This window comes from Lactuca serriola, chromosome 1 (assembly GCF_051521515.1).
Source record: "Lactuca serriola cultivar US96UC23 chromosome 1, Lser_US96UC23_V15, whole genome shotgun sequence".
Taxonomy (NCBI): Eukaryota; Viridiplantae; Streptophyta; class Magnoliopsida; order Asterales; family Asteraceae; genus Lactuca; species Lactuca serriola.
In genome coordinates this window covers 40,311,712-40,371,038 of record NC_136408.1, presented here as the reverse complement: position 1 = coordinate 40,371,038, position 59,327 = coordinate 40,311,712, and the positions used below count along the sequence as shown (strand labels likewise).

General features: G+C 37.3%; 2 protein-coding genes and 1 pseudogene across 3 annotated transcripts; all 3 read left to right on the top strand.

The window, feature by feature from the left end:
* The first annotated feature begins 21,758 nt into the window (after positions 1–21,758).
* LOC145084725 (receptor-like protein 8) lies at positions 21,759–29,204 on the top strand (annotated as a pseudogene). Its single transcript, XR_013699162.1, has 10 exons — positions 21,759–22,347; positions 22,654–22,812; positions 22,915–22,989; positions 23,217–23,372; positions 24,871–24,945; positions 25,246–25,401; positions 25,651–25,725; positions 25,900–26,247; positions 26,446–26,587; positions 26,781–29,204. The product of XR_013699162.1 is annotated as a receptor-like protein 8 (transcript).
* Positions 29,205–29,817: 613 nt separating this feature from the next.
* On the top strand, positions 29,818–31,525 carry LOC145084793 (transmembrane protein, putative (DUF247)). Its single transcript, XM_079023471.1, has one exon. The coding sequence runs from the start codon at positions 29,826–29,828 to the stop codon at positions 31,518–31,520; it is 1,695 nt and encodes a 564-aa protein (XP_078879597.1). The 5' UTR covers positions 29,818–29,825; the 3' UTR covers positions 31,521–31,525.
* An 18,475-nt stretch (positions 31,526–50,000) lies between these two features.
* LOC145084683 (uncharacterized) lies at positions 50,001–50,972 on the top strand. The gene has a single exon (XM_079023462.1). It carries the CDS (start codon positions 50,083–50,085, stop codon positions 50,731–50,733), a length of 651 nt encoding a protein of 216 aa, XP_078879588.1. The 5' UTR covers positions 50,001–50,082; the 3' UTR covers positions 50,734–50,972.
* Positions 50,973–59,327: the final 8,355 nt, after the last annotated feature.

The following is a 59,327-nucleotide window of genomic DNA, read 5'->3' as shown; positions in this document are numbered from 1 at the left end:
TGGAGTAGAGATTACTTATTATTTTTTTTATCAAATAAACAGCAACATTTTCGTATAGCAAATTCAACTCGTTTGCTTAGAGACCAATCAATTTGGTATATTTTACATCCAACGAACCAAATGAGTTACATTTTGAAACTTAGAAAAAAACATGAATCAAGTTAAATAGGTAAAAGTTAAACCAAATGTAATATATTAACTAGGTTATAACTGTGTACTAGGGGTAAGCATTTGGACCGGACCGGTTATGGAGAATTTTGTGGACCATGGACCGGACCGGATGAGTCGTGTCCGTGTCCGTGTCCGTGTCCGTGTCCGGGTCCAGGTCCGGGTTTTCCGGTTTTTGGACCCGTTTGGACCGGTACAACTTTAATTGCATAGAGTATAATAAGTAATCTACATTGATGTATAATATTATAACTTGCAAAATTAATATGTTTCTGTTTCATGCCTAACTAATCTACATTGATGTATAATATTATAACTTGCAATTTGCAAAAATTAATTTTCTAATAAAAGCAACTAACATATAAATCAAGTTCACAAACAAAAGTTAAACAATTTTAAGACAAACATACAAAAGTATTACCGTAACAACAAAAATCATAGTTTAAACTTTAAAATCAATCAAACTAACAAATTTCATAAACTCATAATCTAATCTTTCATTGGCCTCTTCCCCATATCATTGTCATCCATATGTAACATATTTAAAGCTTGTGCAATCTCTATATAAACACAAATAAAAATGTTGTTAGTATTTAATAAAAAGTAATAATTGTATAAAAAAAGAATAAAGATTGTAATTTTTTTACCCAAAGCTATATCATTATCGTTCAAGATGTCACCAACGTTGTCAACAATCGGATTTGTAAACTTTATCACCCAATCTTGGGTGCATAACAAAGCTTCAACTATCAATGTCGATAAACTATTTTGATACTCACTTACAATTCTACCACAAGTGCTAAACGCGGACTCGGAATTATAGTATAAAATAATACTAAAAAGCTGAAATATTTCAGCTTTGATAGCTCTACTTTGAAGGATTGTAACTCAATGAATATAATACCAAAATAAACAAAATTATAGTCTAAATTCATCTACAAATTGTAAACTAAATGTTGGAAAAAATCGGAGGTCAATCCGACTTAAAACGAATGAGTTATGGGTGTTTAAAAAACGTCACAGCTTACAAAATGTTGCTGAAAAGCTGAATTTTTTCAGCTTTGATAGCTCTACTTTGAAGGATTGTAACACGGTGAATATAATACCAAAATAAACAAAATTATAATCTAAATTCATCTACAAACTGCAAACTAAATGTTGGAAAAAACCGCAGGTCAATCCGACTTAAAACGAATGAGTTATGTGCGTTTAAAAAACGTCACAAAAATCTTAATCATGTCCAACCGGTTCTAAACCCGGTAAAAACCGGACCGGACCGGGAAAAAAACCGGACCGGACCGGCGAGAAATCTTAGAACCGAGAACCGGCCCGGGGGTCCAAAAAAACGGTCCGGTCCGGTCCGGTTCACCGGTCCAGTCCGGTCCACCGGTCCAAATGCTCACCCTTACTGTGTACTACACGGGACCACATAAAACAACTTCAAAAGTTAATTGATGTTATAAGTAATAATACATTTGCAACAATTGTTTTTTAGAGACTAAGATGTTTCATCCATAACTATATAATTAATAATTTAAAGTAATTTTACAATGTGTTTTGAATTAACCAATATTTACGAAACGACGGTTGAAAAAAAAAAAGCCGTTGTTGATAATTTAAATATGTAATGACAAATAAAAGATTTGTAAAAATTTATTAATTTACAAAGATAGATGTTTTATCTGTAAGTTTATAACGATTAGTTAAATTAATATGTACATTGTAATGAATATTCGACCTATCTGTATGTGTAGAGATTTGATAAAGTTATGATTTTGTATTGAATTTATATAGCATGAAAAAAAACACAACCAATCATGAAAATGACATTGATATATGACAAATTAAAATGGCAGTAATGTAATAAACATATATAAACACAACACGATAAATTACAAATGATGATTGAAATGTGATTTAGTAAAATTAATTAATGACAAGATGATATACAAAATTAAAATCTACTAATTTTTTATAAATTTTTAAAAACTTTTATACACGGAAATGGAAAAACATCATTGTTTGATGTATTATGCACTACAATTAAAGAAAAACATTAGTTTTGGAATAAAGGCTAAAAGTCAATCCATAGTCGCCAAATCTAATAGTTAAGTTGATAAAAAATTTCAAATATGCCTAATTGCCCTTGGGCCAAATCATTAGACATATAACCTACAAGGACCATGCATTTAAATAGATGAAAATGGAATAAGGGGCATGTCTTGATCATCCAACCAATTAACTTCATCTTCAATACCTACCACAAGTTAAAAAAATATAAACATCTAAAGACCATTTTTAAAATATTGAAAGCATGAAAAGAAAGAAAAATACATCATTTTTCCCATTGATTGTAGAACATGCATTTGCTAGTGATCAGCAACCAAGTAACTTCATTACAGTTGCAACTCCACATCTTGGTTCTACAGTACAAAGACACATGTAATTAAAGCATGACATATAATATGTAGTGTTTATTGATTCTTTTTTCTATATTTCATACTATTCAAAAAAGATGGAGGTAAAAGTGGTACACAAGACCATCTATAAAACAAAAGCCCACCAAGATCAAAACCCTAATTTACAATTCTTACAATTAATTATAATAAACCAAGAAGCAAAAATAGAATACTGACAAAAAGCAAATATAATAAACCCAAGATAGATGGAAATTTTAAGTAATAGAAGTCAATTAATTTATTAACTGTTATATTTGTGGAAAAAATAATTAAGAAAAGATGGAAAATTAGTTTTGAGTGCATGGGTGAGGGAGTAGTAAAATCCGGAGAGCACAAATTACCCATTGATGTCTAACGAGCAAATGCATTTGGTAACAGTAATCTTCAAAACTCCAAACTGATCAAGGAAAAACACATTTGTCATCAACAACAAAATAATTTTATTGAAGCAATAAAAATGGCATGAAGTGGAGAGAGCATCATCATAGACTTTAAAATCGTTTAAAATTCAGAATGTCCATCATTTCTTTTTAACTTTTTTTTGGAAAACTAACAAAAACATTGAGCTCAAACAGCAATATAGGCTGTCAAGTTACAACTATGAGAATTGCTTTAAATTTCTATAATTACATGGTTTTTCCAACACCTATCATCAAATTCACACACATACAATCATATATACATAGGGGATTCACTTACAAAGGGGTGAATGTGGTGTTCTGGTGTTTTCAAACACTACACCGGCCATATATGTTTCAACAGCATGTAATTGAAAATCGTCACCTTGGTATTAATTAAAACAAAGGGAACATCATATTATGGTCAACTAAATTAAAAGTAAACTCTCATAATACACAATACAGTGATTTCACAAGTGGCCAAAATACATTTGCTTCCCGAAAAGTAATCCAGCTTCAGCAAGAATCATTGATGTCTTGCAGTTGGTCTATATAGTAACAAATGAGACATTTTATTCTCACTCGTAAGCCTATCAACTGTTCCAAGAAAAACCCTATGGAAAATTTTAATTCCTTAAACAATTTAAGAGAATATTGAAGCCTTCAAATGAAAAGAATAAAAACCAAGCATTGAATGTAGCTGCAATAAATTAATGATATATTTCAAAAGAAAACCAACATAAAAATCAGTGAAAAAGAACAATGGAACCTTTCATATACCTGTAACCATATCTCCAATGATGAAGATGAAATCTTCAACCAATTTCAAGACCTGTACACACACACACAAACAATTAGAGAGAGGGGTTTCTGGATCAAAAGAGAAGTAAAAATAGGGATGACATGATATGATGGTGGTGTAGAATGTGTGGTGGTGCAATGGTATTTTCGTTCTATCTTGTCTCTTTAACCTCCTTAATGATGACGACAACCATAACATAACCCTCGTGTTTTGAATAAACCAATATTTGCTCGAGAATAAGGAACTTAATGGAGACGATGAACAACGATAATTACTGTAAAAATAGGGGTTTAAAACAGCCAAAGAGGTGAACTAGGGCAATTAGATATGATGAAAAGGCAATTATTAGTAATCGTCTTCAAATTACATATGTCCCATCTGTTGGATTAGTGTCTAAGGCTGCAACTATATTAGGCAAGTATTTGACCCGGTTATGCATGGTCTTTTTGGGTTGCCTTCACCATAGCAACTTGATAGGATGATTTATTAAGAGAGAGTAAATATTATTAATAATATATTGTTATTTGATTAATATAAGTCATAGAATTAATTGGAATTAATTTGGTGGCTTAAAGAGATTAATTAAATAAGAGGGTATAAACTGTCAATTGTTTGATAGTTAAACTTGAGACTGTAAATCCATATAGATATGGATTGGACGGATTCTAGAGGCTAAAGGATAGCTCAAATCATCCAAGACTTATCTAAGGAATGGATTTGGATAGCCTTAAGAGAAGATTATCCAACTAGGGTTTAAGCTGTAACCCTTAAGGAGTCTACAAGTATAAATAGACCCTATGGCATAAGGAATTCGGTACTTCACCTAAAGTAGAGAAGCTCTGGCCGAATTCCTCCCCTCTCCTCTCTCCCAAATCATCCTCCTTGCTATTTGGTGTTTGTAAGCCATTAGAGGAGTGACAATTGTGACTCTAGAAGCTCCAAGACAACAAGATCAACAAGGAATTCAAAGGTATGATTCTAGATCTATTTCAGTGTTGTTATTTAACCTAAATAGTCATTAGAAGTCTTGGATTCAAAGTATGTTTAATTAGAAAGCCTAGATCCGAGCATTAGGGTTTTGCATGCGCACATAGGAAAGTTCTTATGGCTAAAACCCATCAGTGGTATCAGAGCCTAGCTTGGTTTTCATTAAATTGTTGCTTAATTGTCTGAAACTAAACTGCAAAATTTGATTTTTTTTGATTTCTGAGTCATGGACTCGGCGAGTTGAGCTGACTCGGCGAGTCCCTTTGTGCACTCGGCGAGTCCAAGCGTCAGGAATGGCCAGATTCGGGATTTCTTCATGATTATCTTATGGAAACTTTCCTTAATCATATTAGATCAACCCTAATCCGATTTTTTGATATATATGACTATAATCTTGATCTAATTAAAGATATTTATCAACTAATAAAATATTTAATTTCCTTATAAGATAATTAATTAATTATTTTGATTATTTTGGTAATTATCTTAAAAAGAAATCTTGAATAAATCAAATATAGATAATTAGGAAATTAATTGTTAATTGAAATTATTTGTTATTTGATCCTCCATGTTTTAAATGTTTAAAACTTGTCCTCAAGTTTTGAAATTTACGCTTTGTGATTAAAAGTCTTAATTTAGACAACTTAAATTTCAAACCCTAGATTTTAAAATGTTTAAAATACAACCCTATACTAATATAATATTACAAGAATAATATATATATATATATATATATATATATATATATATATATGTATAACTAAAATGCTAGTCTTACCGTTAGTAGGCCTCATTCACGAAGCCGATCTATAAGGTGGGTATAAGGTTGCGGCCTATAAAATGGCGCTTAATGGGTGTACACTCACACCCACCGCTTGCTTGATCGGTGAAGGGTCGTTAGCCGAACGGGTAGGATAGGGCAACCTCCTCCTCTCAATAAAAGTATAATAAGAAATATGAAGTAACTACATATTTTAAAATTTCCCAATATTAGTTACTTTAGGAAAAGTGAATTGATGCAATCCCATGAAATTACACTTTGCACCCTTGCTAAGAAGTTAGTGGAGCGTGTGTGGTTTACCGGCACACTTCTAAGCAAAGGTGGCAAAGGGTGATTCATTGTTTATCATAGTTCGATGGAGCGTGTGTGGTTTACCAGCACATCGAATAGGTGATCGTTACAATGAAGGCACCATGTGAATTTGCATGGTAATTCACACCCGCTTTGTGATCCTCGGTATCCCAGTCACAAACAAGAGGGGCATATCGAGATTTAAACATGCCATTGAATAGTTTCAATGAATCTCATCCGAACCTAGGAATTCTCAATACATTTAGGACTAATAGTTAAGTTTTTGAAATGGAGAATTAGTGAATCGTCATTCACTTACCTTCAATTTATTTGCATGTTAGATTACGGTATCCCTTTTCTAATATGTAAATGTTATTGTTGGATCCTAGCCCTAATTTTCTTATTAGGTGATAATTAGGGATTCTTATTCTAATCTATCTTTGTCCTTTCTTCCTTTTATAGATGTCGAACGCAAACAACGCTGCTGCTAGTTCTTTCACGTTGATGAGCCTTTGCCAAAAGGTCACCTTCGATGGAACGAACTTTAGCGAATGGATAAGATACATTCGCACCATTGCTCGCTATGAGGATAAGGAGTATGTCCTTGATGAAAAGCTCGAGAAGATCAACCCTGAAATCGCTACTCCGGCTGAAATCACCGCTTTTGAAACTCATGAGCGAGATGCAACGAAGGTACATTGCATCATGATAGCCACCATGAACTCCGAATTCCAAAAGTCCTACGAGGACATGTACCCGTACGAGATGCATCAGGACTTATTGGAGAGATACCACCAGAACGCGAGACAAGAGCGTTATGAGATTTTCACCAACATGATTTCTGCTAATATGGGTCATGGAGAATCTCTTACCGTGCACTTGCAAAAGATGCAAAGGTATGTCGACCGCCTTCGCAAGTTAAATGTTGACTTTGGGGAAGACTTGGCGATCGACATGGTGCTTCACTCTTTGCCTCCGATGTACAATCAATTTAGGATGACCTACCGCATGAACAAAGAAGAGGTCACCCTAAGCAAACTCCAAGGTCTTTTGAGGGTCGCTGAGAGCAACTTCAAAGACAACTCTGTTGCACCAACTCCCAATCCGCCTGCTGCTCCTGTCTTGGCTATTGGTCAAGGAAAGGGAAAGAAGAGGAAGGCTTTGTCTAAGAACTATCGCAAGGTTAAAGCCCGAGATGGTGCCTCTTCTAGTGGGACCAAAGTTGATCCCGCTAAGCCCTGCCCTAACCCAAAGGAGGATAGGACATTGGAAGAGAAGCTGCCCAGAGTACCTGCAAGCAATCAAGGAAGGAAAGATCAAGCCATCTTTCGCAGGTATATACACAATTAAATCTAACGATTCTAATCATGCTATTTCTTGGGTTCTTGATACCGGTTGCGGTTATCACATTTGTTCTAATGTGCAGGGACTAAGAAGAAGTAGGGATGTGGAGCTTGGAAGAATAAATCTAATCATGGGGAACAGAAGATCGTCGCCTGTGACCAAGATTGGAGTGTATTCTTTAATGCGTAGGAATAGTTTATCTTTAGATTTGAACAATTGTTTCTATTCGCCAGAAATGGCTAGAAACATCATTTCATTTCATGGTTTGTTTAGACAAGGTTTTAGATTTTCTTTTAATGAGAATGGTTCTATTTTGGCTTATCTAAATGGTGTCTTTTACTTTGAAGCCATACCATGTAATGGAATTTATGAAACTGTTATGATTGTTGATAACTTAGGAAATGATGTTTTGAACATAGATTCTTCCAATAGTATGGATAAAGCATCCTTGTGGCATTGTCGCCTTGGACATGTCAACAAGAAGCGCATAGCCCAACTCCAAAAGGATGGAGTGTTGGAGTCATTCGACCTTAGGGAAGATGACACATGCGAGTCTTGTTTGCTTGGAAAGATGACTAAGTCACCCTTCGCTGGTTCTTGCGAAAGGGGTGAGGGTCTATTGGACTTAATACATACCGATGTATGTGGACCGTTTAGATCAACCACGAAGGATGGAAACCGCTTCTACGTGACTTTTACCGATGACTATAGTAGATATGGGTATATCTATTTAATCAAGCAAAAGTCAGAAACCTTTGAAAAGTTCAAAGAGTTCAAGAATGAAGTGGAGAATCAATTGGGCAGGAAAATCAAGATGCTTCGATCCGATCGAGGATGAGAGTACCTAATTCTTGAATTCCACGATTATCTCAAGGAGTGTGGAATAGTTTCACAATTGACGCCACCTAGGACACCACAATTGAATGGTGTGGCAGAAAGGCGTAATCGAACCTTGTTGGACATGGTTTGCTCTATGATGAGTCGTGATTCACTATCAATCTCTTTTTGGGGGTATGCCTTAGAGACTGCCGCCCATATCCTTAACCGAGTCCCTACTAAGAAGGTTGCCAAAACACCTCACGAGATGTGGACAGCGAAAGCTCCCTCGTTAGCACATATCAAGGTTTGGGGTTGCGAGGTTTTCGTAAGACGAGATACTCACGACAAGCTCAAACCTCGAAGTGAGCAATGTATTTTCATCGGCTACCCGCAGACATCCTTTGGGTATCTCTTCTATAGACCGAAGGACAACGTTGTCTTTGTTGCGAGGAGAGGAGTTTTCCGAGAGCGAGAACTCATAGGCCAAGGAGACAGTGGGAGGCAAATCAAGCTTAAAGAGATTCAAGAATCGATAGATGAAGGAACCTCTACCGCTGGCACTCAACCCGAGGAGGAAACTCCGGTTGAACCAATTGACGTATCGTTACCTCTCAGACGTTCCGAAAGAGTTAGGTTTCAACCCCAGTTATATGGTTTTCATATTACTACCGAAGGGGACACGTATATTAGTGATAGTACACTAATAAACCTAGATGAACCTAATAGCTTTAAGGAAGCCATGGCAGGCCCGGAGTCTGCGAAATGGAAAGAGGCAATGGATAGCGAGATCCAATCCATGTATGATAACCAAGTTTGGAAGTTGGTTAATTATGTGCCCGGATGTAAGACCGTTGGGTACAAATGGATCTTCAAGAAGAAGACCGACGTGGATGGAAATGTACACACATATAAAGCGCGATTGGTTGTGAAGGGCTTTACTCAAACTCCCGGAGTTGACTATGATGAGACCTTCTCACCAGTTGCGAAGATAAAATCTATTAGAGTGATGCTAGCTATTGCCGCATTTCATGATTATGAGATTTGGCAAATGGATGTCAAGACCGCTTTCCTTAACGGAAAGTTGGCTGAGGATGTTTACATGGCTCAGCCAGAGGGGTTTGTGGATCCAAAGCATCCAAATAGTGTGTGTAAGCTTGAGAAGTCCATTTATGGACTTAAGCAAGCATCTCGCAGATGGAATCTTTGCTTCGATGAGAAAGTCAAAGAGTTTGGATTTGTACGAAGCGAAGACGAATCATGTGTATATGTCAAAGCCAGTAGGAGTATAGTAAGCTTTCTTGTTTTATATGTCGATGACATATTACTCATAGGAAACGACGTCCCGACTCTGCAGGAGGTTAAGTCCTGGCTCGGGAAGTGCTTCGCTATGAAGGACCTCGGAGAGGCTTCCTATATTTTGGGAATAAGGATAGTAAGAGAGAGAAGTAAGAGACTAATAGGACTTAGTCAGAACACTTACTTAGAGAAGGTACTAAAACGTTTTAGTATGGAGAACTCGAAGAAGGGAGAAATACCGATACAAAGTAATGCCAAGTTGAGTAAGACTCAAAGTCCGAGTACTGAAGCTGAAATAGCATAAATGAGCCGAGTACCATACGCTTCCGCAGTTGGCTCAATCATGTACGCTATGACTTGTACTCGCCCTGATGTAGCCTTCGCTTTGAGCATGGTTAGCAGATATCAAGGGAATCCTGGCAGAGCACATTGGATTGCGGTAAAGAATATCCTTAAGTATCTTCGAAGGACGAAGGAATGGTTCTTAGTCCTCGGAGGGAGTGATGACTTGAAGGTGCGAGGGTATAGTGACGCCAGTTTTCAGACCGACAGGGACAACTACCGTTCGCAGTCGGGCTGGGTCTTTACCCTAAATGGTGGAGCAGTGACTTGGAAAAGTTCCAAGCAGGAAACCGTAGCTGATTCAACGTGCGAATCAGAGTACATTGCAGCGAGCGAAGCATCGAAGGAGGCAATATGGCTAAAGAACTTCATCGGTGATCTTGGAGTTGTACCTGCCATAAAGGAGCCCATGGAGATTTTATGTGATAACGAAGGAGCGGTTGCCTTGACCAAGGAACCGAGGGATCATGGTAGATCAAGACATATCAACAGAAAATATCACTTCATTAGACATCGTGTAGAAGAAGGACAACTCGTAGTGAAGAGGATATCATCAGAAGATAACCCAGCAGATCCGCTTACGAAGGGACTGAGTATGGTTAAGCACTTACAGCATGCTAGGAGTATTGAGCTGAAGGATGATATTAGCATAGATTAGATAGTATTAGAAACGTGTAATAGGTAAATGTAATTAACATTTGATAATTAAATAAAGGAGTTTTATTTATGAGTAATGTTACTATCTTATGTTAATTGTTTAACTATTGTTTCACTTTGCATGTTTTGACTTCCAGAATAATTGAGTTTATTAGGAATAATCGAATTGTTCAAATTGTCCACAATCGTTCATATGTTGGAAGTAGATATGAATGAAGATTGTCATGAATTGGTGTGTAGATTGTCTAAATGGTGTTATACATAGCAAAGGATTGCTGCAACGTTCATGAGTGCTTATGAACTGGTTTTGAGCATTGGAACAAACCCGCGCTTGCTGGAATCACCTTATGGAATAAGATATAAAAGGGTGATCGCAAGACGATAATATCATATAGTCTTAAAACCTAGATATATGGTTTGTTATTTGTTAATTGATTGTACATTGATAATGCAAAAACGCATCAGTAACTCGGTGTTATAAAACACATTGTTGTGTATAGTTGGTTAATGAATAAGTAAATGCATATAAGTCGAAGTTTATCTGTATCTTTTATCTAAGAAGATAAAAGCGATATCTCGGCCGCTCGATGATTTGATTTGACTTATGTGCCGGGCCCGATCAGAACTGAGTTGATGTGTTCAAATAAGTTCTATGTCGAATAAATCTGGGATCGAGAAACCTAAATGCTTGACTAACCATTCCATAGGATTGTCAGCATGATATCTGACAGAGGACTGTAAGATCCCTTATCTAAAGGACAAGATTGATTAGATCAGAGTTTGACAGCGTCTTTGAGAGCTACGATTGCAAACCAAATTGTACTTGTGCATATAGTTACTAGACTTATCCAAGTGGGAGACTGTTGGATTAGTGTCTAAGGCTGCAACTATATTAGGCAAGTATTTGACCCGGTTATGCATGGTCCTTTTGGGTTGCCTTCACCATAGCAACTTGATAGGATGATTTATTAAGAGAGAGTAAATATTATTAATAATATATTGTTATTTGATTAATATAAGTCATAGAATTAATTGGAATTAATTTGGTGGCTTAAAGAGATTAATTAAATAAGAGGGTATAAACTGTCAATTGTTTGATAGTTAAACTTGAGACTGTAAATCCATATAGATATGGATTGGACGGATTCTAGAGGCTAAAGGATAGCTCAAATCGTCCAAGACTTATCTAAGGAATGGATTTGGATAGCCTTAAGAGAAGATTATCCAACTAGGGTTTAAGCTGTAACCCTTAAGGAGTCTACAAGTATAAATAGACCCTATGGCATAAGGAATTCGGTACTTCACCTAAAGTAGAGAAGCTCTGGCCGAATTCCTCCCCTCTCCTCTCTCCCAAATCATCCTCCTTGCTATTTGGTGTTTGTAAGCCATTAGAGGAGTGACAATTGTGACTCTAGAAGCTCCAAGACAACAAGATCAACAAGGAATTCAAAGGTATGATTCTAGATCTGTTTCAGTGTTGTTATTTAACCTAAATAGTCATTAGAAGTCTTGGATTCAAAGTATGTTTAATTAGAAAGCCTAGATCCGAGCATTAGGGTTTTGCATGCGCATATAGGAAAGTTCTTATGGCTAAAACCCATCACCATCTTCTTGATAAACTTCTTTTTTTCCAAGTTCTGCAAAAACTTCAAAAAAAAGCACATCCAAAATTGAACTAATAAAAGCTCCCAATTGCGTTTATTCCGATTTGGAACTTAATGAATCTTGAATTCAATAAGAAAAAACATCCAAAATTGAACTATTAAAAACTCTCAGTTAGGTTTATTCCGATTTAGAACATAATGAATCTTAAATTCAATAAGATAAAAAAAGGGTGGGACAGAGAAGTGAAATCAAGATACAAAATTTTAACATGAAACCAAAAACCCAAAAAATAAAAAGTCGCATAGAAGATGCACATGGAGATTTTGAGAGCAAATCAAATTCATCTTTGGAAAACCCTAAATTGAATACAAAACTTGAACCTGGAAGGAAGCGGCTATATAAGATGTGTTGGGTTACATAGAACGATTTAAATTTGGAGATGATGTTGTTCCCTTGTTTATTGCAATTTAATTGCTGATTCTATGGGAGACTGAAGATGGAGCTATAAACTTGTAGCGGATTTTATGCACAGAGTTTGTTTAAAGTAAAAGGGTATTTTCGAAAATTAACTGAGAGATTTGAGTGGGAAAAACTCGTTTCGACTCACCATTGAGTCGCTCTAACCCACCTATTTTGTCTATCTCTTATTCCTGGTTAAGGGAAACTCATTTCAGTTATAACACACATTAATCACATACTTAATTCAACAATTTAAGTTTATACTAAAACAACAAACACACCATGTGAAGTTGAACCGTTGAACCAATGTTCTCTTCTAGGTGTTACGTATCACTTGTGTCTTCCTCAATTGTAGAGAATCCACTTATTGCTCATCTTCTTGATGATCTTCCTCATTGTCTTGGTTCACCATTGACAATTAGATAGGACGAGAGGGAATATGATGTTTAGTGTGTAATGTCGTTTTGTATTGATACATTCTACACTTTGTACAACCTTGTTTTGGGCTCATTGTTGCAACATGTATGGAAAATACCACTACCACTTAAACCAATATAAATAGATCTAAAAAAGTTTAATTCTACCAAAAACATGGATTCATGCAAATATCAACAATTCTAAATAAAGAAAGATGTATTATTCCATGTTACCCATATTTATAAGGTGAAATCATGATTTAATGACTGTTAATGTAATACTGATGGTTAAGAGTTTGTCTCGATGAGTCTTACCAGAACCTAGAGTTGTGGTGACAAAATATCTAGATATTTACCGAAGTATAAAACAAAGTACAAACTTTAATGCTTGAATCTATAAAGAAATTTCAGCAACCTGTAGTGGTTGTTAAGTTCTCTTTCCATAAACATCATGATACGTTCCTTATGGGAGAGTGTATTGGTACTCCTTGTACCACATCAATCACAAACAGATTTTGGGCTTATTAGTGTAGTCTTGACCCTAATTGGTAAGACGCGTTTTGTAAAGCCGTGAGGGTTAACCCCAAAGCGGACGGTATTTGATTCATTGGTTCAGGGTTGCATCAATGGTATTAGAGCCACCTCTTGTTCGTCTCATTATGGGAGACAACTCTTTGGACCATCATTCGAGGACGAATGGTCTTCGAGGGGGAAGTATTGATATGTTCCTTGTGGGAGGACCTTTATGGGAGGGTGTACTGATACTCCTTCTTCGACATCGCTCACAGATAGAAGGTATTTTGGGGCTTAGTAGTGCAATCTTGACCCTAATTGATAAGATGTGTTTTGTATCAATTTTGTGTGAGCATAAAATATAGTAATAATTATCAATCTCCTTATCAACATTAAATTACACATAAACATATAAAGATCTAAATTGATGCTAATAATGAAACAAACTAACTAATCATAGGGAAAACGTGTAAACATTGAAAAAAATGCTAATATTTAACATCATCTGCTCCATATATATATATATATATATATATATATATATATATATATATATATGAGGTGTGTGTGTGTATATATATCAAGGTTGTAAAAATCGTTTGACGGTAGCTCAACAGTCGACTAGTATTAAGGGATTAATCGGTCTTGGCGGGGATTAATCGAAGACCATAGATTATTAATAAAATATTAAAATTAATTAAATATTAATATATCTTAAGAAAAACAAGTACTTCAAAATTAGAAAATAAGAAAATTTGTAATTTGGAAATTTGGAAATACGAAAATATGAACATTTTGGTATAATATTTGAAATTTTGAAAATTTGAAAATTTTGGAGTAAAAAAAGAAAGTTGGTTTTTTGAATTGTTTTGACCTTTTTTTTTGACTTTTTTCGATTTTTTTGACTTTGTTGACTTTTGTTGACCGATTAATCCCGCCAAGGCCGATTGATCCCATCAAACCCGATTAATCCTAAATTCCCGATTAATGCCCTAATCCTCGACGGTTGGAGAACGTCAAACGATTAATCTCGATTTCTGCAACCATGATATATATATATATATATATATATATATATATATATATATATATATATATATATATATATATGACTAGGTTATAATGTGGATGGACAGCTATTGTGCGGACGTGCGGACAGTGTTATTCTATGAGAATTACTAAGAAAATAAGTTGTAGAGTAATGTGAATATGTTCAACCTTACACAAATATCTTCATTTTCATGCATTTTCACTAATTCTTATTCATTTTTATTCCTACACATCGTTTTTCACTCATTTTCATTCTAACAGAATATGACTCAATAAACATTCTGACAACATTCCGACAGAATGAGAATAATAATAAAAAGTCTATAATAACCTTATAGACGATTTAATTAGTGAAAATATATGATAATGACAATAGTTATCTAAGATTAAACGTATTCATATTATAAAACAACATATTTTCTTTGTCATTCTCACAGAACAACACTGTCCACACTAGGGATGTTATTCGGGTCAAAACCGAACCGAACCAACCCGAACCCGAATAAACCGAAAACCGAATAAGGGTAATTGTATGAACCGAAAACTGAACCAAATAAGCAATACGGGTTCGGTTTGGTTCGGGTATTATCGGTTCGGTTTGGTTCCGGCCCGAATAACCCAAATAACATGTACAAGATGATTAATGAGCCGAATAACCCAAATAACATTTACAATGTGATTATAAATATTGTATTTTGTATGACTTTTGTAGCTTATGATAAACACGAATAACACGGATTAACTATTCTTGATATATAAAATATAAAATCCAACCACGACAATTTTAAGATATAGTTATTGATATTGCCATATTTATACCTATTTTTAGGCAATATTTATGTACATTTTTATATATAAACTGGTAATTTGTTTAGAATAATGGTACTTATGAGTTTAAATGTTGTTTGCAGCCAAAAAAGAAGACATTTTGAAGAAAAGGGGCTAAAAACATCAAATGAAGAAACTTTAGGAGTTAAAAGATTAAAGGACAAGAAAATCAAGGAAAAGCGGATTCACGACGTGAATATTTCAAGATTCACGATGTGAGTCTATGTTCTAGAAGATATGTACACGGGTGAAGGAATCCTTGACGGGCACGACTATCTATAACTCACGACGTGAATATCTTAGTATTCACGACGTGAATGAGGAAAATCAAAAACTATATATGTCCTTAACCATTACGATTAGAAAAGCTTTTTAGTGGCTGAGAAGGGTTCCTAAAGACGAAAATCAGAGAAGAAAAGTACCTGGAAGCTGGTTTCAACACCAAGGAAGTAGAAGTACATAAATTGATTCATAGTTTGGTACACTTTAATATGTTTTGGATTATAACATTCGTTTGTTTAACTGTTAATATGTCCAGCTAAATCTAGCTGCTTCTATTAGCTAGATGAAGCTGGAACTCATGGTTTTAATGCATTAGATTTGACTTTAATTGTTGGTGATATGCTTGTGTTGATTGATTTTACCTAGCATGTTTGAATTAGTTATTTAATTGCTTTGAATCCTTGTTCTGTGTAGATAGTGAACACAATGCTGCATGAACTTGAATACCTAATAATATAGTGAACACTAGTTATTGGAGGTAAGATCAAACCAATCTTAGAATAGTAATTGAATAATTAAATTAAGCTATGTTAGAGAACTCATATTATGACCATAATTGTGTTTTGATTAATCAATCTTTCATGGCTCCAATCTTACTTAATAATTGATTATGTGTTAACTATTGTATGAACATAAATAGAATTACATGAATTGATTAATAAATAGTAGAGTTAGAACTAAACTACTAATACTATCTTAATTGGTCACCAACAGTAATAGTTATAACCAATGTATAATCATTGAGTGAAAGTGGATTCAAACTAATAGAAGTATTTTATTTATTGATTAAGTTATTGTTAAAGAATTAAGTTCATCTAAACTTACAAAATTAGATGAAAACCCTTTTAGCTTGTTAATAATTAGATTAATTTAATAGTAAATAGTGACACCGTTCCCTGTGATCGACACCCGACTTACCTAAGCTATATTGTAATCTGACTAGGTACACTGCCTATAAGTGCATAGTTAGTTAAGTTTGTTAGGTTATAAATATTAAAATTAGTGGGTACTTTTGTGCACATCAGTTATTAAGCAACATATTAAACACTAAACATTAAACATCTTAAACACCTAAATATATATATATATATAAGTATATAAGTTAAACATTAAACATTACGTGGGTATTTTGGGTAACGATCAATAGAACACAAGACCGAATAAGCAATCGTGCAAGGGGGAAAATGTGACTTTTCATATTCGGTTCGGTCCTTTTGGACCAAATAAGACCTTATTCGGCTAGACCGAATAAGCCTTATATATATATATATATATATATATATATATATATATATATATATATATATATATATATATATATAAGCTACTCCCTTTCTTGAAATTGCAAAATTATTACCAGAAGTGTAACACCAGTCAAATTCAGGTCAAAAATAAACTGTTCAAAAATCTCAATTGGGTTAGATAAAGTGGTAGAGATCATAACTAGGTTTCCAAAAATATAAAGAACACTGAAATCTGAGTTATAACGAAGAAGTTATGACCGATCGAAGATCCGTGGCAATACACGTAAAACACTCTTAAGCGTAAAACGCAAAATTTCAATAAAATGCTTTATATCCTTAGGTATCTAAATGAAAGTCATAGATATCATTAAACCGTAAACATACATAAAAAGAACGTCCAAATCTGATTTATGGCTTAAAGTGGTTAGATCTTGAATATTGTCCCATGTATTTCATGTTTGAGCAAGTTTGGAAGAAAAGAACTCATAAAATTAGCAACTTTATGACTCTCGTGAGTCCCTAGAGCATCATAGGTTGTAGATCTAGGCGTTGATTGGAGTTTTTATCATTGCATGAGTTTTTGGGCATTTTTTTAGCTTATTATGACCTAAAATGGATTCTATACATGTTTTGGATATGCATGTCTATAAAGCTTCCACCTTTATGTTAGATCTGGTATTATAAACCCTTCTGGAGTGGTTGGGTTGGGGACTTTTTCAGATTAAGGGCTTAATGGTTAAGACATTATGATATTTAGCTTTATTTGGACCTAGGGTTTGAGATCTTGATCTCTTTGGGTGTCTTAATGGATAAAGTGGGAAACTGTATCCATTTAGACCATAATATGGACCGAATCTAAGCTTTGGAGTTATTGGAATCGTAGAAAACAACTTAATCCATCAAGTTGTTGGAATCTTAGCTCCCACGGTGTGGTCATAAGTCGCCATGGCGTGGCAATTAAGAAATTTCGTCTGTTTGATCGCATGATGGCCACGACGTGGTCAATGAAGGACACAACGTGGCGGTTGACTAAAGTCAATATTGGTCGTTGACTTTTGGCATGGGTTGACTTTTGGTCAAATTTCTATTTTTAGAAGGTAAACTTAGTGTTTTCCTTATGTGGATTGATAGGAGGTGTTTAACACCCATCTTTTGGTGGTGAGAGTTGTTAGTCGCGGTCAACGTGACATTGAGTTGGGTTTTTAGTCACCTTTGTGGTTCAGGTGAGTCTCCTCACTATACTTGGGGGTCGAAGGCACCAATACCGAACCATTGGTACATGTTACTGTTAGGTGCATTTTGTGCACCTTTTTGCACACCTTTTAGTCCCTTTTATGCATTTATTTAGCATAATTGTTCTTCATTTGTCTTGCATTTCATCATATTTCATGTTAGTCTCTAGAACGACCTTATTTGCACACTTTTATGTCTTTTTCAGGTAAACCGGAGGTTGGAACGCGCTTTGGGAAGTGCCAGGAAGCATTAGTGAAGATTTCGGGATGATCAGGCGAAGAACGGAAAAGTTGAAAAAATAAAGTTTGGAATTGGAGTCAGAGAGGTACACGGATCGTGTTGGATTTACACTGCAAAATCAACATGGGCCGTGTTGACCAAAATGGGAGTTGTTGACCATGTTGAACACGGGCGGTGTCAATTTAGCCTATTTTAACACGGGCTGTGTTGACCAAAATGGGAGCTGTTGACCATGCTGAACACGGGCCGTGTCAGTTTAGTGCAAATCAACATGGGCCGTGTTCGACCCAAAAACCAACTTTTGGCAGTTTTTCCTATATTTCATATTACGGGTTGAGGGCCATTTTTACACACACAACATACCTGAGCACATTTTGAGAGGGGATTTCGAAGGTTATTGCAAGGGATTGATCATTAATCATTTGGAAACATTATTTCTAGTATTTGTAAGTTGTAATTGCACATTATTTCCATCTTTATTCTTGTTTGATTTGTTCTTAGCCATGTGTGGCTAAGAAACCCTGGTTTCTAGTTCTTGTTCAAAACATGTTGATTGCTTGACTTGAAGCATATGATTTGATGTTTGATTTGTGATTCTATTCTAGTGATTATGTTTTTGTTTAAACTAGAACCCTTAAATTTGATTTGTGTTTGATTGGCCACTTTCATGAATTGATTTTTTTTGCAGTTAATTAACTTTTAGGGCACCTAATCGTTCTATTAAGTTAATAATTGGTAACAAGCAATAAGTTTTCTTATTGTAAAATATATATCACATGTTTTTACACTTCCGAACATATAAGAAGAAATAAACATTGGTGGGAAGCTTGTACAAAACTTAATGCAGTTTTTCAATACAATCTAAGAGTGTGTTTAGGTTGAATTAGTGAAGCTAGGTCTAGTCAAAGAGCGTGTTTTGGTTAGATAATTTGGCAAGCGAGGGGTATTAGAGCGTGTTAATATCTTTCAGTACAAACTTAGAATAGCAATCTTGAATTACATCAAGTCATAATCAAGTTGAACAACAACATTGAGAACTATAACTGGAAGTGCTTTTACAACTTGTTTACAAATCTATTTCATTTTCTGCATGTTCCAAAGTTGATTGTTATTTTATTATTTCACTTTTGCAAACAAATCCCCCTTCTTGTGATCAAAGTACCTTGCGCAAAGAGGTATAGACTTTTGTCCCGTGTCTCTGTGGTTCGACCCTGCTTGCCTTGTACTACTTTTTAGTGCATTAAAGCAGTGTATTTGGAGTCTATTGTACCCCTTTATTTGTTGGGTTTGACACGCCTAACAGTTACATAGGAAGACCAGGGGTGGCCCCTGGAAATTATATGAAAGACCTAGTGGTGGCTCCCAGCAGACTATATGCAAGATCAGGATTTGGACTCTTAGCAGTTATATGTAGTATGCTAGTTGTGTTTGTGATACATGCATGGAAGACTATGATGTGGCTCTTGGCACTTGTATGTAAGACCCGGGTTTTGGCCCCGGCTTGGCAAGGAAATACCATGTTACGGCTCATGGCATAATGGAAATTGTGAGACTATGGATGGCACATAGCAATCTCTATTGTATGTATGTTATGTTGTATTTTGGGGAACTCACTAAATTTTGTGCTTACGGTTTTATGTTTATGGTTTTAGGTACTTTCGGTACGAAAGTGAAGGACTCGGCGTGACTGCACAGCATCCCAGAGTTTTTGCAATGGTTCTTTGTGATTTTTACTCTGATGTTTAAATAATATATTCACTTTAATCGGTCTTGGAACAACTCGTTTGTATTGTCTATCGTTTTAAAAACAAAAAAAATTTACTATGAATTTTTTTGATGTTACACTAATGCTTGAATTTGTTGCATTCTATAACAATTATTTTACAGATTCATAAATTTTCTTTTCTAAAAAAATTTGTTTACAACTTTTTTTTATTGTTCTTTTTTTAAAAACTTGTTTAATACTTTTTTTTAACAAAAGTGTAATAAAAAATACCGATGAAAAATTGTGAGTGAAAAACATCAAAATAATTGTACAAATGTATAAGAAATATATTTTTAAAAATTGTAGTTCAAGTTTAAAAGACAGTAAAGACTATAAAAAACGTTACATAGAAATGTAAAGAAAAATTTTAAAAGAGATTATAATACAAGTTTAAAAAGTTTGTAAAAAAATTCAAAATAAAGTCTATAAAAAATTCAAAAAAATGCCTTTCAAAAGTTTAAAAGAAAATTGTATAAAAAAACATTCAAAAAAAATTCGGACCAAAATTCATGACAAAATTTAGAATATAGACTAAAATTATTAAATTACAATATACACATCTACAACTTATAAAAATCAAAAAACAAAAGTTTATTATATTTTTTTATAATAAATTTTGTTCGTAACTTAAATATTTTATTTTTCAAAAATAAAGGTAACACTTGATTTTTACAGCTCCCTTGACCCCATCAAAACTACCTTTCCCGTTCCCATTCCTCTTTCCCTTTAAAACCCTTCCAACCCCTCCGTCTATCCTCCGGGCTCCGGTTCCTTCCGTTGACAAAGTCCCCATCTCGACCCTGCCTTCACTCTCTAACCACTGCCACACACCCCTCTAAATTGAGGACCGAGACCCTGTACCATCAACGTCGTCGGTGAGTGGTGGTGAAAATGATTATTGATGTGGATCGATCGGAATGACAGTGAGAAAGAAAGTGAGAAAGAAACAGAGGAAGTTAAGAGTGAAGGTTTTGGAGCAATTTTCTGAGATATTCCCAACAAAAGGTCTTTGCCCTTTAAAGAGAAACAAAGACACGTTAACCACTACTTCCTAAAATGATATGGAAACCTCAATCTCCTTTATTCTAGCACAATCCTAACTTCTTAGTAAACAGGAAAACAAAAGCAATAATTAAAATAGACCACTAAGTAATTATCCCATCCAAACAATAGACTACTCCTCGTGGGGTTCATCACGTATGGGTTGCATTGGGCATGGACACATAGCAATTATTTGGTTTCGGAAGACGAGGAGGAAGGGAGGTGAAAGGTCTACTCATCATGTTAGGGTTGCATTGGGCATGGACACATAACAATTATTTAGTGGGGGAAAGGCCTACTCATCATGTTAGGGTTATTGCAATTTCAAATTCACTGAAGCAGGTTTCAATGTCGGCTACTGCGATCTCTAGCAATGGCTCTCAATTGGCTGTTTACCAGAAATTGATAGAATCCATCCGTGGAAATCGCAAGGAGGTTTGCGAGTCTGGTCATTACCAGTAAACAAAGGTATGATATCTGGGTTTTGTTTTCTTTTAGTTAATAAATATTTCGTTTTTCTAAAGTAATTGCGCAAAAAAAAATTAATAAACCTATTATATTCTATGTGAATGGAGACTTTGGAAGTTTGTTGAAAAGTCAACAAATGCCGTGTCTTAAATGTTTAGTTGAAGGAGTGGGTGACAATGGAATATTGGAATAGATGGAATAGAGTTTTGTGTTGAATTTTTACCATGGACTTGATGACTTATGTGTGATAATTGACCATTAACTTGATGGCTGGGGGAGAATTATGCAATTAATATTCATACATATTCGTTTCATTACTTATCAAATGTTTTCCAAGCAAAGCTAAGCAAACCAAACCTAACAGGAAGTTTAATATTGTGAGTGTCTCTACAAAGCCACCATTAGCTGCTAAAATGAAGTGTTGGGCTTGTAGTAAGCATAAATCATTGCTATGTCGGCTGTTGATGTTAATGATGATACATATTCTATCAATGGCTGGGCATACACAAGGGGATTGTGTAGAAGAGGAGAGAAAGGCACTACTGGAAATCAAAGCCTCCCATATGAAGTCATATGATTCTGAAATTGACCATTTTCTCCCTACCTGGGTTGATTATGGCAGTAGTACACCTGGGGATGGTGGCAACAACTGTTGTGATTGGGAGATGATCAACTGCAGCACAACAACGGGGCATGTGACAGAACTCTCTTTGTACAATTTAAGAGGGGTGGAAGATGTTTACATGGATGATGAGAGCAAGTTGTGGCCATTGAATGTTTCCTTGTTTCTTCATTTTTAAAGAGTTGACAAGTCTCAATTTGTCAGATAATTTTCTTGATAAAGAGTTTATTAAGACAGGTACAACGTGATTAATTGCTTTAGTGTTTCTTTCACCTGGTTCCAATGTCATATTTATTCGAGTGAGCACTAATTTATGAACACAACATCCAACTAATTTATGTACACTCAAAGACGCTTCTTAGGTAACTTAGTAGTTGGATAATATTTTTCTATTTATAAAAGACTGAGCACAAGTTTTTATGTGTACTTCATATCCTGCAATTCATGCTACAACTTTTTAGTATTTATCGATGTTGTTCAAAAGGTTGTCCTTTCAATATCAAAAGACTAGGATGCATGTGTTAAAAAATTTCTCTTTTGCAGGACTTGAAAGGTTGTCAAGTTTGAAGAAGTTGGAGGTACTAGACCTTAGTGGGAATCATGATATCGATAACGACATCATTCCATCATTAAAGACACTCGCTTCACTCAAAGTCTTGGATCTTAGCGACACTAGCTTGAATGGAAACTTCCCTACCAATGGTAGGTTTGCGTCTTACTCGTTTTTCTTTATTTAGGTTATCATCATATCATGCACAAATTCTTGTTTTAAAGATACTTGCACCCTTTTCAAATGAATTTCAGAATTTGCTGCTTTAGAGAACTTGGAGATGTTGGATCTAAGCTACTGTGGCTTCAATGGTACCTTTGAGATTCCAGGTAATCAGTATCATCATAAAACCATCATGCTAATATAGTATCTGTATTAGTGATAGTAACTACTACAATACACTACAATCAAGTCACTTCATCAGATATGATAATAATTCTTGTAAGGGAAGCATAACAATATTAAAAAAATGGATATATATATATACTCCTAAACAGCTTTGTTGTTCTATCAACCTAGAGCTTATAAATTCAACTGCTACAACTCCTAAATGTAGGTTCTGAGAGGGTTTCCGTATTGAGGAAGTTGAAAACTTTAAATCTTGCGGGCAACAGATTTAACGAAAGCATCATAAGATCTTTAAATACCCTTTCATCGCTCACAAGCTTGGATCTTAGCCACAGTCTAATGTCAGGACCATTTCCAGCTCAAGGTATGTGCTATTCCTGTATATAGCTCTTTCCAAAGTTGTCGGGGTATCATTTGTAGACCATATGAACTTAATTGATTTTATCTTGTTTCCAATTTGGTACGATGCATGAGAACCTATAGTTATAGAGTGTTTGTGAGATGTTGTGTCATGCCTATGTGTGATCTTCACTCATTAAGGAGCATAAGTGTTTCAGTTGCATTAGCTTATTTATCAATGAGACAGAATAGGTGCGGGGGGGACTTCTGTTTATGTTTCAAAGTAGTGGTACTGATATGAAAATTCCTGCAGAAAGAGGAACAAAGTCCAAGAAATTTAGTATACATGTCTCAATGTATATGTAATTGTAGATATCATTTTTTATCTAACAGAAGACAGAAATATTATCTTATGGCCCAAGGAGATCATCTGGTGTGGGATCGTGCCTGTTATTTATGCCGGTGGTCATCTATGGATACATGGGTATTGATATTGATATTGATCGATACATAATTGCCTATGAAATAATTTTTCATGGTCTTGGGTAGATGTTTATGACATATTAATATCACTAGTTCTATTATCTATTAAATTTACATTTAAAAACACTAAAGTGGATGTTGACTAAACATATTGAATGTGCAATTTGATAGTAAAACATTCCTGCATCCTATACTTATATTTTCTATTAACAATTACATATATCTATCTTTCTAGCTTTTTCAGTTGTATATACTTTCTGAAACTTGTAAAATAAAATATAATGTTGTATGTTTTTGATGTCAAATAAGCAGTTACTTTTCCATAACTTGGCGTCACAAAAATAGTTACACTAAAAAAATTTGGTATGTGGTAATCACAATATTCACTACAAAAATTGACATCACAAAAGGAAGACACATTTTGAAAATGCGTAGTTCTTGAAATTCAGTCACATTTTAAACTTAACATCATAAAACGTATTTACATTCAAATATAAATTTTTTACTTCTAACTGCATCTAAGGGAAAAAAATTTAAATGCATATATGCAATTGGAAAAATAGGAAAATATAAGCTACGTAGAAATCCTAAGGGGTTGTGCTAAAGTAGGCTAGGGGTGACATCAGGACCGAGTACTTGGAGCCAGTCCGGACACAAACCAATCTCACTGAGGATTGGCCCGGTTCCAAATATTGGGAGCCGATTGGAGTTTGGTTGGCATCTGGTTCTTGACTTTTTTACAAGGTCGGAAACATGTTAATTTGGGGTTGTTAATTAGTAGTAGAATCATGCTGGACTTGGTGTATATTTATAATATTTAAATGTAAATTGTTGGTGTGAACTTCTAATGGTTTTAATCGTCGGTTTAATTAGATACAATTTGTAAAAAAAGGTGTTAGAGTTGGAGATATTAGTCACATTAGCCTGAATGATAGTTCCCTAGCAGTGGCAGGTTTTCCTCTTTTCATGTCTTCTTTTTAAGTTATCATGCACAAATCTCTGTTTCAAAGATACTTACACCCTTTTCAAATGAATTTCAGAATTTGCTGCTTTAGAGAACTTGGAGACGTTGGATCTAAGCTATTGTGGCTTCGATGGTACCTTACAGATTCAAGGTAAATCAATATCATCATAAAACCACCATGCCAATATAGCCGCCTTGGATTCATACACAGATCCCTCTTTTGCAACATTACAAGACCATATATAGCAGAATGACTCTTTCATGTGTTGAAGCTTGAAATATGACCCGTTTCTTTTCTTGGGACAAAGAAAATTTGCAGTGAGGACTTGATACTTGAAAGCTAAACATTATTAAAATTAGATATGAATATATACTTGTGTATGTTCTCCTAACCTGATTTGTCTTATCAAACTAAAGCTTACAAATTCACTACTTCAATGTCTAAATGTAGGTTCTGAGAGGGTTTCCATATTGAGGAAATTGAAAAGTTTAAATCTTGCGGGCAACTGGTTTAATGAAAGCATTATAACATCTCTAAGTATCCTTTCATCGCTTACAAACTTGGATCTTAGCTACAATCAAATGTCGGGATCATTTCCAGCTCAAGGTACGTGCTATGACTATAGTTTATTTGATTTAGTACAGGAGTCGGTGATGATTTTGGTGAAGGGATTTGATTTTTAATTTTGGTTTAGGGATTTAGGGTTTTGATTAAGGTTTTGAGGAAGAAGTGAGATACTCTAAGGCTACCTGTTTAGAGTGGTGTAGAAAGACTAATGAACTATATTCAAAATTGTACATCTGAAAATAGCATGCATAATACATGATATATATGTGTTTTTCTTTCGTATTACAGAATTATCACATCTCACTAACCTGGAGGAGCTGGATTTAAGTGAAACAGGGCTCAACGGCGCACCAAATATCCAAGGTAAATGAATTCTCTTTTCTACAGCCTGTGAGAGCTTATCCTAGCCATGGTATGTTAACTTGTGAATAGTGATGAAGTTCCTAAATGCTAATGAATCCTAAATTCTTTCATAATTACAAACTTTACAAGGCCATGCATGGTTTCTCTAAGATTTACCTTCCTTCAATTTTACAGCTTGTAAGACTCTATCGAAATTGAAAAGGCTGAAGAGTATAAATCTATCAGATAACAATTTCAACAAGAGCATCATATCATGCCTAAGTGCCCTCCCATCCCTCAAGATTCTTGATCTTTCACATTCTTTTTCATGGGGAAGTTCCTTTCCTGTCCAAGGCATGTTTATCTTAAAAGAGTCGTCAATAAAGAAATCCAATACAAATATTATTTATTAGTTTCCATTTTTTCTAATTGTTTTATCAAACTGATTGACACGTCTCTCTAATTCAGAAATCTTTACTTTGCCTGATTTGGAAGTCCTCTTCTTGAGAGATAATGGTTTCAATGGAACAATACCAATGGAAGGTAACGTTCTTTCGTCATTACTTAATTAACAACATTATTATTGGTTTAAGAAGTCATCTGAAGATGAAAGGTTAATGAGGTGGGTGGGTAAGTGGCCCAATACCTTATCTAGCTTCAACCATCAATCATACATGACTTGTAACATATCCTTTTCCATGGTTTTCTTTAGCAACCAACATTTCTCTTGTTTCAATCCAGCTTTTGCATCTTTCCACCATTTGGAGATGTTAGATTTGAGTGGCAACAGTTTTGTTGGGATCGTCCCATCAGCAATACCAGCATTATCTTCCCTGAGAGCCGTCTCATCACAATTATCTTAATGGATCATTATCAGATCATGGTAAGTTATCTAAAGTACGCACATTTCAGTGTTATGATTATTTTGCAACATTACCTTTCCTCGATGGTTGATCTTTTTGAAGGCGTATGACCATGCAAATGAAAGTCATATATTTTTGGAAGGTTAATCTTTTGTAACTTACCCTTTGAGTTTCATGGCTTACGCAGAACATTTTTTTTCTCTTGTTTGACAGGGTTATGCGAGTTGAAGAACCTCCATGAGTTGGATCTTAGTGGCAACATGCTCCATGGAACTCTGCCTCAGTGTTTGAAAAATCTATCATCTCTTAAGTTGTTGGATATTTCTTCAAACCAATTCTCAGGGATACTTAAGCCATCCCTCATTGCTAATCTTACATCTCTCGAGTATATTGATTTTAGTCATAACAAATTTGAAGGTTCATTTCCTTCAGCTCCTTATCCAATCATATAAAGCTTGAGGTCGTTCGATTCAGAGGCGATAATGACAAATTTGAGGTGGAAACAGAAGAGCCTATAGGTTGGATTCCAATGTTCCAGTTGAAAATCCTTGAGCTATCTAATTGTAATATGAAAATGCCTAAAGGATTTGTTATTCCTGGGTTTCTACTTCACCAGCACAAGTTAGAGGAAGTAGACATGTCTCACAGCTCCTTGGAGGGACACTTCCCAAATTGGTTGATTAAAAACAACACGTATCTGGAACGTCTTGTTCTAAGGAACAACTTGTTTGTCGGTATGCCTTTGTATAGGAATGCTAATATGCTGGAGTTGGATATGTCCGGGAATGGAATGATAGGTACTATTCCTGACGATATACCAAAGTTCTTTCCCAACATGGGGCATTTGAATTTGTCCATGAATAGTTTAAGTGGTGTTATCCCGTCTTCAATATGTAATTTGAGTGAATTAGTGATGCTGGATTTATCAGACAATGAGTTATCAGGAGAAATACCAAAGGGATTCTTTACTAAAAAGTCTAGTTTGATGATCTTAAAACTATCAAAGAACAAGTTGCACGGCCAGGTACTCTCAGGAAACTTAACCTGGGGCAGCCTCTATTTGGTTTACTTAGATAGCAACCATTTCACAGGGAAAATTGGAAATAAGAGCAACAAGGAAACTCATGAATATCTGAGAGTTCTGGATATTAGCAATAACTTGTTTACAGGCATCATCCCTGATTGGATAGGCAACATGAGTAGCTTGTCTGAACTTCTGGTGAGAAATAATAGTTTTGAAGGCAGGTTTCCTTGTGGAGCAGCTCCATTTTCATTTCTTGATATCTCCCATAATTCTTTCTCCGGACCCATCCCGTCCTGTTTGAATTTGCAAGACATGGAGCATCTTCTTTTGGGTTCCAACAAATTCATTGGATCAATACCCAAATCCTTTCGTAATTTGACTCGGGTTTTGACTTTGGACATTGGCGACAACTCCTTGTCAGGCAGGATTCCTACATTTCTTGGTGAACTATCCACTTTAAGGATTCTTCTTTTAAGAAAAAACAACTTGAGTGATTCCATCCCGAAGCAGTTGTGTCAATTAAGTAAAGTGAGTTTGTTAGACTTATCTGGTAACTCACTTTCTGGTTCGGTACCTAGCTGCCTTCACAATATTACTGGCCCAACCGACCTTGCTTTCTTCAAATATGTGAAGGTGACGTATAGCCTTGATTCCTCTCCCCATTATGGGAGTATTCTATTGGGGATGCATCCTATCTATCTCAACAGTGAAGTATTGGAAACACAAGATGAAATTCAATATACAACAAAAAGGCTCTTTCTCAGCTACAAGGGTGGCATCCTTGATTCCACAACATGACAGGGTTGGATCTATCTAGTAACAAACTTACAGGTGAAATTCCACAAGAACTTGGGGGGTTGAGCCAGATTCGCGCTTTAAACCTGTCTCACAATCAGCTGACTGGACCCATTCCAGCGAGCTTCTCAAATCTTGCAAATATAGAAAGTTTGGACCTTTCTTCAAACAGTTTGACCGGAAAAGTTCCGTCAGAACTGATTCAGATCAATTTTCTATCTTTTTTCGATGTGTCTCACAACAATTTGTCAGGTAGACTCCCAGAAATGAAAGGACAGTTTAGTACCTTTACAAAAGCGAGCTACCAAGGCAATCCACTTCTTTGTGGACCACCACTAGACAATAGATGCATAACTCAGTCGCAGGCTTCTAAAGAAGAAAAACGCACTGAGAAATGGTATGATATTGATATGACGTGTTTCTATGGAAGTTCTAGTTCAACTTGTGTTGTGTTCTTGTTGGGATTTTTTGCGCTTCTTTACATCAATCCTTACTGGCGCAGATGGTGGCTAAACTCGGTTGAAGATTGTATGTATGCATGCTGTTACTTCATTTATGATTCACTAAGAAAGCCTTGTATGATCTTCCGCAAGTAGGACCTCGTGTTACATTATAAACATCAACTTACTTTTGTATCAATCTGAATTTTTCTGTTTGATATATGTATGATGATGATGCACAATAATACCCTAGTAGTGATTATAAGTGAATATGTTGTTGCTTGCAGTCTGTTAGGAGTTAAACTCTGTACAACCTTTCTGGCTATAGTAAGATCTGAAATTCCTCGCACCAATCCTCCCGTTTTATGTAAAGTTCTCTAAGACTTCTTAGCTGTTGAAGCTGCTAGAATTTTGGAACAAATCATCTAGAAAACTTCAATCAATTAGTCTCCCAACATATCAAGAATATGTTTTCAACATTCCATCACTCAAAACTTAATTATGATCTGCAAAAGTCTACTCAATTAGTAGGTGGCTCCTAAGTGCTAGCCTACCTAAGACATTTGTAAAGTTTTTGTTATCGAGTTAACTAGACAATTGAATCTGGTCTTGTTTTTACTAATTATTACTTTTCATCAATCCTATGTAGACAATGCTTGAATTGAGCAGTTGTTATTTTGTTCCAGTAATATAATTGAATTGTAGAATGATGTAATTCAGTGTAATTATAAGCTACTCCTTTTTTTGAAATTGCAAAATTATTACCAAAAGCTAGCATATACCCATATCAGCGGACAAAAAAAGAACAGAGTTTGTTGCTGAGGAATAATAGCAGATTTTAGATTTTTCACCCATCCTAACCAAACTATTTACCCTATTCCACTAAATAGGTGGAAGGGTACATGATATCAAAAATGGCGTTACCACTTGCATTAAATTGGACCTGAGTTAAGGTTGTAAACTAGTAATTAATTAACTGGAATATGTTACCACCTATTGATGTTTATTTCTTCGTCAAACCTTATTAAACTTCATCACCTAAATTTATCTTACCTGCAAGAGAAACCATATACGGCATCAAATGCTCAAAATCTCACCATGAATTCCAACTCAAATCCAATTTCCAGTGACCAGCGGTGGATCCTTACAATTCGTCAAGCCATCGATGAAGACATAGAAGAAGATACTGATATCCCGGTGAGTATATTCAATGTCCCAATCGTCCTTGTGTCCACAAAACCTGAGTCTTACATTCCACAACAAGTAGCATTAGGCCCTTACCACCATTGGCGACCCGAGCTCTATGAAATGGAAAGATACAAACTTTCTGCTGCCAAAAGATGTCAAAAGCTAATGCAAGATGGTAATGTTAAGTTTCAACAAATTGTTGATCAGTTTGTGGTTTTCGAGCCAAAGATCAGAGCATGTTACCATAAGTATCTAAATTTCGATGGTGAAACCCTAGCTTGGATGATGTCCCTTGATGTTTCATTCTTGCTCGAGTTTCTTGATGTTTATAATATCGAGAAAGGAAGATTGATCACACGAGTAGCGTCAAGAATGTCCCATTTGGTTGATTTTTCATGTCGAAAATTTGGGCATGATGCAATTCTTAGAGATATCGTGATGTTAGAGAATCAGATTCCAATGTCTCTTTTGGAAAAGATGTTGGAATTCAAATTCAAATCTCAATCTCCCGAATCTACTCAAAAATATTTAACTTCGACTTTGTTAGGGCTGCATAAAGAGCTTTCGCCTTTTACGGTTGTGGATCAACAGTGGAATCTTCATTCCAGTGAAGATTGTGCCCATGTGCTCGGGTTTCTATACCACATGATCATTGATCCCAACATCAAACAACAATGGTATGAAACAACTAATGAAGGTCACGATGAAGAACAAGTACAAGAAAGTCGACACAAATTCCAACGAATCATCAATGCCATACAGAACTTTGTTAAAAGATTGATATCTTCAGAACCCGTTAAACTTTTAGTAAATTTCCCTCTCGCGATCATTTCCAACACATCCATGGTAAGAATCTTGAAACAACAAGTATGTTATGATGAAGATAAACAAATTTCAAGCGTAGAATGTATTAGTAAACCACCATTAATGGAGGAAATCTCGATCCCTTCGGTCACCGAGCTTGTTAAAGCGGGCTTCGGATTTTCTCCCTCATCGGGTGGGATCTTGACCATTGACTTTGATAATAAGACATCTAAGTTATTTCTACCCATCGTGAGTTTTGATGTAAATACAGATGTCGTATTAAGAAATCTGGTCGCTTACGAGGTATGCAAAGCATCTGGGCCGTTGATTTTGACTCGTTACATCGAGTTGATGAATGGGATTATTGATACCAAAGAAGATGTGAAGTTGCTTAGAGAAATGGGGATCATCAAGAACCGACTGAAAAGCGATGAAGAGGTTGCTAATTTGTGGAATGGAATGAGCAGGTGTGTGAGATTGACGAAACTGCCCTTCTTGGACACGGTGATTGAAGATGTTAACAGGGTTTATGAAGGGAAATGGAGGGTTAAAATAGGGAAATTGATGAAGGTTTATGTGCTTGGTTCATGGCAGTTTCTTGTATTTGTAGCTGTGGTGATGGTCTTGTTCTTGATGTCTTTAGAGGTGACCTCTTCTATATTTAGATGTATATTTATGTTTTTTATAAGAAGTATTGTTTGATTTATTTTAGAGGAAACATATCTAAACTGGGACTAGTATATTCTGTTTTGAAAGTGATCACATTTAAGTGTTTAACAACTTGACCTGGGACCATTTCGGAGTAAGGTGGTATAAAAATCTATTTATTTAACGAGGCTATAACCCGTGGAAACCACGGTGAATATATTAAAATTTTTATATAGATAAAAAAAATAATAAATATAAAAAGAAACCAAGATATTGTTGATTGTAAGTCATCATGAATTAATTTGTTAAGCAAAATAAACATAATAATGTTATTAGGATATGATTTTGTATTTTCAAAATTTGAATTGAATTTGATTTGTTACAAAAAAAAAAATAATAATAAGAATAATAGAAAAGTATCATGTGTCAAAAAGACATTCTAAAAAACTGACATATATCAGTTTTAGGTTTCATTTATTAGAAAATATAGATTTGTGTCAAAAATCTTAGAAAATAATCAATTCTCTCTCTCTCTCTCACACACACACACAAAGGAGATATGTTGATTATCGTTTTTTTCTTCAAATTATGTTACAAATGGTTGGTTTTAACACAACCCTTTATGCTAAAAAGATTACCCCGTTAAGTTGGTTAAGAATTGTGCAAACCACCTCACCCCATTTTGCTAGCAATCAAAATATTCAAATGAAACGAGATTGAACTCCACATAGAAAGCAGCACACCTCCAATTTCTAGCAATACTATTCAACAATGAGTTTCAAAACTCAATTCAAATTCTATTCTAATCGAAGCACCACCAATATGTTGAGGCAATACTATTCAACAATGAGTTTCAAAACTCAATTCAAATTCTATTCTAATCGAAGCACCACCAATATGTTGAATATCTTTTTTTTTAAAACGGCAAACTAACTAATCTACTCCTAAATAACCACCTATGTCTCAACTGAGACTTAAACCATTGACCTCTCAAATGAGATGGTCACTCCATACCGCTAAGCCATTGGCCCTTTTAATATGTTGAATATCTAACTCTGGAAAACATTCATTTCAAAAAAAACGAATGCTAATCCAAATGGTACATAAATTTCTAGCAAGATCTTCAATGTTTTCCACATTCAAAAATCTGGCAAAACAAAAACATTTTGCCAACTTACAAGTTCTTTGGAAGTAAACATATATGTCATTGTGCCATGTATCCCAAAAAGCTCCTCTAATCCATGATTACCACAAGAATGTGGGAAATTGGTGATATACAATGTAACTCAGTTACATGATAAAGCATCATAGTTTGTCGTTTTAGCCCTAGGATAAGACCCGAAACTATCAATTCCCTCTTGAGGACCACATGTAAATATATGTGGATCCCCATATTAACTCTCCAAAAGAGTCTTTGTAGACAGGAGGGGGACTCCAACATATATATAGTCATTTATAAGACCGTGTCGCACGTATGTGAAATACACTATCATTCCCCGGGATAGACATGGATGTGCTGAACCACAGGACGCGAGATGTCGGCTCTAATAATATGAAAACAAAAATTACATTTGAATCAGATTAAAATAAATCCATAAAAAAACAATAATCTATACAAAACTATGTCAAAAGAAATAGATTTGGTTTGCAAACCCTTAAATGAAATAGAAAAAATGCCAGATTCACTAGGTCTGTTGGTCGGGTATACCGGTCAGGTTTTGGGTTTCTTCAGGGTGGGTTTTTCGGATAAATATCAAGTGAAACTATAACCGATATTTGAACCGAATTGAATTTCGGGTATTCGGGTTTCAGGGTTGGGTCGACTGAATTTTAAGATACCCAATTTTTTTTTAAAAAAAATTATATAACTTTCATTATAAAAAAATATAGATAAATATTAGGCCTATTTTTAATTAAAACAAGTGACATGTATGTATGTGTGTGCGTGTATATATATATATATATATATATATATATATATATATATATATATATATTACAAAAAATAAAAATCATTTTTATAAAAAAAAATTCATGTTTGTTTTTTCTTATTTCTTAGATATTTTTGTAATATACATTATATCACAAAAAATTTAAGTTTTTTTAAAACAACCTCAAATCATAGAATGTTTACAAAATCATTGTTTTCAAAATATTGTTCCATATCAGAGTATTTCATAGATCAAAAGTACATAAAACAGAGGATGTGTACGGTCACGCTTTCGTCTTCCCGCGATCATCCAAAGTACCTGAAACCACAACTAAAAATTGTAAGTCAAAGCTTAGTGAGTTCCCCCAAAGTATCAGCACATATATAATAACAGCATGTACTTGGTCCACAATTAGAAGACTAGATTACCCCTGATCCCACAAAATAAGTATGGCCTGCCCTCGGGGCCCACAGCTTATGTATGGCTTGCTCCCTGACCTAATCAGTCATCGGACTGAAATACCCTCAAGCCCTCAATACAAGTCTGACATACCACTCAGTCCTTAGATCATATCTGGAATGCTCCTAAGCCCTCACTATGAGTCTGGCATGCCTTACTCAGCCCTCAGCTCATATATGGAATTCTCTAGGGTTTGTTGGCTACAACACAAAGCAGCACCCAACACAATATGTCGATATATAACAGATAACAAACATATACATATAATCATGCAAACAAAATCACAGGTAGTCCTACAGATCTACCAGACTAGCATATCAGCAACTAGCATATGATCATACAGATCTATTCCATACCCAGCATATCAAAGCTAACTGGTCAAATCAACTGAGTCAGTCTAACCGATTTAACCCAACCGAGTCAACTCAGTCGAGTCACCACAAAGTGAGTATGCGGGGCGTATTCGGACGTTGACCACCATGAGGGTGGTTGACCTCGTACGGGGTGCATACTCTAGGTACGCGGGGCGTACTCCCAGATGCCCAAAACCTTTATTAAGAGCTTAATGGCTTAAGCTCTCACGTCTATTTTCAGATCCATGGCTAAAATACCCTCAAGAGTCATAAAGTTTCCAAATTTATGACTTTGCATGTCCATTAAGTGCTTAACTCAACTTCTTAGTCCATTAAGACCTTCTAAATGATGCATGGAATAAAACCAACCATTTGGAACCCATTTTTATGACTCAAAACTCTCCCTAAAGGCTGAAGGGATGACTTAATGGGTCAAAAACATTTTGTGTTCAAGAATCTCCATATTTAGGACAAAAGGGACCAAAAATCATTCCAACACAAGATCTAAATGAAACTTCTCCAAGTTCATAACTTGATACCACAAAATGGTGCCAAAAGGTGGTGTGATCATGGATCTATAGAACTTCACTCCTCCAAGGTGGTCTCTTCTTCCTTTCTTTTTATTTAAAAACACAAAACACACACACTCAAGCTTCGAAATGCTTCACAAGATGGATTAGGGTTGCAAAAACGTATCAAGATTAGGGTTGTGCAAAAAACCGTACAAACCGCCCGCACCGCACCAAACTGCACCGTATAATGCGGTTTAGAATTTCGTAGTGCGGTTTGTGGTTTATCATTTTATCAAACCGCACTATGTGGTGTAGTTTGCGGTTTGTATTTATCAAATTGTGGTTCAAACAGCATTGCACTGCATGTTATATATATATATATATATATATATATATATATATATATATATATACATTTTTTTTCTCTACTTTGTTGTAACTTCAAATCACGATTTAGAAATGATGTATATAAATATATTTCTTACAATAACCAAATATCTATAACATAACATTAAATCACTATTAGATCAAGATCCCATGCATTACAAGAATATAGCAACTATAACGACAATATAAAGCAATAACAATGATACTTACAAAACTATAGTAGCATGAGTCACAATTTATTAAAAACAATTTAACTCGAAAATTGTATTTGTTTTTATAAAATGAAAACAATCAATTTTTTTAACCTGGCCAGGTTTTTGGTTTTTTTGATACATTTAATGTTGAACAACTCATCAAACCGCAACTAAACCGCATAAACCACCCGCATGAAACCGCACCACATCATGCGGTTTTGAACATCTGTGGTGCGGTTTGCGGTTTCTAAAATATGCAAACCGCACCGCGCACACCCCTAATCAAGATGATGGAGGCTAATGAGGTGAGGGGAAATGAGGCTATAATGGGGTTTAAATATGATTCTAACCCTGAAAATTAGGGTTTGCATGTCTGACACGTACGTCATGCGTACATATGTATGCACGGCATACTAGGGCGCACCCTAGTACGCTCAACGTACTTCCCCAACATCCCATATTACGAAAATGCCACTAGGGCCTTCTTTGCACACTTTCTTTTACTTATGGTCCAAATTGCAATATAATAAAATTATAGGGTCAAAACTAGAAGTACCTTATTATCGGGATGTTATAATTTTATTTTTCAGTATTTTATTATTTATAAACTCTCAATTATTGACGTATACCTGTAAATAAATATTTATACAATTGATAATATATATATATAGAAAAGTTCAATAGAAAACCATAATTATTGGTTCTTCAAGGAACCAAATCTTTTTTTCAATTTCTAAAACTTATTCTTAATCGAAAAAAAAAACATCTAAATTCATATATTAACATTGTGAATGTGAAAAATATTTTTCGGATTCACCGTTTAAATCCGGATTCACATTGTGAATTTTCAAAGATTCATATTGTGAATTTGACGTAAAAAAAAATCGAATTTGATTTCATTGGAAAAATGATAAAAAGTTATAAATTTCTGTATTTTTTTTTTTTTAATAAGTTCTAAAAGTTGAAAAAAAAAGATTGGTTCTTTGGTTAATTATAGTTCTCTATTGAACCACACCCTATATATATATATATATATATATATATATATATATATATATATATATATATATATATATAAAATTAAGAATCTATATTAATATTATTTATGTCATGATTAGATATGTACATTTTTTTGTTACTCAAAACAGATATTGGTAGACAGTTGTACATTTTTCATTCAATCCATAAAAATATTATTTATTGGTACTTCAATTGTTTATATATTCAGTACAAAAAGATATGAAGACTCAAGAAACATACGAGGGTTCGATGGAAGACTCAAGAAACAAACAAGGTTTTTTTTACATTAATGATCGGGAATGAGGGTGAACAACATTATGAATAAGTGTATATTAACTAATGGATCCTTTATTTTTAAAATAAATCGGAGATTTCAGGTATACCTGAAACCTTATACATGTACCCTATACTCGATCTAATAAAAATCGGGTTACTTGAATACCCAAAAATATATACCTGATACTTGATTTATCGGACCCGATTTGCTGGAATTGAAAACGGGTTGGGCAGGTAATTCGATTTCGGTTATTTTCGACATGCTTAGTTGCAACTACGATCTGAAAAGAAAACCCCATTTTGTAACCCCGATATGAAGAGAAAATATCACCATAAAACTCGATTTGAAGTGAAAAATCTCACGTTAAAGCCCTAAGAGTCGTTAACAAAAAGTTGTGGTTGTGTGAGTCTATCAGAGTGGATGTCTGTGGTGGCGTAGTTTGGTTCGTTGGAAGACGATGTCACAGTAAAATGATGTTGGTGGGTAGGATGTAATTGATGGTGAATGGTGGATTGAAGATGGTGACAGACCCAGAGAAAGCATTTGTCGGAGTAGTTGTAGGTGGTGGTGGTCTACAACCATTATTTAAGGTTCTTCTATTATAGTTTAGAGAAGAAAGGAAGAAAGAAATATGTGAGTGAATGGAAGGATGAGGTACCAGGTCGGATATAAAGTGGAGATTTTTTACTTTCTTAAAGAAATAATGATAAATAAATTATAAGTAACTAAAAAGTAAATTGGTAAAGGCAATATAGTCATTTTAGTTATGTTAGGGACGAATCATGTAAGTTTAATACTAATTAATGATTGTTCGGGTGTAAAAAACAAAATATATAGACGAAGCTCGCATATTGGACCAAACCACATGGATGATTCGTGTATTTACTATTTATTTTATGTGGTCTGATGGGTGGTAGAGTGGCATACCCGACTCCTAGGTATATTTTAGAAACAATAAAAAAGGCGATGTGGCATGCTCCTCCTGGTCATCTCCTAATTGAAACTTAGGGACTTCAACTATGAAACTCACATATGGAAAGATCAATCTCTTCCTCGATAAGCTACATTTGACTAAGGTGCTGTTTTTTTTTCTAAAAAAAACTTCTGGCCACTTATTGCTGCGTCGCGCAACACATGTGTCACACTTGGCCTTTCGTAGTTGTTTGTTTTTCAAAAGACTTCTGACTTAAAAACTGTTGCGCGTGTATTGCATGACGTAGCACTTGACCCTCTACTTCAAACTTCTTCACACCTTATTTTAACTTATTGCAGCAGTCTGCAGAGGTTAAAAAACAAACAGCTTTTTTATTAAATGTTGCAGCCGTTTGGCCCCTCTCTTCTGCTACAGAGGGTTGTGCAGAGGTTAAAAAACAAACAACATTTTTATTACATGTTGCAACCGATTGGTCCCCCTCTTCTGCTACAGGGAGTTGTAGAGGTGGTTCCCAGACTTCAGACATTTTCGATTCGAAAAAATAAACAACACCTAAGTAAATGGTTATGGGAGTGTTTGACATAACTAGCTAAAAGTTGGCAGATGGAAAGTGTAGTTTTTTTTTTTTTTTTTGCATAAATGTTTGACAAAAATAACTGATATATTTTAAAAGCTCTTTAAAACTACTTGAATTGGTTTTTGGATCATTGTTTAAAATAAAAAGTAAAAATTAATTCTTACTATAAATATAAAGTTTTTTTTAACAACGCTTCTAAAAACTCTCAATATCTGCATGTTGAATATGTGTTATGTTAATTACACAAAAACTAAAGTAAAAGACAAAAGTAACTAAAAGTATTTTAGTTAAAAACAATTACCACAACAAATCCAAACTTAGGAACGATATCATAAAAAAAATAATGAGCTTTGTATACTCTGTAAAGTAAACGCGTGTTCTCCGGTCGGTTGCAGATTCGGAGCACTATGCCCCCACTAGGATATCGTGGTGTCCCCTTATACGCACCTTATAGTTTATTATTGATATATTTCTCTACGTCCAAATAATTGTTATCAACACAAACATTGTTTATTAGTTGTTACTGTTATAAGAACTTTTCCTGTATAACGCTTTTAAATAACTTTACTTCGATATAAACATGATAGTCAGTTATTCGAGGTTAAAATTCAGGAGCGTTTGCATCAATTTTAAAAAATGTAATACTCTCACAAAATGAAGTCTATATGTTTTATTATTGTTCAATAAAAATTATCTTATGACAAAAAGGTATATTGATGTTATATGGTAAAATAAAGATTAATAACAGGATAAATGAGTATTTACTTTTTTTTTAGAAAATAATGTCACACCTTCAAACCAGTTGGCGGAAACGTCCGGGGTGGAAGACTTCATTTGTAGTATCACAACACATGCATCATAGTAATCAAAGTAGAAACAACCATTATATTTAAAAGTATAAGTATTTACATGTGTTCAATCATTGTATATTGAAACCAAAATAGTTATACAAAAGAAGAAGATATGACTCATAATTGTTTCATCTTCTCAAAAAGTTCGGGGAGTACCTGTTATTATTTCCCTAAGAATACAAGTAATTTGAAAAGATAGTATCAACAATAAGTTGAGTGAGTACATAAGTCTTTATATTTGAAAGGGTGTCTTTGTATCTTGAATATGAAAATTGTTCCAGAAAATCTCATATTTTCTGTTGTATATGAAAAGTAGTTTTATTCTCATAAAATCGTTCTATTTTGTAAACCAATGTTCTGTGTAACACCGTAAAAATTAAAACAATTTTTCGCATTTTCAAACACATTTTTTTACAAACTCATTCATTCATAAAATGTCATAGTATCATGTCTTTGTTTCACAAAATATCTCCCAATATCAAAATACATAAAATCTCATGTGTGTGTACGAATCAAGCCGGCGCCTTCCCGCAGTCATCACTGGTACCTAAAACACATAACACGTAACACTGTAAGCATATGCTTAGTGAGTTCCCCAAAATACCACTCTAACACATAATAGCCACTCGAGGCTGTAACTCTGTCGACCCTCTAGTCGATGTGTCTCAGTGGGGCCCTCCAACCCCAACTCTCCGTGGGCCCTCTGGCCCTAACTCTAGGGACCCGAAATTCCCAACTCTGTAACTCTGAATCATGCATATCACATATCACAATAAATCACAACACATAAATAACATGCAAATACACTGACATATAACTCTATAGCACTCTGTCACCTAACTCTGTTACCACACTAGGTAAAGTATAGTGAGAAAACTCACCTCAGGCGTCTCGGTAAATCTCTGACTCGATAGAAAATATTGCCTAGCCTCCGCCTATTAACATAAATAAATACTCTTATAAATATAACTCTCGAGACTAGACTCAATCTGTCATTGGCATCCTCAGAAGGGTAAAAGACTATTTTACCCCCTCTTGTCACAAAGACTTCATTGATGACCAAACCCTAAAAGTCAACTAAAGTCAACGGTCACACTTTGACCCTACTCGCCGAGTGCACCCTGGTGACTCGGCGAGTTCACACATGTCCTCTAACTTTATGTCCCGCTTGACACGCCGAGTCCCTCCCTATGCTCGACGAGTCATACCAGTCATGAATCGCGGGGTCACCCCGACTCTACTCGCCGAGTCTCAAGAACAACTCGGCGAGTACCGCCTTGAACTCCAGTCCTCTAACCCCTCCTGACTCACTGAGTCATCCCTCAACTCGGCAAGTCTACTCACTGAGAAATTTACGTGAAACCCTAACCCTACTCGTCGAGTCTCAAGAACAACTCGGTGAGTTCATGCCATGCACAAACTCTAATGACCTCCTGAGGTCAGATCTGTTTCCCCAAACCATAGATTTGGCCTCTCCAAGCATGAATGTCAAGTTCGAAACTTGATGCTTGTATAACCACAACAAGGCATCAAAAGGATATTTAGTCCCAAAAATGGCAACCTAAGTCCAATAACCCCAAACTGATCCATAAAGCTCCAAGGGTTAAGGTCTCTGGACCTCTTTGAGTCCAGATCCAAGGCACAAACTCGAAGAGGGACCATTTGCTCCGCATAATCACTCTCCAAAGGGGTTAGAAAACCCTAACTCTAATGATCAACCCAAAACTGAAGGAGGTTCGAACTATTACCTCAAAATGAAGTCTCTAAACTCTGGAACTGCTTGATTCGCACCTCCTCTTTGCTCTTGTCACCTTCTTCTTGCTAAACCAAAGGAACAAGGATCAAAAAGTGACTTCTTCTCCCTCACAACGATTTTGCTCACTTAGGGTTCTCTCAAGGGACTGGTAGCCGCAATGGGAGGCTATAAGTGCCCTTAAATAGGCTCCAAACCCGGGGGATTAGGGTTTCATTAACACAGCATGGACTCGCCGAGTCCGGACGTGAACCCGGATGAACATCCGCGACCCTACTCGGCGAGTCTTGGCTCCAACTCGCCGAGTTCCTCCACAAACTCCAAAACAATTAAATAGAACAATATACCTGGGAAATCGGGATGTTACAATTCTCCCCCACTAGAATCAGACTTCGCCCTCGAAGTCTCACTCTGGAAACAACTTCGGATGCTGCTCACGCATCTCGCGCTCCGGCTCCCAAGTAAGCTCTGACCCTTTCCGGTGTTGCCACTGGACCTGCACCAGAGGCACCTCTTTGTTCCTCAGAACCCTGATCTTTCGATCCCAAATAGCCACCGGTTTCTCAACATAGTTCAGGCCCACATCCACCTGAATATCCTCTAATGGCACTACTGCCGACTCATCGGCTATACACTTTCGCAACTGGGACACATGGAAAGTGTCATGAATCTGACCTAGCTCTGCAGGTAGCTCCAACGGGTAGGCTACCCTGCCTACCCTCGCGATCACCCGAAAAGGATCGATATATAGGGGCCCTAACTTGCCCCTCTTCCTGAATCGGATCACTCCTTTCCAAGGAGAGACCTTCAGGAGTACAAAGTCGTCGACTTGGAACTCGAGCTCGGACCGGCGCTTGTCCGCATAACTCTTCTGACAACTCTGAGCGGTCAATAACCTCTACCTGACCTGTTGTATCTGCTCAGTCGTCTGAAGCACGATCACGGTGCTACCCATAAGATGCTGCCCGACCTCTCCCCAGCAAATGGGGGTCCGACACCTTCTCCCATACAACAGCTCAAAGGGTGGCATACCAATGCTCGAATGATGGCTGTTGTTGTAGGAAAACTCTGCCAAGGGCAAATACCTGTCCCAACTCCCACCGAAATCCAACACACATGCCCGGAGCATATCCTCGAGCATCTGAATCGTCCGTTCGCTCTGTCCGTCAGTCTGGGGTGGTATGTGGTACTAAAGTGCAGCCTAGTACCCAATTCCTCATGAAATTTCTTCCAGAATCTGGAAGTGAAACGCACATCTCGGTCTGAGACAATCGAGATCGGCACTCCATGTCGTGATACCACTTCCCTTACGTACATCTCTGCTAACTTCTCTACGGAAGAGTTGTCACTGATAGCAAGGAAGTGGGCGCTCTTTGACAACCTGTCCACAATCACCCAAATTGCATCGACTCCCCTAGCAGTCCTTGGCAATTTGGTGATAAAATCCATGGTAATCTGTTCCCACTTCCACTCGGGAACCTCCAACGGCTGCAACATACCATGCGGTCTCTGGTGCTCGGCCTTAACCCTACGACAGGTTAAGCACCTCTCAACAAACCACGCGACATCCCTCTTCATACAGGGCCACCAATACTCCCTCTTCAGATCTAAATACATCTTAGTGGCCTCAGTATGGATCGAGAAATTTGACCGATGAGCCTCTTCCATCACAATGGTACGCGTCCCGCCCACAAACGGTACCCAGATACGACCCTGAAATGTCATAAGCCCCCGGCTATTGGTAACGAACTCCGATACCAACCCGACAACTCGCTCTCTCTTCTGGTTTTTTGATCTCACGGCCTCAGCCTGGGCCCCACGAATGGTGTCCAACACCGGAGCCATCACGGTCAATCTCAAACAAACATCTCGCATCGGGGCGCTCTCCGCCCTTCGCCTCAGTGCATCGGCTACAACATTAGCCTTACCCGGGTGGTATAGGATCTCGCAGTCGTAATCTTTTACCACATCCAACCATCTCCTCTGGCGCATATTCAGGTTGGGCTGATCCATCAAGTACTTCAAGCTCTTGTGGTCCGTGTATATGGTACACCGAACCCCATACAGGTAGTGACGCCAGATCTTGAGGGCGAACACCACTGCCCCCAACTCTAGATCGTGGGTGGGATACCTCGTCTCATGAGGCTTCATCTGCCTCGATGCGTATGCCATCACATGCCCTCTCTGCATCAGCACCGCTCCCAATCCCAAGATCGACGCATCACAATACACCACAAAATCCTCCATTCCTTCTGGGAGGGCTAACACCGGGGCTTCGCATAGCCTCTGGCGAAGTGTCTCGAAGGAGGCCTGCTGCTCGGGGCCCCATGAAAAAGCGACACCCTTCCGGGTCAACCTGGTGAGTGGCACAACGATCTTGGATAAATCCCTGATAAATCTCCGATAATAGCCTGTCAGCCCTAAGAAACTCCTGATCTCGGTGGGTGACCTCAGCACCTCCCAACTCATCACTGCCTCAACTTTGGCTGGGTCGACCAATATCCCTTTCTGGTTAACGAGGTGCCCTAGGAATTGGACCTCTCGCAACCAGAAATCACACTTGGATAATTTGGCATAAAGCCTCTCCGATCTCAGAACTCCGAAGATCTCCCTCAAATGCTCCTCATGCTGCTCTCTAGATCTCGAATACACCAAAATGTCGTCGATGAATATGATCACCGAGCGATCCAACATCGGTCTGCACACTCTGTTCATGAGATCCATGAACACTGCCGGGGCATTGGTGAGTCCGAATGGCATCACCACAAACTCGTAATGCCCATAACGAGTCCTGAACGATGTCTTCTGGATGTCTTCATCTCGCACCCTTACCTGATGATACCCAGACCTCAAATCGATCTTGGAGAACCAAGATGCTCCCTGCAACTGATCGAACAAATCGTCGATTCTCGGCAACGGATAACGGTTCTTGACCGTCAGCTTGTTCAACTCCCGGTAATCAATGCACATCCGGTGTGAACCATCCTTCTTCTTGACAAGAAGGATAGGTGCTCCCCACGGCGAGCTGCTCGGCCGAATAAACCCTTTTCCCAGCAACTCCTGAAGCTGTGAGGATAACTCCTGCATCTCTGGAGGTGCAAGGCGATAGGGCACCTTGGCGATAGGTGCGGCCCCCGGAACCAAATCGATACTGAACTCCACTTGCCTCACGGGAGGCACGCCCGGCAACTCCTCTGGAAATACATCCGGGAACTCACGCACTATCGGAACCTCATCAACTGACCTCGGTCTCTCTAAATCAACCCGCGTATCCATCACATACGCTACAAAACCCCTACAGCCCTGTTGTAGACACTGCCTTGCCCTAGCGGCCGAACAAAATGCTGACCCAGAACGTGTACCCTCGTCGTACACCAAAAGAACTCCCCCACTAGGGTCTCGTATGGTCACAAGTTGTCGCTCACAGTCGACAACCGCTCCGAATCTGCTCAACCAGTCCATGCCCACGATGACACAAACATCTCCCATTGCAATAGGAACTAAATCAATCGGGAACCCAACACCGAAAATCTCGAGTACACACCCTCGGATCACCTCTGTGGCATATACCGCCCTCTCGTCAGCTATGGAAATTCTCAGAGGTCGACTCAACGCCTCACGACTAACACTGATGTGCTGACTAAAAGCCAAAGATACAAAAGACCGACTCGCACCCGAGTCAAATAACACCAAGGCAAGTACATAACTCACAAGAAAAGTACATACGCATAACATAATATAAGCACAATATCTCAACATCAAAATAAATACACGAAAGAATACATACCAGCCACGACATCGGGCGCTGCACGGACCTCCTCCGTGGTCAACTGAAAGGCTCTCCCTCATGCCTTCGGTGCCTCGGCCTTCACTGGCCGGCTCTCAGTAGCTCTGATGGCAGCAGGGGCAAATCCTTGAGATGCTCCCTGTGCTGATCCCTGCAGCTGCAGACACTCTGGCTTCCGGTGTCCGGTCTGGTTGTAGTGAAAACATACTGCAAACCCCTTGGGGCAATCCTTGGCCATATGCCCCTCCTTGCCACATTTGTAGCAAGACCCTGCTATGCACACCCCATCGTGGCTCTTGCCGCACTTGCCACAAGTGCGGCCCCTCTGGTTCCCTGATCTCGAATCAGCGGGCTTGGCTTGCTTGGCTACCGGCTAAGACTGTACCGGTCGCCGATCCCTCCCCTGAGACTCAGCCTCCTCCCTAGCCTGGGTCTCCAGCTCTATTTCCCTCTTCCGGGCATTTGCCTGAAGCTCGGCAAATGTCCGGTACGTCAAGTTCGCCACGAACTCTCGTATATCCCTCCTCAAAATGCTTAGATATCGGCTCATACGTGCCTGCTCGGTGGACACGTGCTCTGGGCAGAACATCGCCCGCTCATGAAACATCCTCGTAATCACTGTAACAGACTCAGTACCCTGCTTGAGGGTCAGAAACTCCTGGGCCAAACGCTCCCTCTCCACCTGGGGAACATACTCATCTCGAAACATAGCAGTGAACCTCTCCCAGGTCACTGCAGCAAGCTCAGCAGGCGTATAGTGAGCTGTCACAAACTTCCACCAATCCTTCACTCCCAAGCGAAGCTGGTTCAGCGCGAACCGGACTCTCAAATGCTATGGAGATGAGCAAGTAAAGAAACACCCCTCCATGTCTGAAATCCACCTCATCGCCGTAATCGGATCCTAGGTCCCGTCAAACTCCGGTGGTTTTGTGTTGCTGAACTCTCAGAACAGCAACGCATCACCACCCTGCGGCCTAGTCGCAGCTATAGCTGCAGTGGCCGCAACAACAGCAGCCTCAGAAAGAGCAGCGTACTTCTCATCAAATGTCTCTATCAGCGTGGTCTTGATAGACCCGAACATCTCTGTTATCTCTGCCCTGATGGCCGCAGCCACCTCCTCCTGGATGATCCTACGGATCTCCTCATCACTCGTACCGCTGGTCCCTGGTGTGTGGCGCGTCCCAACCATGATCTTCCTCTCTCTGAAATACAACACAAGAATAAATATCAAGGACTCTCACGAGTATTCTCACACTCGAATACTCCACCCTACTTGTCCCTTGGTACTCCAAGGATTCTTTCTTGGACTGTGCACTGACCCGGTGTCTTCAGTAGTACGGGCCCAATACTACCGTCCACACTGCATCAGCATCCACCCTAAATCCTCCTCCCAGAGTCCCAAATCACAAGTACTCTACTCTCTCTAATCATATGATACTCGCTAGCAAATCTCTCATAACCTCCTCGTTGCTACCTAAACACTCTGAAGTATTCCTAGCAGCAAGACTCCTAGACTCAGGCATCACATATCAGGCCACTCTTGTCCTAATAAGAATACCTAGTCTACTCTAGCATGCATAACATAGCTCATCATCTAACATATCACATCATATCTTATAACACTTATCGTAATGGTATTTTGGGAAATCACCGTTCGGGCGCTGGCTGTTCGTACACACGACTCCGCTCTGTTTGTCTCGTAAGTTCTTCTTTTGAAAACTTATTTTATTATCAAAATTTCCTCAAATCCTCAGTTTGAGTTCAGATACGCCCGAAGGTGCACCCGAATCCCTCAAACCAAGGCTCTGATACCAACTTGTAACACCGTAAAAATTAAAACAATTTTTCGCATTTTCAAACACATTTTTTACAAACTCATTCATTCATAAAATGTCATAGTATCATGTCTTTGTTTCACAAAATATCTCCCAAGATCAAAATACATAAAATCTCATGTGTGTGTACGAATCAAGCCGGCGCCTTCCCGCAGTCATCACTGGTACCTAAAACACATAACACGTAACACTGTAAGCATATGCTTAGTGAGTTCCCCAAAATACCACTCTAACACATAATAGCCACTCGAGGCTGTAACTCTGTCGACCCTCTAGTCGATGTGTCTCAGTGGGGCCCTCCAACCCCAACTCTCCGTGGGCCCTCTGGCCCTAACTCTAGGGACCCGAAATTCCCAACTCTGTAACTCTGAATCATGCATATCACATATCACAATAAATCACAACACATAAATAACATGCAAATACACTGGCATATAACTCTATAGCACTCTGTCACCTAACTCTGTTACCACACTAGGTAAAGTATAGTGAGAAAACTCACCTCAGGCGTCTCGGTAAATCTCTGACTCGATAGAAAATATTGCCTAGCCTCCGCCTATTAACATAAATAAATACTCTTATAAATATAACTCTCGAGACTAGACTCAATCTGTCATTGGCATCCTCAGAAGGGTAAAAGACTATTTTACCCCCTCTTGTCACAAAGACTTCATTGATGACCAAACCCTAAAAGTCAACTAAAGTCAACGGTCACACTTTGACCCTACTCGCCGAGTGCACCCTGGTGACTCGGCGAGTTCACACATGTCCTCTAACTTTATGTCCCGCTTGACACGCCGAGTCCCTCCCTATGCTCGACGAGTCATACCAGTCATGAATCGCGGGGTCACCCCGACTCTACTCGCCGAGTCTCAAGAACAACTCGGCGAGTACCGCCTTGAACTCCAGTCCTCTAACCCCTCCTGACTCACTGAGTCATCCCTCAACTCGGCAAGTCTACTCACTGAGAAATTTACGTGAAACCCTAACCCTACTCGTCGAGTCTCAAGAACAACTCGGTGAGTTCATGCCATGCACAAACTCTAATGACCTCCTGAGGTCAGATCTGTTTCCCCAAACCATAGATTTGGCCTCTCCAAGCATGAATGTCAAGTTCGAAACTTGATGCTTGTATAACCACAACAAGGCATCAAAAGGATATTTAGTCCCAAAAATGGCAACCTAAGTCCAATAACCCCAAACTGATCCATAAAGCTCCAAGGGTTAAGGTCTCTGGACCTCTTTGAGTCCAGATCCAAGGCACAAACTCGAAGAGGGACCATTTGCTCCGCATAATCACTCTCCAAAGGGGTTAGAAAACCCTAACTCTAATGATCAACCCAAAACTGAAGGAGGTTCGAACTATTACCTCAAAATGAAGTCTCTAAACTCTGGAACTGCTTGATTCGCACCTCCTCTTTGCTCTTGTCACCTTCTTCTTGCTAAACCAAAGGAACAAGGATCAAAAAGTGACTTCTTCTCCCTCACAACGATTTTGCTCACTTAGGGTTCTCTCAAGGGACTGGTAGCCGCAATGGGAGGCTATAAGTGCCCTTAAATAGGCTCCAAACCCGGGGGATTAGGGTTTCATTAACACAACATGGACTCGCCGAGTCCGGACGTGGATCTTCGATTGGTTAAGGGCACTGAACACAGCATGAAAGTTCTCGGTTTAACATAAACTACAACTTTCATTTAGATTATTAAGGCTAAAAAGCATTTTATTGATAATTCAGTTTTCACACTGAACAGTGCTTTGCCGGTTTTGTCGTGGATCTTCGATTGGTCATAACTTCTTCGTTGTAACTCGGATTTTAGTGTTCTTTATATTTTTGGAAACCTTGTTACAATCTCTACCATTTGGTTCATCCCAATCGAGATTGTTTAATAATTTGTTTTTGAGGGTCAATTATGTAAATATACACAATATGCTAAAATTTCTCTTTATTATTTTAAAAAGAAGTACAAACTGAACTACACTATTACATATGTTTGAAATAACGGGTTGTTACAAATAAATACTTATCTTTTTATATTATGTTCTTAATTATTCTTCCTACTTATATAAAACCATAATGTAGGCTCCACGATTTTTTTAAAGTTCTCTTAGGCTAAGCAGAGTGGCATTCGTTATGGAACTCGTCAGGCTCGTCAACCATACTAGAACACCTCCCCTAACTCTTGCTAGGGGGTCGCTACTGGAGGCATGCCAACAGTTTGACGAGAAAAAAGAGAAGGCCTTGGACGATTTTTATTGGGTGGAGTATGTTTGATAGAATTGCTTCCTTCTCGACTCGGTTTAATTGTTGAATCACGATGTGTAAGCTCGGAAATGGAAAATGGGAGAGTCTCGCTGCAAGCAACGCTGGGAGGAAGAAGACACGAAAATCTAAATTAGACAGAAATGGACCTCCAAAAATATCAAGGTTACACATCACACCCCCATCTTAATCCCTCTCACAAACCAAGTTTCTGAAATTATCAAAAGAACCCTTCACTTAAATATTTATTGTTTGTGGTTTAAAAAAATAAATTTTGTTTAATATTTGTGAACAAAAAATGTTTATATATTAAAATAAAGTGAACTAATTAAATAAGAAAAAAAATAAAAATAAATAAAAAAGTAAAGTGCTAGGAGTGTTACTATTCTCTACAAAATGCTAAAATTTGGTGCTAAATGGTCAAAAATGATGTGGAGCTAAAAAAATATAATGTGCCAAGATGTTAAAAGTGTTATCACTCCCCCTTAACTTTATTGTTTTCCATAAGTCAAAAATACATTGTTAAGTAAAACAAAATCTTCTAAGAATCTAGTATGATTCACAACAACAAAAATAAACCAACAATTTAACATTGTATATCTTATGTTACCTATATTAGCTTATATCATAGTAACAAGTAATCCAATAAATGAAGATTTTTTTGTTATATATCACATTTTCATTTAATTTGTCAAATTTCATTTTGTGGTTATTTTAAATTAATTTGTTTTTTTACATGTCATTTTATGGGTTTCTTATTTTATTAAATTTTACATAATATTTTAATATAAAAATTACAATAAATATAATAATAAATAATATCAATAATTTCATTAATGAACTTGTCTTCTAATTTTAAAATTAAAGTATTAGTTTTTTTGTTTATTTATTTAAATTATTTGTTTAAATTTGAAAGATAAAAAACAAAATTCAATTTTAATAACTTATTGTTTTTTTATTTTATAAATTCAAACTTATCAAATATTTAAAATTTTATCTTTATTTTTTTTTTAAATAAAATTATTGTTTTTGCAACTAAATTTTTATTCGGCACTACGTTGACACGTGTCGTTACTATCAAAAGTCCTTTACTCATGTGACAACAAGCGCCATCTTTCGCGCCCAAGCCGTTACATCTGATTCCATAAGCCCACTCTCAGTCAAAGAAATGTTTTCAACGCGCCACTCTTATAGGCGCGTGATAATCACGGAGCGTTAGCAATACATTCGCTCTTTGTTTCTCATCGCCCATAGCTTATGGAAGAGTTCGGAAGCCGTTGTTTCCTTTAACCAACGGCTGACGTGTTATAATTGACCATCTATGTCACACTTAATTACACTTCTGCCACAACCTTTTGAACTGCTATATAAACGGTGGCTCTTGCTACTCTTGGTTTGCCAAACTGAACACTTAAACTCCACCCTGATAAATTCCCAATTGACGGTTTCTTCTTCCTTGAATTCGTCGGTTACTCTGCCAATTTAATGATGTCGTCCGAGAGAAACAAATCCGGTGGAGCATCAGTCATCCGGAGTAGTTTTCAGCGATCAATTTCACCGTCCGGTAGGTTTTGTTCCTCCACAATCTCATCGTCTTCCTCTGCCTTTACTTCTTCCATGTCTGGTTTCTCTTCCTCGACCAGATCCACGTCTCCATCGAGAATCAGCGTTCGTTCCGGTTACACGTCATCATCCCCGTCGGTTCGGTTTTCGATCGGTCATCGTCACTCGTCTCCTGGCCGTTCGGTTGCGGCGTCGTCGTCGCCGAGAAACGTGAATAGGCGTTGTGATCGTAATAACAATACGAATAAGGCGTGGAGTCATGGATCGAAGAAGACGTGTCTCTGCTCGCCGACGACGCATCCTGGATCGTTTCGGTGTAGTTTGCACAAGAACTCGAGTACAAGAAATGGTAACGGTAGTCACGACAGTATGGCGTCGTATCACTCGCACAGATTGTACGCTCGGAGATCGGCGATGACGAATTCGCTTGTGAGAATCGGAACTGTGGAAGGTGATCTGGTGAAGAGAGCGTTGGCGGCATTGATTCGTCCCTCGTCGCACCAGCAGAGACGGCGGAGTGACTTCCAACCAAGGCCTAGTCGGCTCTCCGTTATGTCCAAAGCCGGTGATTGATTCTGCCACCCCTAGTATAATCATGAATCACAAATCACAATACACAACCAATTTTGTAGATCATTTTGATCCTGTCAGATGAGTTCTTTTTTTTTTTCATATGTGGGTTACCCAATTTCCGTTGTAGATACATCTGAAAGAATGTTAGCGTAGATTGTGAAGTCTCCTTTAATTAACTGGAGATTCACATGATTTAGACTACTGTAAATACCTTAAACAAGAATTTTCAGGTTTTGAAATGGCTTTGACTCTTGTAGTATCTGGCTGTGATTTGATTATTGCAGCTGTTAATCGTCTTTGTGGGTCTTCTCGAATCTGATTCGTGCCATTTCAAAAGATGTAACAGTGTTCAATTATTATTTTTTTGTTCTTTTTTAGGATTTGGTACTTTTGTTTAAAGTAATCCATCTTCAATCACTTTTTAACCTTAGATAACGTGAGTTGAATCACAGTTTTTATGTGAACATACATAAATTCAATATTATCATTAAGCCTTTGTCATAACTTCAAAATCGTGTTTGAATTTCAATTTTCAAACTACGAACTGTGATTTTAAGTTTTAAAATACAAAAGTACTTGGTGTGTCTTTGGACTTTACAAATTGGAAATATTAAAGAAATAGATGCAGAGTTTTTTTAAAGACTCGAAACGTTTTGTCGTGGCGTCTTGGGAGGAAAAGTTGACCATCAATTCATGGACATGTGGCAGAGGAGTCCTTGTCTCGTGGAACTAATCAACCGTCGACTTTGGACTTGTTTCTAATTTCTAAGCAATAATTTTTCAACACAGATGCCATTTTGTACACCTTTTTCTGCCTTATATAGTTATATGCATTTTTTTCCAACACATTTTAAATAGTCAAAATGTATTTTGAATTAGTAAAATATGATTGTAAAAGAAAAAAAAATCGTACGCTAACGGTACCATGTGACACTAGTCACAAAGTCACTTAAACATGAACATAAATTGAAACAACGGGACCGGTGAGAAAAGATGATTTTCTGGTTTTTATGTGTTAGTTTCTTTATTTTTTCAAACACAATGATATGATGGATCTTGAAGCTGGATTAATCACCATCCTTGTACCAAATTCAAAATCCGATTCATAACGTTGGTTTTGTTGTCTAAAATATTTTATTTTATGCGATCGATGCAAAAAAAATATAAAATATGATCATCAAGTCTTTTTAAACCCGGAACCGATTACTTTTTTTTATGCTAGTGGGCTGTTGAATACTTGAATACCAAATTTACTTTCACACAATGTGTTTGGGGTTTTCGATGTGGCCCAGTTAAGGTTGTCGGAACTCAAGCTTAAATGTCGCGATGAAATAAAAATAAAAATAAAGTCTATAAAATAAAATAAGTAATGTAAGCAAACATATGTTGGTATAAAAGATTGTTGTAAAAAGATGTCTTTTCGTATAAAAAAATGTTGTAAACAAATGTCTCTTTGTTTGGTGGATATAATTGAGCTTACTTGTATTTTAAGATAGATATTAATATAGGTTTGGGTACCGACCAAATATTTGGTGATGCTTTTGTTTGTTTGCAATAATTTAATAAAGCGCGTTAAAATAATCTTTTTAAATTCTGATTGTTGGTTTACTAGCAGCAAGAGATAAACAGTTAAACAAGAAAGAGGAAGCAGGATCAATACATCAATTTATCCAACTAAGTCTATTCCTTCTAGCTCGATGCTTCTTTAACCAGTTGAATGCGAGCATCTGAAAGTCGTCTGCTGTCTTTAGTGGGTTGCAAAGTTTTCCAATGACCAATCTAGAGTTACTTTCCTTTCACAATTCACACCACCCAAATCAGTGTGTAACATTAAGCGCCCATAATTTCAATTTATCACCCCTATTAGGTTATAGGGAGCGAGCTCGCTAAATGAGATGCTAAGAGGTGTTATGAGTGTTACACGTCATCACTTCTTAAGAGGTGTTAAGCAAGTTGCTAAAAATGAGGTGCTAAGTTGGTAGCGAGACGAGATAGGTGAGAGAAAGTAAAAATAAATGTTTTGATTGACCGAAACTATTTTTTTTAAACAATTTTAATTCCTATTTTTTTTTACATTTTAAACAATTTTAAATTTTGAAAAAAAAAAAAATAGGTGTTACATTATTGATGATGGGCTTTACACCTATGGCATCTACAATGTTGTATGAGTTTAGATTGAGGGTGGTGTGTTGACCATTTTCTATTTAATAATATTAATCTTATTAAAACAAATGAAATTTTTTAAAAAGAAATTACATGAATGAAAATAAATTTCAATTTGGGGAGGGACTAAACTCAAAGTGAAACACGGCCATAGGAACATTTTGTGCAAATTTCATTGTTTGGAATCTAAAATCCCAAAATTTTGCTAAACACATGACAAAATTTACAACTTTCTTTCATAATCGTAAACATAACATAATAAAATATATAAAAAATAAATTAAAAAGGTATAATATTCTTTTCAACTTCAACAAAAACTTGTTCTACAACCAAACCCTCTAAAAAACTATATTTTCAAGTTTAAAATTTTTGGAACTTCAAAAAAAAAAAAAAAAAAAAAAAACAACAAGAGGGCCTAATTTTCGGAGCATGACTTCTAGGGCAAAGTCTCTGATCCTAATGGGGGAGAATTGTAACATCCCGAGATCAGGTATACCTCGTGACCCTTGGTCTTTTGATTATTTGGCCATTTTTGTCCCTTTATGAGAAAAGGTGGTGAATGAGTACGCGGGGCGTACGCACGTGTATGCTCAGCGTACTCATATGCGTGCATTTGACGCGGAAGCTACCTAGTATGTTGGGCGTACTAGGCTCAGAGTGAAAACCCCAATTTAGGATGAGACCCCTGTTTAGAGGTTATGATGGCCTCATTCCTGGCCACCATTCTCAGTCACCAACCCTCCTAAACCTTAGTTTTCGTTCTTAGAGCTTGTGAGTGCATTAAGGAGCCTTGGGAGCATTCTTGAGTTTCTTTGGAGTGAAGAAGGAGTCTTGAAGAAGAAGGAGTGGGATTTCAGGCCTCGGATCTGGGCTTATCTTAGTGTGGAGCTTCATTTTGAGGTATAAAGCTCAAAACTTTCTCACTCTTTTGGTTTTTGCATCTTAGTAGAGTATTCTAGGGGTTTGTCCCAAAAGTTGGAGACTTTATGTGATATTGTACTCTATAGACCATGATCCACCCCCTTTGAGTATATTCAGTGGTGTAGAGTCATAAAAATCCTATATTGGATGTTGGGATCAAGCCATGCATGAGATATGTGCATTTTTTCATAAGAGGGTGAGTGTTTTGTGTGTTTGGGACCTTTCCAGCCATGCAAAGGCTTAAAGTCCCTGACTTTATGGGTTAAGAGTTATTAGAGAGTCTAGATCTGAGATATGAGCCAAGGTCTTAACTATTTAAGACCAAACAAGTGAGAAGGGTGAAACTGGAGCGTATGTCGGGCGTAATTCTAGTACGCGCAGCGTAGGGGTCGCGCATCCCCGATATCTGCATGACAGTCGAGTACGCTTAGCGTAAGGAGCTGGTACGCGCGGTGTACTTTCTTCCATTGAATTTTGTTGACTTTTAGGGTCTGGGTCAAATTATGGACAATTAGGGCCATTGAAGGGTAAAATGGTCTTTTGCCCTTCTGTGAGATAGTGTAGCCTCTTGGGAGCCGTGATTAATTAGGGATAATTGTTGTGTATGTTAGGCAGAGGCTAGACCGGTGGTTTGAGTTCGAGTTTTGCTGACTTCTTGCAAGGTGAGTCTTCTCACTATACTTGCCTTGAGTGGTACCTTGTGTGATTGAGCTGCTTATTGTGATTATTTGTGTATTTGATATTCTGCATTATGTCTTTGTGATTTATGTTGAGTATTGTTATTATGAGCTTGCCGAGTTGGGACCGGAGGGTCCCACCGAGACACATTAACCGAAAGGGTCTTATCGAGTTATAGCCTAGAGTGGCTAATGAGTTGTATGTGGTATTTTGGGGAGCTCACTTGAAACATCCCAAAAACCAGACTAAAAATTTCATTTAATTTAAGTAATAAAACCACATATCATCAAATCATTCTGTCAAAACATAAGTCTCATTGTTCTAAAACATTATTATCAGAGTAAAACATCCCAGGCTGAGTAAATAATGGTGTGTGTCATGCGATCATCCCGAGCTCTTCCTCCGCTACCAGAAGTACTTGAAACCAGAACTGAAAACCGTAAGCACGAAGCTTAGTGAGTTCCCCAACCTACCACATACCCTGCATAATCACATACTGCGAATATTGGGCCACGTCCGCCACTTTGGGCCTCGCCCGCTACGTCGGCCCCGCCTGGCTTCAAGCCCCGCTCGGATACATATATGTTTCTCTTAGACCCCGCCTGTCTCCGGGCCCTGCCCGCTAAACACATACTACAAATAACAATTATATATATAACACATAACTGATCATACCCTATTGTATTCCTGTTTTAAGGCCTCTCCTGTCTTGGGCCTCGCCCCTACCCCGCTACTAGTGAGTCATGGAACCCCGTCTAAGCTCTTACTGTAAGTGGGATACGGGACCTCGCCCACACTCACCGCCCTACCAGGCACATACAAGTATCACACAGACAACAAGTATAATCTAACATGCAAACTAACCTCGAGCACCCACCCGGCATCGGACCTTAGTCCGGAAAGTCATACCAGCATAAAGTGCGGATACTCACCCGGTATCGGACCCCCGAGTCTTTCTACTCATAACTACATGGGGTCGGAATTGTGGCCTTAGATCCATTCACATAGTGAGGATACTCACCTTGCACTGCTGAAACTCATGTTGCTACACTTCTGGCTGCTGACTGACAACCTCCCCGAACCGCTACTCCTCTAGCTCCCCGAGATACCAATTCCAAAATAACACTTAGTACCAAACTGAACTCTAGAAGTCGAACTAAGTCCACTGGTCAAAGTCAACCTTCCAAGTTGACCCTACTCGCCGAGTCAGTCGAGTGACTCGCCGAGTTCATATGCTCAGAAGCCTTCCCATCGCGACTCGACTCTCCGAGTCATCCCATGACTCGCAAGTCTTCCAATCTCCGAGTTCTGCCCTGTCCAACTCATTGAGTCACCACTCAACTCACCGATCTAACTCACGACCAAAAAGGGATTAGGGTTTCGACCCGACTCGCCGAGTCCACCTTCATCATTTCCATTATGTTGATTTAAGTCCATTCCATTGCTTCCCAAATGCATATCTGGACTCCTAAAGCTAGCATTACACGTAAAGTTGCCAACTTTACATGCATGCAAATGGATATGATGCTAGAACACCAAATCCAAGCTGCAATGGAAGTCTAAGGTGTGAAATGAAGCCATAGCTGAGAAAAGCTTCACTCACAGAGCTCCTAAGGCTCAGAGATGCTCAGATCTACTCTCTAAACGACCTCCAAAAGCTAAATACCCGGATTGGCCTTGGAAAGGGTCCAAAACTCTCATAAAAGGGACATGAAGAGATCTAAGAAACCATAGCTCAAGTTAAGAACTTGATTACCATGAAATGATGAGAAAGAGCTGCTTCTTCTGGATCTACAACTTCTCCTTTGGATCTTCCAACTCTCCTCCTTCTTCTAATCTTCAAGAGCTTCTAAAATCACTCACAAATGGCTCACAAGCTCAAGGAGAACACTATGGTTTCGAGGGTTATGTTTTCGAGAGGGGAGGCTACAAATGAGGCTGAGGGAAGGGGAATAAGATCCTTAAATAGGGCACAAGGACCCGATTTTAGGGTTTTCGAACCCAGACCAGACTCGCCGAGTCGATCACTTAAGATGCAACACGGAGCTCGCTTCGACTTGTCGAGCTCCTCTCTGGACTCGGCGAGTTGACTCTTTAACTTAAGGCTTTACCCCTTCACTTTCCTGGTCTCCCGGATTCCGGGTGTTACAGCTCACTAAGCTTTGTGCTTACCGTGTTATGTGTTATGTGCTTCAGTAGTGTCGATGATCGCGGGAAGGCCCCGACTTGATTATACACACACTCGCATTGGAGATATGTCTTGGAGGATCATTGTTTATGTGATAAACAACTTTGACAAATAAATGTATTAATGTTGATACTTGAGACTTTCGTAAAATATGACATGTGATTTTTATGTTTAAAAATGAAAAATCTGTTTTGAAAAATTCGGTGTTACACAATAGCGGCTCCTAGCTCCATGATCCGGTTGGCCGATGCCCAAGTCTGATCTCTGAGGTGTCAGATTTGATGTGCCATAACAGGGAGGGCCCCGTCTGCCGTTCCTCTATGTCTGAGGTTGTAGAAACCTCGTTGCATGTTGTATAACGTGTGCTGGTCTTGCTGCCTGCTCCATCTCTCCAAGTCTTTTGCCCAACGGGGTGTGGGTCCATGGTAGCCCAAGCGGTGTGTGGGAACTCGGGCGATGTAAGAAGGGTTTTGTTAGATTAGTGTCTAAGCCCGTAACTATATTTGGTAAGTACTTGACCCGGATGTGCATGGTCCTTTTGGGTTGCCTTCACCAAAGCAACATGATAGGATGATTTATAAATAATGAGGTTATTATGATTTATTAATATATTATATGATTAATATATTAAAGGAGAAATCCTATATATTTAATTAATATTATACAAGAATTAATTAAGAATTAATTATGTGGCTAAAAGAGATTAATTAAATAAAGGGGACTAGAACTGTCAATTGTGTGATAGTTGGTTTTGGGCTATGGATCCTTATGGATCATGGGGTGGACGAATATAAGGTGCATGGGCTCCTTGAAATCGTCCAAGCCCTAATCTAGAAGGATCCTTGGACTACTTAAGGCCTAAGTAATCTAATTAGGGTTTCAGGTTGTAACCCTAGCAGCTTAAGTATTTAAAGGACCCAGGGACTACAGAAATCGGCTACCAGAAACCCTAAGGATTTCCTAGAGCCGATTTTGTGTCCTCGACCTCTCTCCATATCATTCTCTTGCTTCTTGGTGTTTGTAAGCCATTAGAAGAGTGACAGTTGTGACTCTAATCTCCAAGGATAACAAGATTCAAACAAAAGAAAGAGGTAATCTTCTATATCTGTTTTGTATTGTTAATTTTAAATTATATATCGTAGATCTAGGGTTTGCAAGTCTTGGATGAAAAGCATGTTCATTAGAGAAACCTGGATCTAAGCATTAGGGTTTGCATGTGCATATATGAATGTTCTTATGGCTCAAACCCATCAGTGGTATCAGAGCCTAGGCTTGGCTTCTCTTGAATTTGATGCTTTGTGTGTTTGATTCTTGCTTATAATCGATTTTTCTTGCTCTCTGCCTGATGAACTCGGCGAGTCCCATTGTGGACTCGACGAGTAGGATGAACTCGACGAGTCCATATGGGGACTCGGCGAGTCGGAGCATCAGACAGAGGGAATTTCGGGATTTCTTGTTGTTTTGCTTAAGGATAATTGCCTAAATTGTTTTAGCATAATAAAATCCGAATTTTATTACCTTTCTATCAATATCCTCATCAAAACAAAAGATAATTACCAATTATTTAAATAATAATTTCCTTATTTGATAATACTTGATTTTTTGAATTAGTTGTTGAATTATATTGCAAGTAATATTGACTAGGTCAACTTTAGATAATTATTAAATTAAATGCTTAATTGAATATTATTTGCTATTTGATATTTGTGTTTCGAAAAAGTTCAAAACTTTCCCTCAAGTTTTGAAATTTAAAATTTATGATTAAAATGTTTAATTTGAACTATTTAAATTTCAAACCCTAGAGTTTTACAAGTTTAAAATTCAACCTTATACTTTATAATATTATAAGATTATATATATATATATATATATATATATATATATATATATATATATATATATATATATATATATATAACTTAAAATGTTAGTCTTACCATTAGTAGGCCTCATTCACGAAGCCGATCTATAAGGGGGTATAAGGTTATGGTCTACAAAATGGTCATTTAATGGGTGTCCATTCTCACCCACCGCTTCCTTGATTGGTGGAGGGTCATTAGCCGAACGGGTAGGATAAAACAACCCTTTTTTCATCAATAAGTATAATGAATCTATATAAAGTAACTAAATGTTTTTTACAAAATTCTCAATCTTAGTTACTTTAGGCAAAGTGAATTGATGCAATCCCATGAAATTACACGTTGTACCCTTGCTAAGAAGTTAGTGGAGCGTGTGTGGTTAACCGACACACTAATTGGTTATAAGCAAAGGTAGCAAAGGGTAACTCAATGTTTATCATAGTTCGATGGAGCGTGTGTGGTTAACCGGCGCATCGAATAGGTGACTATAACAATGAGGGCACCATGTACATTTTCATGGTTACTCACACCCGCTTTGTGATCCTCGGCATCCCAGTCACAAACTAGAAGGGCATGTAGAGATTGAAACATGTCACTGAAAAGTTCAATGAATCTCAAAGGAATCTAGGAGTTTTCAATACATTTAAAACTTAATCTTCCTTTTGTTTTTCATGGTAGAGAATTAGTGAATCGTCATTCACTTACCTTCAAATTATTTGCATGTTAGATTACGACATCCCTTTTCTAATGTGTAAATAATGTTGTTGGATCCTAGCCCTAATTTC

What these genes read in the sequence shown, in the direction of transcription:
- LOC145084683 (XM_079023462.1), top strand. Translation starts at nt 50,083, where the DNA reads ATGATGTCGTCCGAGAGAAACAAATCCGGTGGAGCATCAGTCATCCGG.
- LOC145084793 (XM_079023471.1), top strand. Translation starts at nt 29,826, where the DNA reads ATGTTTATTTCTTCGTCAAACCTTATTAAACTTCATCACCTAAATTTA.